The following is a 72,089-nucleotide window of genomic DNA, read 5'->3' as shown; positions in this document are numbered from 1 at the left end:
ATATGTCTGGACAGGGAACAGATCTCATTAGGTAGGAATTCAGATGATTATTAAACTGGGAACAAACTCGGGACTGCCAGGGCAACTGGGCTTGAATATTGCCCACAGCACTTGGGAAGTGAGAGGTACTGCAGCTGTCCTTGAGCTTTTCAAAGTCCAGGCTCTCTGAGGATCATAGCATCCTGGGATGAAGGTGTCAGACATCACAGAACACTACCAAGACCTGTGCCTTCACATAGGCACAAAGAGAGATGAGCATGTCTCCATTCTCACATCTCCTGTGATATGGAGTCAGCTGCTCTAACAGGCAGAGGTGCTCTGCTGTTCCTTTGTCTCCAGAGGGTAAAGCAAGAGCATGGGGTTGCCATCTTAAGGAGCTTACGGAGCACTAGCAGTAGGCATGCTACAGCTTGATGACTCAGAACATCCTCCAAGAAATGTTCATCGACTCCTTGTGAAAACATATTACTTTTCCCATCTCCAGGAGTTATACTAGTGCCAGCACTGATCCTGGTGGGACAACACTGTTGATTCACCCCTAGCCTGAAAAGTAACTCTAAGCTTTGCTTTCTGTACTTTGCTTCTTACCCTTTATCCAGCTTTCAGGCCAATTTCTTCTAGCTCCATGACAGCATGGTTTCTTAGTAGGTTTTGATGCAGGAACACATTATTTCCATGACCATCCCTTACTCATATGTTTATTGATACCCCCTTAATACTCTAGGACGCTACTGAGACAGGATTGTCCTTTGCAGAATACATACAGGCTTTTTACAAATAAACCATATGTGTCTATAAGCACAGTGATTTATTCCATTCTTTCTATAATTTACTTTATTCTTTCATCAATGATCTTTTTGAAGTAGCTTGTGTAGTCAAGAAAATTTTACTATGGTGCATTAATTCCAGACACTAAGAAATAATTCAAAAATTATATGAAAAGTATATAAACATGCCTCTTGCATGAAGGTGGGGGGAGGGGGAGTGTCTTTGAAGCACTCCTTAGTAATCCACATGATCCTCTTTTGCTGTGACCTACTGAAGTAAAAAAATTACTTTGGCTTTCCTAGTAAATAATGTGAGCTCTGCTCCTTGTTTGCTGCTTGGCAAAACCTACAACTTTCTGTATAACTAAGCATGAAAGTGAAGTATGAATGATGCTAAAAAAAAGTTTTAATCTGGCACCATTTAATCTCAGCCCAAATCTAAGAATTTTTCCTTTAGTGTAGGATTTAATAAGATCTTTTCCTTCTCTTTGTCCTAAACCATAGAATCATAGAATAGTTAGGGTTGGAAAGGACCTCAAGATCATCCAGTTCCAACCCCCCTGCCATGGGCAGGGACACCTCTCACTAAACCATCCAACACAAGGCTTCGTCCAACCTGGCCTTGAACACTGCCAGGAATGGAGCATTCACAACCTCCCTGGGCAACCCATTCCTGTGCCTCACCACCCTAACAGGAAAGAATTTCTCCTTATATCCAATCTAAACTTCCCCTGTTTAAGTTTTAGCCCGTTACCCCTTGTCCTGTCACTACAGTCCCTGATGAAGAGTCCCTCCCCAGCATCCCTGTAGGCCCCCTTCAGATACTGCAAGGCTGCTATGAGGTCTCCACGCAGCCTTCTCTTCTCCAGGCTGAAGACCCCCAACTTTCTCAGCCTGTCTTCATAGGGGAGGTGCTCCAGTCCCCTCATCATCCTCGTGGCCTCCTCTGGACTTGTTCCAGCAGTTCCATGTCCTTTTTATGTTGAGGACACCAGAACTGCACACAGTACTTCAGGGAGGTCTCACGAGAGCAGAGTAGAGGGGCAGGATCACCTCCTTTGACCTGCTGGTCACGCTCCTTTTGATGCAGCCCAGGATACGGTTGGCTTTCTGGGCTGCAAGCACACACTGAAGCCGGCTCATGTTCATTTTCTCATCGACCAGCACCCCCAAGTCCTTCTCTGCAGGGCCGCTCTGAATCTCTTCTTTGCCCAGTCTGTAGCTGTGCCTGGGATTGCTCTGACCCAGGTGTAGGACCTTGCACTTGTCGTGGTTGAACTTCATAAGGTTGGCATCAGCCCATCTCACAAGCGTGTCAAGGTCCCTCTGGATGGCATTCCTTCCCTCCAGCATATCAACCGGACCACACAGCTTGGTGTCGTCGGCAAACTTGCTGAGGGCGCACTCAATCCCACTGTCCATGTCAGCGATGAAGATGTTAAACAAGACCGGTCTCAACACCGATCCCTGAGGGACACCACTCGTTACCAGTCTCCAGCCGGACATCGAGCCATCGACCACAACTCTTTGTGTGCAGCCGTCAAGCCAGTTCTTTATCCACCGAGTGGTCCATCCATCAAATTGATATCTCTCCAATCTAGAGACAAGGATGCTGTGTGGGACAGCGTTAAACGCTTTGCACATGTCCAGGTAGATGACATCAACTGCTTTACCCTTGTCCATCAGTTCCATAGCCCCATCACAGAAGGCCAGCAAATTGGTCAGGCAGGATTTCCCCTTTAGTGAAGCCATGCTGGCTGTCACCAAGCACCTTGTTGGTTTTTATGTGCCTTAGCATGCCTTCCAGATGAATGTGCTCCAAGATTTTGCCAGGCACAGAGGTGAGACTGACTGGTCTGTGATTCCCCAGGTCTTCCTTTTTACCCTTCTTGAAAATGGGGGTTATATTTCCCTTTTTCCAGTCGCTGGGAACTTCACCTGACTGCCATGATTTTTCAAATACGATGGCCAGTGGCTTAGCAACTTCATTCGCCAGCTCCTTCAGGACCTGCAGATGGATTTCATGAGGTCCCACGGACTTGTGCACGTTCAGATTTTGAAGATGGTCTCGAACCAGATCCTCTCCCACAGTGGGCCCAAGGTCTTCATTCTCACAGTCCCTGCGTCTACTTTCTAAGACCTGGGTGGTGCGGTCAGAGCCTTTGCCAATGAAGACCGAGGCAAAGAAGTCATTCAGAACCTCAGCCTTCTCCAAATCCTGTGCAGCCAGTTCTCCCGAGAGTTTCCTCAAGGGGCCTGTGTTGTCCCTAGTCTGACTTTTATTTGCTATGTACCAATAGAATCCCTTCCTGTTAACCTTTCTCATCCCTAGCCAAGTTTAATTCTAACTGAGCCTTAGCTTTTTTAACCTGGTCCCTAGCTTTCCAGACAACATCCCTGTATTCTTCCCAGGCCGCCTGTCCTTGCTTACATCTCTTGTAAGCCTCTTTTTTTTTTTTTCAAATTTTCCTCAGCAGCTCCTTATCCATCCAAGGAGGTCTCCTGGCCCTCCTGGCACACTTCCTTCTAGTTGGGATGCAGCACTCCTGAGCTTGTAGCAGGTGATCCTTGAATATCAACCAACAGTCTTGGGCCCCCCTGCCCTCCAGGGCAATATCGCATGGAGCCTTACTAAGCAGGCTCCTGAAGAGGCCAAATTCTGCTCTCTTGAAGTCCAGGGCAGTGAGCTTGCTGCACGCTCTTCTCATTGTCCTGAGGATCTCAAATTTGACCATCTCGTGATCGCTGCATCCAAGGCTGCCCACAATCTCAACGAGCTCTTCCCTGTTGGTGAGCATGAGGTCAAGCATGGCACCTCTCCTTGTCGGCTCCTCTATTACTTGCAGAAGGAAGTTGTCTTCCACACAATCGAGGAACCTCCTGGATGGGGTTAGGGTTCAAAAGGACCTTGAGATCATCTAGTTCCAAACCCCATGCCACGGACAGGGACACCTCACACTAAGCCACGTCATCCAAGGCTCACCTTGAACACTGCTAGGCAGATTCTGAACTGCATTTATTGCTTCCCACTCTTATTCTTGCACTATCCCAGTAACTGGCCAGTTCCTGGCATATATTCTAGCACACAATTCCAGTGTTCTTTAAGCTTGGTGGAATCCCTTGCATTTGCATTCAGAATATGCCGTTCAGGTTTTCATTGTCCTGTTGGGTGGATCGTGTTAAGTAAATTATGACATTCTTGTTCTAAAATGCTGTTATACTTTTTACTATATAAATGTGTTGGTTACACACCCATTATGGACTGAAAAAAAAAAAAAGCAGAATAAACCAGGAAAAAACCTCTCTGTGACTGGTTGATGTTAAGTTGTCTTTCCGACTGCCACTGGGTCTGCAAGACTGCAATCCCATTGTCAACCCATTGTGAGTGATCCTCTTGTTGTGATGCCAGAAGTTAGCTAGGATAGAGCTACCCACCAGCCTGGGCTCACTTTTCCTGCAGGCAGTCTGAATGTCCCATTCTTGATGCCTTTCCTAAAACAGCTATAATTTTCTGTGAGGAATATATTTTGCTCCTTTACTTCACTCAACAGTCAGTGAAGTGAGCAGCTCCCCATTCAGACAGTGACTAGCTGTTCCCCAGTTTTACAGAAACTCTGTGCTGTGACACGCTGCTGCAGTCTGTGACTAACCCCCTGACACACTGTACAAGGTGTGTAGTTCTTCTCTGACCATATTGATAACAAATAAAATTAGTCCTGCAAAATGAGTAGCCAAGACTTCCAGCCAGCTTCCTTCTGGCTAGAATACTAAACAGTAAATGTGTCATTAGAATGAGATTGTTCCAGAGATATTCAAGTATAATTTATTTTCAGACTACTGCTGCTATGTGCATGCACACATAGCCACTGTGTGGCTAGGCATAGTGTTTAGATTCTTTAGGAAAAAAAAAAAATCTCTTCATAGGTAGATCTCATTTTCCCATAGTACTTCAACTTTTCATATTATTACAATTCAAGAAGTTGCATTTTCTCAGGCTTTTATTACTGTTTTCCTGTCTGCATCTGGGTATGGAACCTCTTGATCTAGTCAGTAGTTTATTTAATCACTAAACTTATTGTATAGAATGGTATACAAACAGCTGACAATAAAATTATTAGCTACACATAATGAAAAGGAGAAAATGCTATTTTTTCTGTTTTTTTCAACGGCAAATTATATCTGCTTTAAATCAAGTCACAAACTTCTTTAGCTGAGTTATAAATCAAGGTTTTTTGGTTTTTTGGTTTTTGTTTTTTTTTTTTTTTTTTTTTTTTTTGCCAGATAGTTTGGTAAATTCCTATTGTGAAAAGTTTTAAAAACTTAAAGACTTAAGATTCCTGATACCTCATTTTTGCCTGCCAGCTTATAGGAAAATATAATTAAGGAATAACACTTAGTCATTTATTTCATGAAAGGAATGAGAGAGATAAAAGATATCTTAAAAAAAGGAAAACCACAAGTCATTCATTTTGGTGTGTTTGAGCCCAAAGACTCTAGGCATGAAGTTTTTGGGAGTGGAAGCATGTCTTGTTAGCATTTATTTTATGAATGGAGTTCTTAAAGGTATAGCCAATACATAAGCCGCTGAAAATAAGTCATAGAATGAGGTTAAGTTCTGCACAGCAAAGCTGGACAGTGATTTGACTAGGAAAAATCTTCAAGTACTCCTAGCTATTATGTCAAAATGCCATTTCATTTTTTTGTAAAACCTTTTGAAAAGTATTATACTTGTCAACTCTGTCTTCTTATTTTGGTGTTGCATTTATCTGCTTCCCAAAAGGAATTTAAAGAAGCTTGTATTTTTTGTCCTTTACAGTCTTATAGAATGACAACCATTGGCAAGAAGATTTTATGGCTAAGACTCAGGGATTTTATGATTATCCTATTCAAGCTGATAAGACTTCCACATCAAACAACGTCCTTGCATTTTCCTGCCCCAAAAAATACTGCTTCATTGTCAGAGATTCCAGTAGAATAATGTGATCTATAGTGTTTGGTATGATGGGAAAGGGGAGATTTCTCTTGCCAGACATACACATACTTGCGATTGTTATGCTAGGGATGCATGGCAGTATGATTAAGCGCTGTGTGGACAGCCTGCTTACATGCTTGCTGGGGCAGAGGTAGCAGCCTGCACAAGACGTTGAGAATAGGGTTGTGTAGGAAGCTTTTCGGAGCTAATATGAGTTCTAATGAAATAGGGACAAGGGGAGATACTCTCTAGTTTAAGCTGTAATAGACTATTGAACTCAGTGGAAGGATCATCAGAAATGCTCATAATCTAACACCTATGACCAGAAAGGCATTCATGAATAGTTGAGGAGACAATGCATGGAAGAGGGATTTATACTGACTATGAATTGCAGGTATAGCTGGAGACACTACTAAAAGAATGGCATTTTTTCCTAGCTCCATCTAAGCCAAAATGGAAGCAGGCTTGTGACACTGAAAAGTCCATAGTAGAGTTATTTGAATCAAGGACTGTAGGAAGATGAAAAATAAAAGAAGAGGATGCAGTTTGGAATGACACATTCTCTAGGAATGGAAATATAGGAGTTCTGAATCATCAAAAAATGTAGGGCAGAATTTACTTTAAAAAACAGATATCGTTAGAAAGTGCTGAAGAGTATTTTTTATAAGTAGATCTCTGTTCTACCACACAACAAAATATAAACAACAAACCAAAGACTAAATATAAAAGTTCTGTGTCAATATTAGGAGTCTAGGAAGACTGGTAAACAATAATGTTTTAAATGGGCTGCTGATATAATAAACAGTTAAGGAAGAATGACAGAAAATAAAAAAAAAAAAAAGAGAAACTAAATAGGATTAGGAGAGTACATAAGCCAAGAATGTCACTTCCTGACATATTCTGCTTAAGAAAAATTTAGGTCCAAATAAGACAAATAGTTAAATGTCTCAACTAGAATGTCAGAATATACAGAGAAAAAAACCAATTTTTTAAATGGAAGAGTAGCAGCCATCTACTGGAAATACTGGCCTGCATACGGACTAACATGCTGATAGAGGGCTGTAGTAACTTTATGGGAAACTTCAGTCTTCATGAACTTGTTGTTTCTATAGCAAGAAAAAACTTGTGTTTTTAGACAGTAGAAAAGATTACTTCTTGGGAACCTAGTTACTTAGAAGCATACATAAGGAGATAAATTTGCTTTAGTCCTGATCAATGAACCAGATGTGGTCCAGGATGTAATTATAAAAAAAACACTCAGTGACAGTGGCCAGGATGTACAATAGAGCAGTAGAAATAGGAAAGATAGAAATTTTCTAATATATTTGATTCTGAGAAAAGGGTAACAACACAGAAAATATAGACAGATTCTGAGGAAAAAATTGATAAAGGAATAAGTTAAAAACAAAGGCTAAAGCCTCTTTTCAAATAAATTGGAAACAAGAACTCTTAGTGTGAAGGGCTGATGGAGTTAAATGTGTGAAAACAAAAAGCAGTAGCAGAGAACAGAAACAAATTATTTAAGTTGGTATTATGACCGTGGAAGAGATCTGGTGAGTTCTGTATCTGAACCATAGTTTATGAGGAAATTTATGAGACCATTAAACCATTTAAAAAATCATTTATGATGACGTAACTGTACAAAGTGTAGTTATCACTAGCAGGACCAAACAACCATTTAGTGTCCATTTAGTTACTCAGGAGTTCCATTATGATTGCTCTAAGTTGTTAATTGATGGATAACCTATTTTACTCTAGTGGAGTGGAAAGTGCAAATGTGAAAGGAATTCACAATACAATTTATAATCAATATAAAGTAATTATAAATCAATATAAAATATGACTGGGATAAATAAACTCTATAATAGAAAACTAGTTGAAAAACTAAAAAGTTAAAAAACTAACCATAGATTGTCTGCTCATTCAATATCTATTTTACCTTAGTGGTGTCCAAGGAAGTGCTCTTTCCCTTCAGCAAAATGCAAAACTGAAAAGGTATTGTGGCTGAAATGTCTGAGTAGTAAATTATTCAAGACATACAACCTGTCTTTGCAAGTGGAAATTTATTTAAACTGAAAACAGCTAAATTTATAAAATACTAATACAGAGAAATAAAATAATAGGATAGTAACTGTCAAAGGTAACTTCCAAAGGTAACTTCTTCAAAGTAGCAATTTGCTTATGGGAATGAAATCTGTGAATGGCAGGGAGACCATTAGTTTAGAAAGATTTAGGCTAGTATTAAATATTAATGTGGAGTTGAAAACCAAGTATTCTTATGCAAAAGAGAAGAGAAGACCTGGAGCAGTACCTAAGCCATTTGCTAATGAAGGTTCCCCTACTATATTACAAGGAAAGAGTCTACAGTTATTTCTTCAAAGACTGCAAATCCTTCCCCTGACATTATAGGTTGGACTTAACGGACAGTATTACATTGTATTTGTCCTGGTTTAAGCCCAGCTGGTAACTAAAAACCACGCAGCTGCTGGCTCACTTCCCCACTCCAGGTGGGATAGGGAGGAGATTCAACAGAATGTAAACCCCACAGGCTGAGATCAGAACAGTCCGATAACTAAAGTACAATATAAAACTATTAATAATAATAATTGTAATGGAAATAACAAGGGGAGAGAAAATAAAACTAAAAGGAGAAAGGAAAAAAAACAATAAACACAAGTGATGCGCAATACAATTGCTCACCACCAGTTGGCTGATACCCAGCCCGACTCTAGCAGCGATCTGCCCTTCTGGGTAACTCCCTGCAGTTTATACACTGGGCATGACATGCTGTGGTATGGAATACCTCTTTGGCTAGTTTGGGTCAGGTGTCCTGTCTCTGCTTCCTCCTTGCTTCTTGCTCCCTCCTCACTGGCACAGCATGAGACTGAAAAGTCCTTGATCAGGGCAAGTGCTACTGGGCAACAACTAAAACAAGTGTTACCAGCATTGTTCTTGGACTAAAGCTGCAGCACAGCTCTGCACCAGCTACTAGGATGGAGAAAAATAACTGTTACAGCTGAAACGAGTGTTGTGCTGTGTTGCTCAGACATGGCAATTTCCGTGATTATACCATTAAGCAAGAATATAATAGTTTGACTGTGAAACCCTAGAAAAAAAGAATGTTCAAGTTCTGCATACAAATGCCACATTTGTGAATGTAATTGGACTTTCAAGAATACAGAATAGTTAGACATAAGCAGAAGAGCCTATGTGCACATTAAATTATGGCTCATCACTCACAGTTATGAGAGCTGCTTAGAAAAATTAACACTTTTTTTTCTTTTCTTTTTCTCATAATGGGTCTTTAACTTGTCCAGTGTATAGGTGTCATCTATCAGTGCTGGGAAATTTGAATCTCTCAGTATCCCCTCTTCTGTCCACTTCAAAACTGAATCAGTCACTTCCCAACCCTGCAGACCTCTAACAGGAAGGAAATTGATATCCTCCTCCAACTTAACTCTTGTCCACTGCAGTTGGCCCAAACAATAGGCCAAAATGACACGGATATTTGATTTTCTACTTATTACTGAATATCAAAACAGCCTTCTTAACCAGTGCAGGTAGGATTGAATATTTGCACTGTAGCAGTTAGGGGACAAACTGGAAAATCTCACCCAAAATAAGAAAATCTGGGAAAAAGAGACACTATACTCATAGTAGATCCAGACTCAGCAAGGCACAATCCTGAGCAGAAGACACACAGGCAAGGGGGAGTTACTATGGAAGGCGTCAGGACCCCAGAATCATGTTCTACACTACTCGAGACACACGTGGGAAAAGGAAGATATCCCACCACAATCTTTCTAAATACAAGGGTGGACAAACTCAGAAATGGCTGGTCTGTGAAAATTAAGAAAAAAGAAATGCTTTAGGTAAAATTGACCTGCACAGGGGCTTGAAGTAGGTTATGTAACTTTTGTAGTTTGGTAAAGCTTTTTGATCAACCAGGAGTGTCCTCAAGTGGGAAGCCTATCCCACCATGTGTGAAACTGAAAGAAGGCAAACTCCTGTAAGGCTTCTACTACAATGTTTGAATGCAGGACAGTTGTCATGGCGTTCCTTGCTATCCACAAAACTATGGCATGAGGCTGCTGGGAAGTGCAAGACTGTCTTACAGTCTTGTGAAATAGCCAATGAGTATTTTTAGCCTGGTTTCACAGAAAATCTGCCTGTTGGTGTGACTGCAGTCAAAGATAACTGGCTCTGCAAGTGTCAAACTTGGTTTGGCCACTAAACCTGTATATAAACTTGCTGTAAATACTAAATAATTTTTGTCTATTCATTTCCTTAATTATCAACCTGTGAAAACAGCTGGTGGATAGAGGAAAAATCAAACGCTATATATCCACAGTAATCTTGGTTTCTTGACATGACAGGATGTAGGATGTCTTCTCAGCAGTTGGTAAGAGAGAGCAAACATAGAAGAGCAAAAGGAGAACTGAGGAAAGAAAAAACAAGTTATAGAATCATAGAATAGTTTGATTTTGAAGGGACTTTCAAAGGTCATTTAGTTCACCCCTGTCCTGGGTTCAGCTGCAACAGTTACTTTTCTCCCTCTTAGTAGGTGGTGCAGTGTTGTGTTTCAGCTTTAGTCTGAGAACAATGCAGGCAACACATTAGTGTTTTAGTTGTTGTTAAGTAATGCCTGCTCTGATCAAGGACTTTTCGGTTTCATGCTGTGCCAGTGAGGAGGGGCACAAGAAGCAAGGACAAAGCAGAGACAGGACACCTGACCCAAACTAGCCAAAGGGGTATTCCATACCACAGCACGTCATGCCCAGTATATAAAGTGGGGGGAGTTATCCAGAAGGCCCAGATAGCTGCTCAGATTGGGTTGGGTATCAGTCAGCGAATGGTGAGCAATTGTATTGCGCGTCACTTTTGTTTATTGGTTTTTTCTCCCTTTTCTCTTTTAGTTTTATATTCTCTCCTCTTGTTATTTCCCTTTTTATTGCTGGTGGTAGCAGCAGTGGTTTGTTATACCTCAGTTACTGGGCTGTTCTTACCTCAGCCTGCGGGAGTTACATTCTTTCGATTCTCCACCCCATCCCTCCCGGAGTAGAGGGACGAGAATCACAGAATCACAGAATCACAGAATCCCAAAGGTTGGAAGGGACCTAAAAAGATCATCTAGTCCAACCCCCCTGCAAGAGCAGGGTAACCTACAGTACATCACACAGGAACTTGTCCAGGCGGGCCTTGAATATCTCCAGTGTAGGAGACTCCACAACCCCCCTGGGCAGCCTGTTCCAGTGCTCTGTCACTCTTACAGTAAAGAAGTTCTTCCTGATGTTAACGTGGAACTTCCTATGCTCCAGTTTACACCCATTGCCCCTTGTCCTATCACTGGATATCACTGAAAAAAGCCTAGCTCCATCATCCTGACACCTACCCTTCACATATTTGTAAACATTGATGAGGTCACCCCTCAGTCTCCTCTTTTGCAAGCTAAAGAGACCCAGCTCCCTCAGCCTCTCCTCATAAGGGAAAGGAGGGTAGTGCGTCAGCAGCTGCATGGCTCTGGATTACCAGCTGGGCTTAAACCAAGACAACTTCTGTGCAATGAGCAGGGACATATTCAACTAGATCAGATTGCCCAGAACTACATCCAGCCTGGCCTTGAGAGTCAGGAAGATATTTATCCCTTACCTTATAGACAGCTTCAGAGCACAATTATGTCTGGGTTATGAGCATAATGGTATTCAGACTGACTTTTTAAAAGTCTGCATGCTTTATAATTCCTCATCGTTGCTTTAGGAAAATGAGTCTTTAGGCCACAACAATAGTAAAGACCCATTCCATGAAACCATGTCTGCTCTGTGCCACACAAATCTTTGAGATTTATTAAAATTTAAGATCACCAATATGTATTCATTCTACAAAAACAGTGCCACCAGTTTGCTCTTCAGACAATTTACTAGCTATGAATGTTCCTGTGTTTTTCCATGTCGTTTCCCATATTACTTCAGCTCCTACGTAAAGGAGTTATTTTCTTTTTTAACCACTGGCATGGACCCAGGGAAGTCTGAGAGGACAAAATTCAGCAATTTCCTTGCTTTGCAATGGAGATACAGTAACCGTATAACAGAATGTGTGATGCAGTACAAAAAGGCATTATACTAAAAACATTTTCCTCAGGTGTTACATTTGCTTTCAGTGTACATCAATGATTAAATTAATGTGTAATGTTTCTCCACTGATAACAGTGGTATTAAACCAATAATGAGTTTTGTGTGTCCTGTTAAATAACTTTTGATTCTATCTGTATTTCAAAATTTCAGGCATGCAAGGCCACATCACATAAATGACTCCTCAGCTTGTGCTTGATACAAAAGCTTGCTGTCTTCTCTTACAGTAATCAGATTTTAATTCTTCCAGGTTGCACTGCTATTTTTTTCTTTACAAATGAATGCAGAGTTCATTAGTTCAGATCTTTTTTAATGCTTTAGAGCTATCTTAATGTTACAAATATTTTATTTTAATATATCATCTAAGCATAGAGACAGCTATGGCTTCACCTCTGATCACAAACCGCACGTTTGTTTTTTTTTTAACAAAATCTTGTGTCACAGACCTATCAGGGTTTCCCCTGCCCGGATGAACTTCGAAGATCTATGTTAAATCTGACATAAATAAAGCAAAAGGATCTAAGCAGGCTCTAGACATCAGTCCTATTTTAGCACTCATAGACACTTTGAAGAAGCAGATCCTGCCAAGGATCCCCTCCTGAAACCTAGCCTAGGTGGTAATGCTGGTCTTTCCTCTCACTGATCATTATGGCGTACATGTGCAGCCTACCAGAATCTTAGCCTGGGACAGTCTGAGCTTTGATGCTGAGGGCAAATACTTCAGGTGTTTCCACAGGGATTAATGAAGACTCGGTTGTTTTTAACACATAAAGCATAAGGGCAGACAGTTCATTAGAAATAAAAAAGAACACGACTGTTGTATCCAGGTAGGCGTGACTCCCCTACATGATGAGATTCTTGAAAATGAAGTTCTTCCCTTGAGCTGTTAAAATGGTCACGAGCTAAATCAGCACATTTCACAGCCTTTCAGTTCTCTTGTCTTCAAAGTCATGGCAAACTGCTCCTGCTCTTTAAGTGGACTGTTCCTTGGTTATGAGCACATGTGAGTGTAGACACCTGAAAAGCTGTCTCTCCCTGAGAATCACCCATCTCACATTTTCCAAGAAGCGCCCATGTATTATATTTCCAGATTGCTTCATCTTAATGGAGAAAGCTCAAAATTTGATGTCCTTATATTACTAACTCTGTGGCAACTTTCAGAATCAAAGACAGAGATAAGCCCAAAAAGGTAAAAGTAAGCCAAATAATGAAGATGGCATTTGCTTATTCTGCATGCTACCAGACCATAGTTTGCTTTGTAGTAATAAGAGAACTTTGTAGTTCTCTTATTGATTTGATAAACATAGTTTTCTTCTTCATGCAGCATTTGGACAGGTCTCCTGATTTGCACGTAGTCATTTCCGAAGTCGTCACACCATGACGTTCTTCCTTGGAAGTTTCCAAGTAGTATAATGAAAACAGATATATTATTGCTACTAAAATTAAAAGATATGTCAGAAACTCTTTTATGATTAAAAAAAAAAAAACCAACACAAAAACAAAATCAAAAACAAAACCAGCAAACAAACAGAAACTACTTTAATTTGGATACCAAATGGTGGCATTTTTCCAGTTAGTGGCATGGTGATCAATGCTGCACCACTCAGCATTGCAGTCAGTGAATTTTTGCACAAAAATCTGTAATTACCTTTTTTAAAGGGCAGAGCAGAAACAAAGACTGAAGGTAGAGGGAAAATAGAATACATATTTATCTTAATTTACTACAGACCACAAACAAGCCTTTAAAATGCTGTATGTGAGGGTGAGACGATGTATTTGTCAATACAATCAAACCACTCATAACTTCTAGAGAAGGGCAGTAAGAGAAGGTGTAGAGATAAGCTGTAGGAAGGAGGAAGCATGATGACAAAACAGTGGGGCAGGGGAGGCTAATGACAAAGGGTGGCTGCCTGAAGTGGACAGAGCACCCGGGAGTTTGACAGTATTCTCAAAGTTGAAAAGGTTTTGGACAGGAAGCCAGTGGATGGAGCTGGTGAGGGGAGTTAACACTCAAATGTGCAGACAATGGAGATGAAATCAAACCCAGTGTTTTGTGTGGGCTGAGGAAAGTAATGACTGCATTTTGGAGAATTCTTTACTAATCAAGGCAGCATGCATGAGGGCCTGAATGAGATATTTGGCCATAAGGATAGAGATTATAAGGATTGTTCTGTGGAGATGTCAAGGACAAAGAAGTGGCAGGTTTCTGGAGATGGATTTGTCATTAGCAATACTAGTGAGAATGCTATTAGTATGGAAACACAGAAAGCCAGATTGTAAGTCATCCAAAACATATGAAAGGGAGAAAATTGTTGTATTTTGCAATATAATTAAGAATTTTAGAAAGAATGGGCAGGAGAAAAATGGACAGAAGATAAAAATAGGCAAGAAAAACAAGGCTAATTTTTGGGGAATGTGGAACCTGGAAATAAGTTTGAAATACTTACTGGGAAATTTAAATAGGACAGTAGAAATAAGAGAAAGAGAGAGAACAGATCACCTGGGGAGACAGGTCAATGCTGAGCAACAAGTTAAGAAGAGAAGTACAAAAGAGAAAAAACAATTTTGTAGACCTCAGGAAGACTCATCAGCAAGCGCGTGAGCTTGCCATAGAAACAGCCATTCCTCAGTATCTGTATTCAGAATAGCATTTCTTATTCTCTTTGCCTGTGACCATATCTGTAAATTAAAGTATTCCTGAAACCGATCTCTGGCCCTGACCATGTGCTGCAGAGAGCCTGTGTCCATTTTATTAAATCTTTTTATCTGGCAGAGAAAAATAGTTCTGAGCAAATTGTCTGTAGTTCTTCCTAATTCTGAAAGTGTGGCTTGAGAATTGTGTGGGAGAATGCTATTTAGCACAGGTTAAGTGTATCAGGGACACATCATCTAGTAGTTTGACAGTTTGAACAACAGAGTTGCGAAACTTTTAAAGTTTTATGAAGATGCTTGTATAAATACATTCCTGGAGCCCAGAGTTTCTTGCTGAAGACGGCTAAATGTGTCTGATTAGGTAAACTGTATAGTCAATACAAAACAGAACGCAAAGGGTAGGCTCAGCTTTCCAAGAAGGCATGATGGGATTCAGCATCAGCAGGATACGGGGTTAAGCATATCTTTCTTTTGATGCACTATATTTCATTAGATGGATTCTGAGTGTCTCACTAAATTACTAAGCTCACAGTCTTTATGGAGACTGAGTGTTTAAGTTTAATGTAAAATTAATTTACCAGTTAAGAATATTTCACATGTGTGCTTTCTGGGGAAAAAAGGAGACAGCTATCACTGTGGGCTGGAACAGCGGTAAGCAACCAGCTGTCTCGGTCCACCTACCAAGAAGACCACCACAGATCAATAGCTATTGTCCAGTGACTTTCGTAAAGATCACCACAAATAAAAGGGTAAACTGGGAAAAAAAAATTAATTACTTTTATTTCAAATGAAATCCATTACCCAAGTGTGGCAAACTAGAAATGCAAATAGCGGGAAGCCAGACTTGAAATACTTCCAAGCAGGGAAGAGAGATGCTCTGCTGTCTCAACCAACAGAGCATGCGCATAAGCAGCGCCAGCTTCTTCAGAGGAAGCTGTAAGAGACTGTAAAAAGGCAAAGCAATTCCAGAATGATCGGGAAACCAGCTTTTTAATCCACTCAATCTGAAGGCTGTCTACTAAATCTAGAAGAACTAAGTGTCTCATCACCAGCAACCTTCTTCTTAGTCCTTCTCTTCCCTATTGTATATTCTCTTTTCTACATCTTGGATGTGCTTTGTACATCTCTGAATGTCTTTGTAAGGATTCACCTTTGAGCTGTAACTCAATAATTGCAGTCTCAGTGCTGTCATCATTGTCTTCTCTACAACAGTTTTATAATGAAAATAATTGGTCTGTATTCTCCTGTTAATAAAAGTACCCAATTGCTGTGTTCTATGATGCAGAAGCATTGCAGTTATGTGAGATAATTCAAAGAAGGACTCTGCTTTTTAACAATATTCATGAATCCCCAAATGTGCAATCCTACCAGAAATAATTTCTGTAAATAGTAAAATTAAACAGAAGGTGTTATTTCATATTCATTATGTCGTTTAGGAAAACAGTAGTCTTAGACAACAGTGTAAACAACAGATAAGCAGAATGCTTGATGCAGACAAAGACTTCTAGAAATTTCACGCTTCCCCTCATCCAGATTAGTCTGAAATGTTATCTTGGCCAGACTTTTGCACATACGGCTGCTTTTCTTGCAGTATCTACTCTTGAGGTGTTACTGCACATTGTCAGATAATGGGCTTGATTATTTAATATACAGGATAAATGAACAGTAAAGGGATATAAAGCAATAATTTATAGGTAAACTATAATAATTTTTTACAACTACAGTAAACAAACAAAAAAAATCCCGATAATTTCTCCAAGGAATTTCTGTCCCAAACAGAAATAAACTCATAAAGAACATTTGCCATAAGTGTCTTATCATGATTAAGGTTCTTGTTATAAGGAGTTTGAATATAATTTTTTGTCCTTAGGGCAAAAACTGATCCTTCAGGTATGTTCTCACACTGAAGTACTCTTCTGGTGTTCCTGTTAGAACAGACGATGGATGGGGCTTGCAAGCCTCAGGGATTCCTAATGTAAAAATTAAAGAGGTTCTCTTCACCTGTGTTGTCCTCTCTGTAAGGAACACTGACTACAAAGAGTCCTTTATTTTTTGTAACCCCTCTAGGCAGGCTTTCCCCTTCTCCTTTCGTCCTTGGTTTCCTGGTAGTGGAGGAAATTTAATTTCCATTTGTAGAATTACTGTTGCAGCTGATTTGTATCTGTGCTGCATTTCTGCATGCCCATTGCATAGTTAAAATCCCTTTACAGAATTACACATCTCTAGCCACTTACCACTAGTGATTTAACAGGGAGACCTAATGTCAGAAGGAGGTGGTTAGTCTTCAAACATCTCAGAAAGACACAGTAGGGAATTATCCTAAGAGACATTTTCCGTTTTTGCAAATATAATTCAAAGAGTCATAGTTCAATCAAAATTAAACCTATGTGATTTGTAGCACTGTCCCAGTTGTTTAGGGGTACCAAAAAGTCCTCTTTAGAACTGCAGAATTGACCTTCTGCAGCTGGTGTGGCATATCACCTCTAGTATGCAAACTACTGCTGCTGCTTCTGGATAGCAAATATCAGCTTTCGAACCTAATTCAAAAAGCCCTTTCAAACTGGTGGAAAGACTTATTTCCACAACTATAGATTACTGTTGCATGTCATGGACTCCAACAAAAAAGACTGAGAGTCTTAGTAAGTCTGTGAAACCAAGAAGATAGGCATAATACACTACAAAAGCTAATACAGCTATGCAGCAATCAAATCTGCCCAAAGTGGCACCAGCATGAGCAGGCGTATTTTCAAATATTGTAAGCTTCTGAAAACATACAAACATATAATTGAGAACAAAATATATCCTCATCAATGATAGAGCTCAAACCCGACAAATTCAAACACCTGCTAAGCTATTTGCATTCATTAACGTGCAAGTTTCATTGCAATAGAGGTGGGGCACCTGCAAAACTCATTTTTCAGATAAGGATTAAATTCCTTAAGTCAATTCCTTTCAAGTTTTCCTAATGTTGCTAAATAGTTTCCACAATATTTCTTTTTTTTTTTTTCTTTTTGTTACATTAACAAAGATCTAGCACAGAGATGATGTGGAGAAACTCTTGGGAAACTCCATGTACAACAGTTTAATAAGCAGCAGGAGTTTTGAACTAGTAAGGCTCACTTGCAGCATTCCTTACCTAAGATTGATAATAGACAATCAGAGATCACTGGGCAGTTGAAATGAGGAGCAATAGTGCCTGTCTACCCACTTCTTTCTTTTTGTACCTTCAGATGTGAGAAACTGTTCACAACTATTTCAATCAGAATACTAACTTCTCAGAAAACATGTTCTTCTAAATCTCATCTTTGCTCAAACATACAGAAAGATATTTCAGCTGTTGCTTTTAAGCGACTTACTATAGAAGGAGTAGCAAACTTTTCTTCTGGTTCAATGTGTTATTTGAAGAAACAATATGATAAGACAATATCATAAAGATAAACTGAACCAGAATTAATGCTTCCTAATTCAACAAATTCCTAAATATGTTAGACTTTTGCCAGTTCTCATGGGAGTTCATGCAGACATCCTAGTATGTACTTGAATGTCATGGTGATTTAGATTGTATAGATGTTGAGAAAGATGCAACGTTCCCAATCTTTAAATGGATATTTGTATGGCCTAAACTTACTCTTTTGTTTTTCCACCTTTATCACAGGATAAATTTCGAGATTTTCTTGCCATTAGTCTCTCTGATCAAGAAACCTCAAAGAAGACAACTCAGGTTAAAGACAGCTTGTGTTATTTTAGAACTGCTAGCTGACCATGGGAGGTTATTGGCTGACCAAGATCTTGAGTTATATTCTCATTGTAATAGGAGAAAATACATGTTGGAAAAGATGAAAATCTCTTTATCTTTTATATGGAAATAAATACCTCAAATCCTCCATTTTATCTAAAGCTCAAAAGCAACAGACATGTTAGTAAAATGCTATGCTTGTTACACATTGGTATCACAGTCTGAATAGTCCTCTTGAAGTATCACAGATTCCTGATGTAATCACGTGCCTTATGAAGGCTGAATTTCCTCCCTTTAAGCCTCAGTCGCTTTAGTCGTGTAGTAGAACAAGGATTCTAGGTTTCAGTAAAGAAAATTTCTAGCCTTCGTGTATATAGAAAAGATTGGAAGTAGGATCTCTATTCTTAAACAGAAAGGTAAATGAAAAGATTAAAGAATGTATTACTTTCGTAAAGTCTTTTAACTGTTTAAACTGCTTTCTGGTGTTTACTGTTGCCAGCTAGGTACACAGGTCTAATAGCACCTATATAGATTTTTTTTAATATGACATTTACCACACAAAGACCTGTGTGTGAATTATTGTTTATAGTTAAGCTCACCAAATATAGCAACAGAGATTCTTGCTCTTCAATGCTAATATATTTGTCCCTTTTTTTCCCTTCAGTTTTGGTTCTCTTCAAGCAAATTCTCAAATCACATGAAAATTTAGTTTAACAAATGTCCTAGGTTTGGCCCAGCCTAGTTGCCTCACTTCTTTAGAGAAAGGAATATACTTTCAGTCATGTGTATATTTCAAAGACTTTTTCCATGTTTTTCATGAACAATTGTAATCAGATCTGCTAGTGAAGCCACTAAAAAATAAAAGTGATTATTGAAACAGACAACCTAACTACTGATAATACTAAAAACATCTTGATACTGGAAATCTTCATGAAAATAATCTGTTACAAGCACCAGTGTATGAGTTACCCTGTGCTTTATTCAATCTTGTTAGCTATAAAAACTTGAGCATTATGACTTTGCTATGTATAATTTGGGTGAAGTATTTTTATTTTAGAGGAAGAAGAGAATGAATCAACTAGAAAAGAAAGCTGGTCTTTCTGAATTTTGAAGTGTTTTTCCATGCAGCCTCAATAGTTTCTGAAATAGCTTTTGGTATATTATTATATATCCAAACTTTAGACTGTAAATCCCCCAATTGAGGAATACAGTGATGTAGGTCTACTGATTTTAATGCAACAACATCAGTTTGCATCTCCATGAACATGGCCATACTGTGTTCTCTGCACTTAGCGTAACAATGATATCTGCATATGTTCCAGTTTACTGAAATAACTCTGGCCTTGATAGTTGCTCAGGCTAACGTTTGAGGAAGTGATCATGTGCTGCTAGATGAAAAGGCTAACTGCCACAGGTCCTGTTAAGAGTCAAGGACAGGATTACTGGGCTACTTTGTGGGAAGAGAAGACTATTCCTTCTTTTTACAGAATTTGCAGTGGTGCAATTATTCCTGGTTTCCCCTCTGGCACTGTGAGTGAGGCTGCAGGAATGGCCCTGGAGTCGTCTAAGCAGGTGGGGGGGGGGGGGGGGGGGGCTGAGTCATATTGGTGTGGGACTGAAATCTCAATAGATAATAAGACTTTTGCCAAAATATTATGCCCCTCTTAGTTTATCAAAGGAAAATTATTCTGGTACTGGCATAATTTGAGTTTAACAGATACAATGATAAAATAAAACTAGTAAAGAGATTAAGGTGGAGATTGCAAGGTCTGATTAGAAGGCAGCTTGGTGCTATTAGATGCACAGAAAAAATAAATATCAAGGCTGTTAAGATGTCAAAAATATGAAAGATTTGAAGCTCATGAAAATCTCAGCTAAGAAAAAGGAAACACGGGTGAAATACAGCAGATTGCTGGTGGATTGTGATCTCAATCTGCAGAAAGACTTAATTAAGAGACAGAAAGACACTTTGCAGCAAAGGCCAGGTTGGATAATGTTTTGAACAAACTGATCTGGTGGAAGGTGTCCCTGCCTGTGGCAATGGAGCTGGTACTAGATGACCTTTAAGGTCCCTTCTAACCCAACCTATTCTATGTTTCTATTAAAATTTCATGAATAGATACTGCACAGAAGATGTTTGGCCATTTCTGAGAGACAGAGACCAGTTGTCAAGATAGACAGATCTGCAAATGTCTTGAGTTTTCATGTCAAGAGAGCATGAAATTGTGTGCAGGAGAGACTTTAATGGACAAGGCCAACAGATAGAGTGTTACAGAAAAACTGTGTGCAGGGATAATTGTCAAATCCAAAGTATCTCACAGGGTTTCTGAAACTCCTGAGGCCCAAAACAGAGATATGCTGTGGATATGGTCCAGTACTACCCAGTCATCAGAAGGACCCTTCCTGACGATTTCCAAAGACTGTGAAAGTACCATATGTTTCCCATTGTTCATTGTAAACAGTAGATATATTCATAGCATCCATTAATTTGTGGAAAGCACCTGAAAAGGAACAGAGGAAAGAGCACTGCTTGTATTTCATGCACTCGTTTCTCTCCTAAACAGGATTTTGACGGCATTCTATATAAAGATCTCTTTTATTTGGAAGATGAAAGTTGTGATGGTAGTTTTATGACCTTAGACACTCTTCAAAACATTCTTTCTAGGCAAAAAGTCCTGCCTGTCTCTGATGAAACACAATTTAACTCCTTCTAACTATAGCAGAACTGAAACCTGTATACCTAAACAAATTTTTAGATTTTGCTTAGTGCTATGCTGTTATTTCTAGATGTGCCAAATGGAGTCATGTTTGCTTAAATGACAGAGTTTTACACTGCAATATTGACTGAGTTATGTCCTTTCACCCAGTAAGTGTGTACCATATAAAAGACTAAGACACAGAATCTTCTCCTACCTTAAAAGAACTCTTTCAGCCCACCCTTAACAAAAGTCTATCATAATGCAAGACCACAAGCTACATCAACAAACTTTATATACCTGGTAACTCTATCAGTGGGAATAGGCATAGCCAAATTATAAACTTTCAGAATTCTAATATCATAGAAACAAGTCTATCAGGCAACCATCTGATAAATCATCCCTTTCTTAACTAATAGTTTATTGGAAGCACATTAACTATTATTGTATTAAAATGTGCAAAATAGGTAATTTCATATTCTAAAATGGCAGCATTTGTCTTTCTTTACCACCCAGTGGAGAAAGAATTGGCTGGATGGCCAGATGCAGACAGCTGTGATCAATAGCCCCATGTCTATGTGGTGACCATTGACAAATGGTGTCCCTCTGGGGTCAGTGTTGGGACCAATCCTGCTCAACATCTTCGTTAGTGACATGGTCAGTGGGATTGAGTGTGCCCCCAGAAAGTCTGCCGATGACACCAAGATGTGTGGTTCAGTTGATATGCTGGAGGGAAGGAATGCCATTCAGAGGGACCTCGACATGCTTGTGAAGTGGGCTGATGCCAACCTTATGAAGTTTAACCATGACAAGTGCAAGGTCCTACACCTGGGTTGGAGCAATCCCAGGCACAGCTGCAGGTTGGGCAGAGAAGGGATTCAGGGCAGCCCTATGGAGAAGGACTTGGCGGTGCTGTTCTTCTGTGAGAAACTTAACATGAGCTGGCTTCAGTGTGTGCTTGCAGCTCAGAGACCCCCAAAATCATGGCAGCTAGATGACGTTCCTTGTGACTGGAAAAAGGGAAATATAACCCCCATTTTCAAGAAGGGAAAAATGGAAGACCCAGGGAATTACAGACCAGTCAGTCTCACCTCTGTGCCTGGCAAAATCTTGGAGCACATTCTCCTGCAAGGCATGCTAAGGCACATGAAAAACAACAAGGTGCTTGGTGACAGCCAGCATGGCTTCACTAAGGGGTAATCCTGCCTGACCAATTTGGTGGCCTTCTATGATGGGGATACGGAACTGACAGACAGGGGTAGAGCAGTTGACGTCATCTACCTGGACTTGTGCAAAACATTCGACACTGTACCACACAACATCCTTCTCTCTAAATTGGAGAGACATCAATTTGATGGATGAACCACTCGATGCATAAAGAACTGGCTGCATGGCTGTACGCAAAGAGTTGTGGTCAATGGTTCAATGTCAGGCTGGAGACCAGCAATGAGTGGTGTCCCTCAGGGATCTGTGTTGGGACCGGTCTTATTCAATATCTTTGTTGGTGACATGGACAGTGGGATTGAGTGCGCCCTCAACAAGTTTGCTGATAACACCAAGCTATGTGGTTCTGTTGATACACTGGAGGGGAGGAATGACATCCAGAGGGACCTTGACACGCTTGTGAGGTGGGCTGATGCCAACCTTATGAAGTTTAACTATGCCAAGTGCAAGGTCCTACACCTGGGTCAGAGCAATCCCAGGCACAGATACAGGTTGGGCAGAGAAGAAATTCAGAGCGGCCCTGCAGAGAAGGACTTGGGGGTGTTGGTTGATACAAAACTTAACATGAACTGGCTACAGTGTGTGCTCTCAAACCAGAAAGCCAACCGTATCCTGGGCTGCATCAAAAGGAGCGTGACCAGCAGGTCAAAGGAGGTGATCCTGCCCCTCTACTCTGCTCTCGTGAGACCTCACTTGGAGTATTGTGTACAGTTCTGGTGTCCTCAACATAAAAAGGACATGGAACTGTTGGAACAAGTCCAGAGGAAGCCACGAGGATGATCAGGGGACTGGAGCACCTCCCGTATGAAGATAGGCTGAGAAAGTTGGAGCTGTTCAGCTTGGAGAAGAGAAGGCTGCTTTGAGACCTCATAGCAGTCTTCCAGTAACTGGAGAGGGCCTACAAGGATGCCAGAGAGGGACTCTTCATTAGAGACTGCAGTTGTAGGACAAGGGGGAACGGGCTTAAACGAAACCGGGGGAAGTTCAGGTTAGGTATGAGGAGGACATTCTTTACTGAGAGGGTGGTGAGGCACTGGAATTGGTTGCCTGAAGAAGTGGTAAATGTTCTGTTCCTGGCAGTGTTCAAGGCCAGGTTGGACAGAGCCTTGGGTGACATGGTCTAGTGTGAGGCCTCCCTGCCCATGGGAGTGTGGTTGGAACTAGATGACCTTAAGGTCCTTTCCAACCCAAACCATTCTATGGTGCTATGTTTCCTTACAAGTAGTAATATGAGTCTATATTTTAATTTCATTTTCATTAGTATGCAACTGAAGGCATTTTCATATAATTAATATAAATGCCTTTCTTAAGGCAGTATATTTTTCATATGTTGTCACTCTCAGCAAGTATATAATTATAAGAACAGGTATATTATTTGAAGTCTATATATTCGTTTCTACCTCCTATTGATTTATGGGTCTTTGATTATTGCTTCTTCAGATTTGCTATTAAAGACAATAATAAAAATATAAAAAAATTGACTGTGATTGGCAGTAAGTAATAGGCCTTTTAAACATAGAGAATGAAGAATGGAACCTAATCTTTCTTTTGTAAGGTGAATAAGTACCTTGGTATCAGTTTTTTTTGACATTGTACATGGACAGAAGGTTCAGAATAAAATAATATGCTTGAAATACTAAACTAATTTGAGAAGTTAATTCAAATTTCTTTTTTTTTTTTTTACCATTTATTAATTCAGTATGAAGTGTCTCATAATCATCTATATTCAGCCAAAGTACTGCATAAGCAATATACAAGATATTTCTTTGCTTTTTCAGGTCAAAGCAGCCAGTACCCTTAAATTCAAAGTAAAAAAATTTTCTAAATTGGCCATAGACAATTTTCACCTTAGCTAGCTTTATGATCTGAGAAATTTAAAGGAAGCTTTATGTAAGACTTGAGCTGTGGATGAATTTAGGCCACAATACTTTCAGGCACAATTAGGCTTTGTTGAACTCTTTTCTTAGGATGAATGTAAAGTCTTACTGGAGGATAAATTTCTTATCTGACCTTCTGTTTCCCATTTGCACTTCATGGTGAACTTATGAGTGGCTTGAATGACTTTCTCTGAGAAAGTAGTAGAAAGACTATAACAAACGTGTAGGGATAGACATTTCTGATGCTTCTCAGTATGTAGTTTGATGTTCCATGCAGTCACTTATTTACAGCAGAAATGGAACATGCTCGTTCAGTGGGAGCTCCAGGAGATGATGTCTTAGGGGAAGCCAAAATACCTCCTGGGGTTTTGTTATGAAGGAAAGTAAGATTAATCTTTTATTGTACTTTGTGCTGAGGGTGTAGGAAAGAGCTTCAGACCTGCTTGTTCTTTCACTTTCACTGTTTATGTTAGAGTTGATAGCTCTGGCTCATTCTCCAGTCATTGCACATACCTGCGCACCTGAGGTCTCAAGAGTGATGTCTGTAATGAGCAAGTTTCAGTCACCTTCCTGCAGGTTAAACCATAAACACCATTATATCTTCCTCGTTGTGTTCAGCTACTTAATTTATTTGAGATTTTTCTGGAATATATGTGCATTCAAAACAGACTATGCTTTTCTACTTTTGAATTAAGTATACAATATAAGTTTTTACGAATGTCTTTTAACTTTACTCTTACTAGCTAACTTTCTGTTTTTCTATCCTTTAGTAATCTTAAAATTTATGTTGACATATTGAAACACTTTGTTCTGTGGAACTAATCATAAGACAGTATGCTCAGTCAGAGAGGTTCTTTTCAGAGCATTCTGACTAATTCCAAAGTTTGAGAATGAAGAATAATTCAAACAATTAAATTGAAAAGCTTTTTAATGTCAAGCTTTCAGTGTCTGCACAGTAGTAGAACATTCTAAAAAGATGTTGATTATTTTAGAGGTGAAGGTCTGCATCTTCAAAAGAGCCATCGATAGAATTAGGTGCTGAACCCCTTTGAAGCTGCTTTCAAATTTCCAGCGTAATTTTGTTTAGCTCTGTGGAGTCAGTCATCTGAGTTCAAGAGGAATATAAAATAAGGAGGACTCACCTTCTCCAAAATGTGTATTCATGGCTTTAGACAATCTGGAAAGGGTTCAGAGGGTTTTAACATTCTTTCATCTTAGGGTGCTCCTTTTTCTCCATGGAGATTTTAATGTGTCACAGCTTAATGGCTGTTTCCTGCTTCAATATTGTAAAAAGAGGTTCAGTTGTGTTAAAGTGTCAGCAAGGAAGACAAAGCAAAGGCATGGAGAATAGTGATCTAAAATGCTGGTTCTCTATTCCTCTGTTTTTAATGGTGTCTTCTTTCTAGAACTGGGGTGGAAAGAAAGAGAGGCACTGTCTTGTTCAGAGCATGGACTGGTGTTGGAAAAGTGTTCGGTAGTTTTCTGGATTTAGACGACACAGTAGGCAACTTAATAATACTGTAAAATATAGACGCCAGAAGTTTTGTCCCTCATTCCAGAAGGAGATTCCAGCCATGGCTTACACCTGCAACTCTTGGTGCAATTGAAGTTAAATCCTAGTTAAAATGGGCAGAAGTTAGATCCTTTTCACAATGGACAGAAAAAAATTATGTCATTATTAATTACAAAAGGACAACTAGACTCTTTGGCTGATTGGACAGTCAGAATAGATATTTGCCTGTATTCTGAAGCAGCATCAGAAGCTTTTACAGTACTGTTGTGGTAGCAAGTATACTCATAATCTAGATATATGCCTGTATGTGAAGGTAGATCTTTACAAAAAAAGAAAAAAAAAAAAGTGAAACTGAAGTACTTGATCAAAAGCCAACAAATTCCATTTTATATTCTTAATGGAAGCAGTCAGCCTAGGTTTAATGGGCTTGAGCAGTAGAACGGGTCAGTTAACTAAAGACTGGAGATCTCAGCCTGCTTAGAGAATTTGTCTGCCCTTAGGCGCTCTAATGGCCCCAAAACACCTTCAGTGTCAGCAAAATGCTATTAATTAGAGAGGTGTAGAAGCACACTGAGCCATTGTCTCCAAGTCTTTTCTTAGAATAGACAGAAATTAAAGACTTCTTGGTGTGGCACATTAACGAATTGCAGTATATAGTACCCTAAAATCAGTACTCTCTGATGATACTGAAAAGTGAGAAGACGGAGATACTGAGTGACTGCTACACCAAAATCTCTCCACAGCAATACAGGATCTCATGTTTTGAGTATCTGTAACTTGTTCTTTTTTTCCAGGCACTAGCCTGGTGGTTTCTCTTAGCTACCATTTCTCTCTCCCTTCACTGCACTGCAATATATGATCTTCCTGCGATGTTATGAACTTGCTGTTCCATGTGTGAACTGATCTAGACCTAGCAACTTAGCTGCAACATATTCTGAATATATTTATAACACCCAGGAAGTCTTTCCCTCCTCATGTACTCAGCTGACTAACATCTGGGCACTGAATAGCTACGTTATTGATAAGTCTGATAGGCTGTTCTATATTTTACTGCTCTTTCAAACATCCATCACCAAAGAAATGTCTGCTTAACTTCTTTTCCCCTGAATAAAATACTGAAGATGTTTTTGTAGTTTCATTTTTACCTCTCACTATATTTTTCTTCTGTACAGAATGTCCTAAATAATGAAATTTAAACTTGAATTTTCCTATTGTGCAAAGTGGGCCAGCTGAGGACATCATATATTAGAAAACACACTTTCGATCATTGTCTTCTGTCTTTCACACCCACATCTGAAAATGTTGAGAAGAAACTAGAAATACACAGCAGCATATAACTTATGGAAATCTATTTTCAAATTATCTCATAAGCATAACTGTCTGCTTCTGGTTTAATTCAACAGATTGCAACAACTGAATTCATTTATCTCAAAATGGAAGTCTGTGTCCCCCTTTGCTATAGCTGAGAGGGAAAGGCAATGATGCTAAAGAATTCATCAAAGGCTTTATCACCCTCTGCCAAGTTTGCTATGAAAACATGCACGGTATAGAGAGAAGAAAGTATGGGACTGCTACGGCATGAGTGTGGCCACGAAGCAGAGACTGCGTTGAGAAAACGTTCACTGCAGAGTGGGCAACACAGAAAGTTACACTGACTACTGAGTGCTTGGATTTGACAAATTCATTAAGTTTTGGATGGTTTGTACCCAGCAACTTCATTCAGTTTGGTCTAACTAGTATATTTTCCATTTTGGTTGTCACTGTTCCAATTTAGTTCACTACCTGTTAACTTTCTAACTCTAATGTGAAAATGATAGAAAGAGTGATTTGGATTTAGTGGTTATTTTGTGATTTAGTGGAAAAGGCAGCTGAACAAGTAAACTGAAGGAGTGAAAAGTTTAAACCTATTCATGTATGTAACATGACAGAAAGGTTGCTTTTCATCTCAAAGTGCAGTAAATCACTTTTCTTGGAAACTAACCTACATCATTAGAAAGATTCACCAGCTACAGTAGGATACTAAGGAACCTTGACGAACTTTTTGAGAGAACAGTTGTTACCCTCATTCTTGAAATGTAGCCACTGTGGGTGTTTAATGACAGTTTCTCTTTAACACCACCTTTGCAGGAACCATCTTTATTCATAAAACTTGCTAGAGAATAAGCACAGACTAAGGACACAGCTGCAATGGCAGCGTGAGGATTTAAACATGATAGAAAGTTTGCTACTTCTTATGCCACCATCACCTTCAATGGGCCAAAAGACAACACTAAGAAGAAATGACCAAAATATTTTCTCCCTAAACACACTTCTCCCGGACAACTGCAACTCTGGTGAACCAAAAGGTATTGCAAATAGAAAATTAAATGTGAGATCAATTCTTTCACTTCTCAAACCCTAGACTGACATAATACTTACTTTTTCCTTAGGGAGGTATACATATTCAGAATTCTTTCTCCTGTGTTGAAGCTAAAATGTCCTTGGGGATATTTCCTGCAAGAGCAGGCAATGCTGTAGATGGAAAGGCTGAAAGAAATAGTGTCAGTTTCATGTGAAACTATTATTCTGCCATCCTCTAGATACCTCTTTTTAGACTCACTTCTACTTTGTTATCTACAGAGAGCAACCTTAAAGGAAAAATTTTCTTTTATTCGTGCATAGTGTGACACCCCTAACCAAAAGCCATACTTCTGCAAACTCTTCAGTGGAGATGTTTATAGACTTAAGCTTGTGCCTAATATAAGTAAAGCAGGAACTTAATCATTGCATATTGCAGTTTGAACATTTTGATGTTTCTCTCTTGGACTGAATTTTTTCCTGTTGGGAAGAATCAACATTTAGTCCAGGCTCTCTCTATAGAAGAAATAATACCCCTGGCCAACAAATGAAGTACAGAAAGAAGCAAAGGTCTTGGGGGCAAAGGAAAATTGAGGAGCTGACCTTGTTCACATTACTTCTGTTTCACTGAAGGATTATTGAAGTAAGTAAAAATTACTGCATGATCACGAATGAGGTAAAGACCACCAAAATGTACAGATTCAAAATTTTCTTCTGTTATATTCGTATCTTCTCAGTCACCTAACCAGTCACTGGCATTTGTTAAAGATCTCTTGCCCTCCTGTTTCCATTTTCTAACACAACACGACAATGCCATGATTTTTTCACATATGCTTAAATCAGGGCAACAGAAGCAGTGTTAGGAGAGGTTGTGTGGTGCCCTTTTAGTGCCTGCTTTGAAAGCCAAGCAACCCTAGCTCAGCCATATTGCAGTCCCCAAGAGGCATACACAGACCATTTCTAGGGTGAAGCACTCACATACCTGAAGAAGCTGTTCCTCAGAAACAACAACCTCTGAATTGTACAAGTGGCATCTACTGAATTGCCTTCATCTAGATTCATCTAGTCAAAGAATATGTCCCATCAGATGCACTGCCCTCAAACTCCTCTTAGTTATCACAGTCCTGCAATGTGTGCCCAAGAAGCTACTCTGTGATTCTGCAAGAAAGCTTTTCCATGTGTCGTTGCAATTCTCTAAAAGCTGTGGTTTGAATACAGTAGCAGCTAACTAGCATTAAAAGATTAAAACAAAATAAAAGAATAAAAAATATTATTTTGTCTGTAAAATCTATAAGCAGATTACACAAATATTGTATATTTCCCTACAAGGAAGGAATTCTATTCCTCTGGTGATGCTACTGTGTCTTCTCATGGAGTCCTTAAATAAAGTGGAAATTGAAATAAGTTAGGACATTCACTAAGCAGAGGTTGCCTTGAGAAAATAGTTTGTATAGGCTTACAGTCTGATTTAGCTTTTTTCTTATATTTACAGTAATAAATGGGACCTCCTAGGTTGCAAATGTTTTTAAAATCTGACTTTTGTTTAGACAGTAACGTGTTTTGATCTAAATGAGCATTCCAAATGCAAAATACTTCCTCTTCAGAACACTGCACAGATGTGCCTTTTTCTGCAGTCATAACTGAAGGTCATTAAAACATTAATTGAATTGTGCCAGTCTGTAAATAGTTATGTTATCTGCGATAGGTAGGTTATTCAAATGACAAATCTAGCAGTCAGCTTACTAGCAACATTTAAAAATATTTTATTGCCAGCTTCACTAAGGGGAAATCCTGCCTGACCAATTTGGTGGCCTTCTATGATGGGACTACAGGACTGATGGACAGGGGTAGAGCAGTTGACATCATCTACCTGGACTTGTGCAAAGCGTTCGACACTGTACCACACGACATCCTTCTCTCTAAATTGGAGAGACATCAATTTGATGGATGGACCACTCCGTGGATAAAGAACTGGCTGCACGGCCGCACACAAAGAGTTGTGGTCAATGGCTTAATGTCCGGCTGGAGGCCTGTAATGAGTGGTGTCCCTCAGGGATCAGTGTTGAGACCGGTCTTGTTTAACATCTTCGTCGCTGACATGGACAGTGGGATTGAGTGCGCCCTCAGCAAGTTTGCCGATGACACCAAGATGTGTGTCTCAGTTGATACGCTGGAGGGAAGGGATGCTATCCAGAGGGACCTTGACATGCTTGTGAGTTGGGCTGATGCCAACCTTATGAAGTTCAACCATGCCAAGTGCAAGGTCCGACACCTGGGTCGGAACAATCCCGTGCACAGCTACAGACTGGGCAAAGAAGAGATTCAGAGCGGCCCTGCAGAGGACTTGGGGTGTTGGTCGATGAGAAAATGAACATGAGCCGGCTTCAGTGTGTGCTTGCAGCCCAGAAAGCCAACCATATCCTGGGCTGCATCAAAAGGAGCGTGACCAGCAGGTTGAAGGAGGTGATCCTGCCCCTCTACTCTGCTCTCGTGAGACCTCACCTGGAGTATTGTGTGCAGTTCTGGTGTTCTCAACATAAAAAGGACATGGAACTGTTGGAAAAAGTCCAGAGAAGAGCCACGAGGATGATCAGGGGACTGGAGCACCTCCTGTATAAAGACAGGCTGAGGAAGTTGGGGCTGTTCAGCCTGGAGAAGAGAAGGCTGCATGGAGACCTCATAGCAGCCTTCCAGTACCTGAAGGGGGCTTCATCAATGACCTGGATGAGGGAACTGAGTGCACCCTCAGCAAGTTTGCTGATGACACAAAACTGGGAGGAGTGGCTGACACACCGGAGGACTGTGCTGCCATTCAGCGAGACCTGGACAGGCTGGAGAGTTGGGCGGGGAGAAACTTGATGAAATTTAACAAGGGCAAGTGTAGAGTCTTGCATCTGGGGAAGAACAACCCCATGTACCAGTACAGGTTGGGGGGTGACCTGCTGGAAAGTAGCAAAGGGGAAAGGGACCTGGGGGTCCTGGTGGATAGGAGGATGACCATGAGCCAGCAATGTGCTCTTGTGGCCAAGAAGGCAAATGGCATCTTGGGGTGCATTAGAAAGGGAGTGGTTAGTAGGTCAAGAGAGGTTCTCCTCCTCCTCTACTCAGCCTTGGTGAGGCCGCATCTGGAATATTGCGTCCAGTTCTGGGCCCCTCTGTTCAAGAAGGACAGGGAATTGCTTGAAGGAGTCCAGCGCAGAGCCACGAAGATGATTAGGGGAGTGGAACATCTCCCTTATGAGGAGAGGCTGAGGGAGCTGGGTCTCTTTAGCTTGGAGAAGAGGAGACTGAGGGGTGACCTCATCAATGTTTACAAATATGTAAAGGGTGGGTGTCAGGATGATGGAGCTAGGCTTTTTTCAGTGATATCCAGTGATAGGACAAGGGGCAATGGGTGTAAACTAGAGCATAGGAAGTTCCACGTTAACATCAGGAAGAACTTCTTTACTGTAAGAGTGACAGAGCACTGGAACAGGTTGCCCAGGGGGGTTGTGGAGACTCCTACACTGGAGATATTCAAGGCACGCCTGGACAAGTTCCTGTGTGATGTACTGTAGGTTACCCTGCTCTTGCAGGGGGGTTGGACTAGATGATCTTTTTAGGTCCCTTCCAACCCTTGGGATTCTGTGATTCTGTGATTCTGTGATTCTGTGACTCTTCGTCAGGGACTGTAGTGACAGGACAAGGGGTAACGGGTTAAAACTTACACAGGGGAAGTTTAGATTGGATATAAGGAGGAAATTCTTTCCTGTGAGGGTGGTGAGACACTGGAATCGGTTGCCCAGGGAGGTTGTGACCCGATTCCAGGGAGGTTGTGAGTGCTCCATCCCTGGCAGTGTTCAAGGCCAGGCTGGACAAAGCCTTGCGTGAGATGGTTTAGTGTGAGATGTCCCTGCCCATGGCAGGGGGGTTGGAACTAGATGATCTTGAGGTCCTTTCCAACCCTCACTATTCTATGATTCTATGATTCTATGATTCTATTTCAGAATGCTACTTAGAGAACAGTACAGCAGAAAGTCAAGAAGCTGCATTTGTGACACCTTTCCAGCAAGAGTGAGTCCTTCTGTTTTATTTTGTGTTTTTTTTATGGAGTCACACTGGAGGTGAGGTGATATATCAGAATCAAATAAGTCAGCTTAAGACATAATTTGCATTTCAGTGTGTGACATTCCACCAAGCATTGTGATGTTCATTGCAGTACATGGCAATTCATGTTAAGAACATATGATATTGCTAGACTGCAAGCACCTTGTGGTTACAGCAATTATAAATACATTATGTGAAGTAAGGACATTGTATTATTTATACCCATTGCATGTTGCGGTGTAAAAGTAAAGCACAAACGTTCCTACAATTGTTGTTTTCTTTCTCAGAGATATCTAAACAAGAGATCCATTATTAAACATGCAGGTTTGTACTGTGACTTTTTAAAGATGCCATAGTATTTTAATACACTAAGGTGAATGACTTTGTGCATGTGTAAGCGGAGGTACTACATGTCTTAAATGTCTTGCTTAATTTGGAAAGCTAAAATGAATTCCTTGGATCCAAAGAGAGGCTTTATGGTTTGCTAGATTACTGTAAGGGACTCTATGACATCCTTTTTTCAGTAATTTAATATATTCTCAGGTTATTTTTTTTTTCCATCTGGTCTCTAAGGTGGTAAAATGTAATCTTCACTCACTAGTGTATGCTCCTGGAGTCTGCTTGCACAGAACCATGAGTCAAGTATTGCTCAAAACCTTATGAGCTAAACAAAAATGACCAGAGAGTCATATCTCTCTGCTCAAAATGGCATTGCAGGCCTCGTATTCAAAGAGAAAGTACATAGCAAAATCTGGGGCTGATACCAACAAAGTAACCTGAAAGAATCTGCTTACCAATAAAGATCTTTTTCTCTATTTGCAGGCTCAACGGGTTAAAGATGTGCCTTTGTTCTCAATTACCCACAAGGCAGTACAGAACATATAATGCTACAAAAATAGTTTTAAATTGCTCCAGCAATCATTTGATGACTTTGTGATGTGGGGACCAAATGTGGTGCCTATATACCTTCATACCTTCGTGTACATGGGACTTGTAATACCAAAGAGGAGAAAAATTCAGAAGTGGCCTATATAGTAATGAGGATACTTGAGCTAGTCTCATGCATTAGAAAGACAGTTACTTCATCTGTGGACTTGGATATGACTCATCTTCCATGCTGATCCACGTGTGTTGCTGGGTTTGTTAAATGTGAGTAAAAGAGGAAAATTAGGAGTCATGATCTTTACTTGCAATATAAATCAGTCTTGAATACCCTTAGAACACAGTAAATATTGGTCAAGATTAAAAGGGGGACTTTTACAGACTTTCTGTAACATAAATGGAGATTAAAGTGATGCAGTGATAGATTGTCAATGTTCTTCATAATTAGTCCTTAATTACTTATTTGGCAGGCAGGCTGCATTTAGAGAAAGGCTGGCATCCTGCAACAATTTCAGCTCCCTTCAGTGACAGTTTATGTTTTGTTTTACAAAGAAAAAGTTGCCATAACATGCTCCTTTCCAGGCATCGACAGCTAAATCTGAAAGCTGAATTCGAGTATACATGCAAGGTAAACCCCCCTTGTCCTGGTTTCAGCTGTAACTATTATTTTTCTGCTTCCTAGTAGCTGGTGCAGAGCTGTGCTGCAGCTTTAGTCTGAAAACAATGCTGGTAACACACTGATGTTTTAGCTGTTGCTCAGTAGCACTTACCCTGATTAAGGACTTTTCAGTCTCATGCTCTGCCAGTGAAGAGGGGCACAAGAAGCCAGCAGGAAGCAGAGACAGGACACCTGACCCAAACTAGCCAAAGAGGTATTCCATACCACAGCACGTCATGCCCAGTATATAAACTAGGGGGAGTTACCCAGAAGAGACTGATCATTGCTCCTGTCAGGCTGGGTATCAGTCAGCTACTGGTGAGCAATTGTATTGTGTATCACCATTGTTTACTGGTTTTTACCTTTTCTCTTTAAGTTTCATACTCTTTCTCCTTGTTATTTCCATTCTAATTATTGTTAGTTGTAGTTTTGTATTATACTTTAGTCATTGGACTGTTCTTAATTCAACTTGTGGGGTTCACATTCTGTAGATTCTCCTCCCCATTCTGCCCAGAGAGGGGAGGAGGCAGTGGAAGGGAGGGGTGAGCAAACAGCTGCATGGCTCTGAGTTACCGGCTCACTTAAACCATGACACCCCTTTCCTTGGATAAATCTTGATTTGACAGCCCCAAATATATACATACAGGATATGGCCTGACAAATGTATTGATCAGTGCTGATGCCTAGGCACTAGTACCACACAATAATGTACCAAAAAAATATAATAGAGTGAGGTCACACTGCCCTAGAATAGCACAGAGCCAGCTTTTATGAGTAACTTCAGAATTCAGTTTAAATGATGTGAAAATCAAATTCTAAATTGCATTACTAGTATATATTGTCCCACAGTTCAGAGTTGTAAATAATAAACTGGCTGTCACCCAAAATATTAATCTATTTCTATTACATGTTAAGAAAATTGTTTATTTTGCCTCCAGTGAAAACCATATTCATCATGATATGAAGTATAGAAAGCTAATTGTTGCACTTTTGAGTAAGTTAAAGCTTTGTCAGGTAGCTATGCAGCCTGGAAGTTTGCAAACACATAGTGAACAAACTGGCAATAAAATTGCAACTTACTTTGGCAATAAGCTGGATTTTCTGACTGTTTTTCTTGAAAAAGGCCTATTTGTTCTTATTCAATAGGATCTGCTTTTTCCTGGAAGAACAGAGATTCTATGCTTGGTGCATCGTGATGCCAGGTAAGCCAACTGACAGGTTCCACCTTTTTAGTGGTTCTTCCTATGAAAACAGGTCTTATAGCTGTTTAATGGATTCTGGTATCAGTCACATAATTTTTATTAAGATATCAGAAATATAGAATCTCTGATATTTTTCTGTAATAAATCTAATTTAATTAGTAAATATTTATTTTCAGCACTACTATTACATCTTTCAAAAGATGTCTAATGCACTTCATATTATTGATATGGCTTCACAAATTTTCTATAATCTGATTAAGTAGAAGGCATCGGTGCTGCTCTCTGCTGAGAGACTACAAAGAATCTACAGGAATATTTTAACACTGGTTTTATTTATGGTGAGTTATGACTGCATCTCATGTTGACAGAAATTAATTTTGTACATGTGTATGTGATTATCCAATAGTTGAACTAAGAAATTTTAATAAACCTTTAAGCTGATTAGTATAACCTAGCTGAATAGTTAATTTAATATCATATTTGTATACATTGGATAAAAAGTAATTATAGATATAGTTGCCAAGAGAATTAGCGTTTACCTATTTATTTTTTATATATATCAAGTGCCATCAAAAATATTTCTTTCCTTTACATTTTCAAAGGCATTCACTAGCTTTGTTTACTGTTATGATAGTGAGGAATACTGAACTGTTTAGGAAGATATCCAGAACTGGTGATGTTTTAAAAAACATATCTTTGTTATGGTGCAAACTTGTCCAAAGTGTTAAAAGACAATATGAACAATAATATAGAAAATTTCTAGCTCTGAATTACTTTCACAATTTTAAATTCATATAATTATGGTTAACTTTCAGTTGCTTGAATACAGTCTGTTTTCAAGTTTGTTCTTGTTATAAAAAGCTTAATTTTTGACCTTGTTTAGAAGGGAGAATAGAAAAGAGAAGAATTGAACCAGGAGAAATGGCTAATTGTGCCCCACTCTATCTCCGTCTTCATTCTGTTTCATCTAAGGAGGTGGATACTAGAAAATGAATTCACAATTCACAAAGGATGGGTAACCAGTTGTGATGGAGTGGCATTTTGTTCAGCACATTAGCAGCTCTTCTTCCCAGGAATGTGTTTTCTGTGAAATCAGATTCTTTGCATACCTACATACTGTGGATGTGCCTGTTGTTTTGTGTGGGTTTTTTTATATTATTGTTATTTGTCAGTGTTCTTGTTCTTCAGCATTTGGCAACATCAAACATTTTTCATCAAACAGGTTTGCAACTGACTGTTTTTCTCTTTGTAAACCTTTAGTTAAGGTTATTTGTTCCTCTACTTCTGCTGGGGAAAAAAAAAAAAAAGTTGTCTAAATGTAGCACGCATACTGCATTTTCAATTAACTGAAAACAGCTCTGAAAACTTACATGTGGGTCCAGAGGACCACATCACAATGTTCTTGTTCAACTTCATTGTACTTCTTCGAGGCAAATCCTTTCTGAGTCATTTGTTTACAAACATAATGAAATTATTAATGTGTCTACACCCATGGATAACTATGGCTAACTTATGTGAACACTTTGCACTAAAAACATGTGGAACTGAATTTAACATGAATCTATGTTGTTATGTTAAGCTAAAAATTTATGTTGAAACAAACAAACAAAAAGGATGTATCTCCCTTATTTTGACAATTAAAACTTTGATGAATTTCTCATAAAGTTTGGTGTTTATTAAAAATAGGTAATGGATTTAATCTGGAAGATGATTTCATTTATACTTGGTAAAGAGAAACTCCTCAATATTCTTTTGTTCTGTATGGTACAAAGCAAAATAGTTACAAGCATTCCAGACAAGAGACATCAATATTCAGCCACCACCCATTACAAAGATGTATTTCTGTTCTTTGTATTCATCTGCTTTAACTACAGGTCTCCTTTGTGTTTCTAGACCTTCCAGATTCTTTAACAAGGAAGTCAAGGCCCGCCTGGACAAGTTCCTGTGTGATGTACTGTAGGTTACCCTGCTCTTGCAGGGGGGTTGGACTAGATGATCTTTTGAGGTCCCTTCCAACCCTTGGGATTCTGTGATTCTGTGAAGATAAGGCTCATAAATTATCCTTATTGAGAGGAAAAAACCTGTTGTCTGTCAAGATGCTCCATCTTGAATGCAGTCTGTGACAGTCATTTTATCAAGCGCAGGAGGATAATGAAATAGTACATTTACAAAGAGGAGACAAACTAAAGCTAGACCATAAACCTCGACTCTGTAATTTTCCAGATTCTAAGCAATTGAATTTGCAATACTGGTTTTTTAAGTGGTTTTGTGTCACTTCCTGTTTCTTTTTCAAAAAGTAAACTGAAAAACTGCTCAAAATTTTATTAAAATTTTATGATCATATTGAAAGCCATCTGTTATCTGTAGATGCCTGCCAGCTGAACTGCTACCATAACTGAAATCACTGGTAGGTTATTCTCTACCACTGAAGAAATGAACACATTCCTCGCAGATTTCACCGGAGGGACCTGGGGCTCCTCAGTGTCTGAGTTTGCTCCCCACATCCTGTTGTCATTTTCTTCCTGCTCCATCATGTTGTTCCATTTCCTTTGCTGAGCCTACTGTCTTTCTTATGTGCAACATAGTCTTGAAAAACACCCAAAATATTCTGTAACTGACACTCCTGCCTGCTTTTCTTTCAGTTTCTCCTACCACTGCATTTGCATACTTCTTTACACCCTCTTCAATTCTGTCTCTGCCTGTTCCTATCCCTTCCCTACTCTTGTTCTTAGCCTGTTTCTTTCTGCCTTGTTCTGGTGTTTCCAATTGCTTTTTCCTCCTTACATTGCTTACATCTGTTCTGCTTTTTCAGTCTTCTGCCCCTGGGACATCCCTTGGACACAGCCCTCTGGCAAGCTACTCTGCTTCTCTTAGTGTGGCTTTTGTGGACATGGTTTAGTGGTGGACTTGTCAGTTTTGCATTTAAAATTGAATTCAATCATCTTAAGGGTCTTCTCCAATATAAATGATTCTATGATTCTATTCTATGATTCTCCCCATATCAGTTCCCAGCATGGGTAATCTCCAGGATTGCAGTGCCAGTGCTCTCTCTTTGGTCAGGTGCTGGTATTTCAACAGAAATGGGATGCTAGCTTCTCTTTAGCAGTGCTTTGTGGTGTAGTTTTCCCTCTCATATATATGCAGTAATGTAAAACTGTAGAGTACTGATGGTTCTTAGCTGTATATTTATCAAGATATATATATATATTGTTATGCATCTGTTAAGACAAGGTCTGCATTAGTGGTAACTGACTTATGAAAAGGTTCAGGATGATTTCACTGGATAATTTTACTATGCCTTATAAGAGCAGCTGCTTTTCCGTGGTCTTGTTCTCAGCTTCAATAAAGAAACAGAAAGCAAACTACGGTGAAAAAAAAACTGGGTGAAAACTTTCAAGCTGCCAGCCTTAACCAACACAATATACTGTAATATAAGCTGCCAGACTTTACTGAGCAATTTTACTGGACATAACAAAATTGTACTGCATATTTCAGGCAAATGAGTGTATCTCAGTGGCTGGACCATATCAAGTTCACTGGTGTAAGACCTGGTCTTAGTGGTGCTGCTCTTATACACATGAAAGAGAAAGTAAATCTGCTGTTTACAAGGTTGTTTGTTTAGTGACATTTCTAGAACAGGCCATAGTGGGGATAGGTAGGAAATCCAGCTGACACTCAAGAATGAAGAGTGTCTTCCTTCAGAAGCCATTATAATAAATGACAGTGACTGTGTGTCTGTGTTTGTGTATTTGTCTTTTAGACCAATTTTAAACTACGGAAATGCTTGCACTTATCAAGAATGTGAATCATTAGAGCATATATGCTAATGGTGTTTTCTATAGTACTTTCAATCTTTCATTGACACAAATGTATTCAGAATCAAATAAAAAAGTACTAAATTTATTATCATAACTCCAATAATGTATTTAAGAGTTAAGCTCTTTTGATATTTTTTTTCTCACGCCCCTAAATTTCTAGTCTCTCTTCCCATGCAACAGTTTCATATACCAACTCATGATAATAGCAGCCTTGATGCTGATAGGGGGACAAAAATACAAGTTGAATAACTAAAATAAATGACACATCATAAAGCAGGGCAGTGTTTATTGTAATTACCAAGTAATTTCTTTGCTGTCTGATGAAAAGAGCGATTATTAGACATTTGTGTAAATGCTCACTGATAATTAATGTTTCATCTTCTAGCTGCCACCATTACTCTTCTCATTGTTCTCTTAAAAATAATGAGTTCATATAACTCAGCTGGTCAACCACAAAATGAAAATAACAAGAATGTAATAGTTTTTCAAACAATACAAGTGGTGAGGACTTTCAACTCAATAGTCGAGTAAATGCCTACAAATAATGCATCTTTGTACATATATATTTCTGTCATGTATATACAGCGGCTCCTTTTTAGTTAGAAAAAAAATATAAAACATAGTCAGGTCCACATTTCCTTTCAAAGAAAGTTCAGTTTTTGTTGGTTTTGGGGGTGCTTTTCCCCAGAAAAGAAAAATCTTTGAGAATCAAATATTCTCTCACTTAAATTGTAGATACTTTAAGCAAAAAAATAAGTTCAGTCTGAGTGTTGCTTTAGCTTTTAGCAGAGAACTAGAATTATTTATTATATAAATCATAAAGTATTAAAAGATTAAATATCTTCTATCCTTGCAATTAATACATCAACATTCTCATGGAAGGGTGTGTGTGGGAGCCTTCCATCCTGCTTTGCTATCCACGTGGGAGGGGTGCTGGTTGATGCCTGCAGCAGTATAGAAGCTGTTCTGAGCTGCCATGGGATCTGGCAGCCAAACCCACAGTGGGGGTGTGCCCTTTGCCCTATATCAAAGTACATGGAAGTTAGGACCTTTTTTTGAGGTAAAACACCCAGATGTTGCTAGCCTTGAGCTCCAGTTTCTATTAACAGAAAAACATTTGTTTAAATGTCCAACCAAAGCTTTGAAATATAGATATTTTTAACATAGGTCTCAGCAAGCCTATAACTAAATATTTTCTTAAACTATGTTGAACTATTTTGAGTTTTTTCTAATATTTGAAGTTATGAAAAATTTACACAGCCAGCAAGTAGATTTCTCTCTGCTGACTTCTATAGGCTTCGTATCAGGAGCTGTTGGGCTAATTAAAGGGGTCAGGTTCTTTTAATTTTTGATAGCAATGCTACTTTCACTTAATTCTGTGGGATAGCAAGTGGGTTTTTCATATTTGTGAAAGTTCAAATATTGCCCATTCAGCAAGTAAAATTGGAGTCAATAGCAAACAGGCAGCTTGGACTATAGCTTGTTTTGCTTCATTGTCTGACTGATTCCTTGCACTGTATGCTTCCTCTCTTTCCACACTTCCTAACTGTTCTTCATAGCTCTGTGCATGCTGAGGAGAGTAGATTTCTAAATACCCTTGTCTGTTGCAGGAGTCACTGACTCCTGGTTGCCCAGGCAGCAGAGGAGACACAAGAGCAGTTTTGCAAATGGGAGGTGCAAGGAAAGACAGAACTGATAAAGCCTGCTTTCCTGCTTACTTGCTTGGTTTGTGCCCTTTCTCGTTGTGAATTCCTCCTCCTGGCATTCCTTAACTCCCTGCACATCCCACAGCAGCATATGTCCTTTCCCAGCCACAGAACTGTGAGGTTGCAGTTGAGTGGAAACAATTCTACTGATCAGTGTAAATTATAACATTTCAATTTAGTAGCAAACTTTTGATACCTCAGTTGGTGATGACAGAACAACCTGTTATTAAATTCTGTTTAGCAAAAGCAGCATAAGTAGTTAAAATGTTTGTTCCTTTAGACTTGAGAATTTATTTCAGATGCACTGTAATGTAACTGTAAAGCAAAATGCACTGCTCTAAAGCTTGTTAGATTTAGAACAGAGTTAAATAGATTTATTAACACAGAAAGTCAGGATCAAGCACTGAATGGTTTGTCTGCACCTGTAAAAGTGTAGGGAGAAGTCAGAATGATTGATATTTGTACACATATAGTTACACAATACTAGAGGTTGAAACGCCTCTATGATTTTGATTTTATGCTTCGTGTCAGGTAATTTAATATAGTATTGTGAGACTGTCCTCTACAGCTATGCCACAAGAAAGAAAGAATAAATACTTAATACGTGGAATATATGAAGTAAATGTTAATTCAATTCATGCTCTGGAGCCATGAATTTGCTATTTAAGGCCCTTAAATAAAACACAACTGTGTTTCAGACTGGTAAATTCAGCCTTCCAATCTCAATCCTCCTCTTTTATTTCCGGTTGCTGACCTATAGCAAAATCACATTTGTTTTTAATTAGAATGTCCTGAACAGTTTTATGAAAGCTGTAGATATTTCCTGATGGCTGTGGCTGTTTTACCCTGAGTATACTGAAGACCTCCAGAGACTGCAAAAGCTTGCAAAACATTTCAACATCTCAGTCGCAACAGGAATTTATTAGTTTATATCAACTAGTACTGGTGAGGCATCAAACCCAATTATGTACATAATATCATATATCAATGATCAGAAATTTTTGCAGTGCAAGAAGGAGAAAGCACATCTCACTCTTACTCAATCAGTACCTGTCCTGGGTTCAGCAGTAGCAGTCATTTCTCTTCTTCTTAGTAGCTGGTGCAGTGCTGTGGTTTCGACTTTCAGCCTGAGAACAGCACTGATAACACCAGTGGTTTTTGTTGCTGTTCAGTATGTTTACTCTGACCAAGGACTTTCTGAGTCTCATGCTCTGCCAGGGAGGTGGGGAAGCCGGGAGGAAGCAGAGACAGGACACCTGACCCAAACTGACCAAAGTGGTATTCCATACCACAGCACGTCATGCCCAGTATGTAAACTGGGGGCAGATACCCGCAAGGGCTAGATCACTGCTGGGGTCAGGCTGGGTATCGGTCGGAGGGTGGTGAGCGGTTGTATTCTCTTCCCTTGTTATTTCCCTTATCATTATTATTATTGGTGGTAGCAGCAGTGGTTTGTGTTATACCTGAGTTACTGGGCTGTTCTTATCTCAACCCGTGAGAGTTACATTCCTTCAATTCTCCTCCCCATCCCTCCAGGAGCGGGGGGAGGAAGGGGGGGTGAGAGTGAGAGAGCGGGCTGAATGGCTGAATTACCAGCAGGCCTTAAACCATGACAGTACCTGTGCGTGCTTGTCTGTGCACACACTGTGTTAAGGTCCAAAAACTGGACTTGACTTTCCTGGAAACCCTAACTTTGCAAATAATTTGGATTTCTCAGAGGTAAAAGTTACACTGGTCTCTTCACAATCTACAGAGGTGATATCCTGCTGAAGCAGGATGTAGAAACAGGATGTATTTCAAGGGAGTATAACTCTCGTTCATAGTTCTTCACCATAACCATATTCTCCAGGACTATTGTACTGTCTAAGTGTGTATTTGCACAATTTGCATGGGATTCACAATTCTGCTGTTAAATTAAACCAGTCTGGGGGTTTGTGGTTAATTGAGACCCAAAGCAGAGTAGCTTCCTTTCTGTTTGTGTGCACCCTTTCCTTAACCACATCTGTATCCTCAGTAATTTTCATTGTCTCTGTACATCTGATACAACTACAACACATAAGACAGGGGAGTCTGGAACAGCTGCCAAACCAGTAACAGCTGAGTTCTGCCCACTTCATTCCATCTTGCAGAGAATGGTAATTTCAATCCCTCTCTGACCTGCATGCCAGGATCAACCAAGTCTGGAAGCAGTTTTTTAAATGATAGTAGCATCTAAGGACCTTAACGAGGAGATGAAATGGAAATAGCAGTGGAGAAGGACTTTAGGACCACTTTTAATGCATGTAATGAGGTTTACTAAATGAACCATTGAATAAAAGAGTCTCAGGTTTTAGGGCACTGACCATGTCTAATAGAAAATCTCACTTGTCCTGAGACATCACCACATCTCGAAGTTAGGAGTTTCTACCTCATTTCAATAAATTACTTCACCTTGTTTCAATGCTGTCCATGGGCTCACTTCCCTGCAGCTGCAGTAGAGCTGTTCATCTGTTCTCTGTTCTCATTCCACTTGAGACGGTTATTGCCAGGGTTTTTCCTCCAATCCTTCATCACTACAATCCACATTTCAGATAGACATGACCTTAGCAAAACTAGCCTTTCCATCACAGAGAACTCCTAAGATTTTTAGGTAGAACTTGAACTCTTAATTTAGTCTTTAGGGAAAACAAAGACTCAAGAATGCTGCGCAGTTTCTAGCTAACCCCAGTAATATCTCCTTACATACATTTTTAATTAATCTGTGTTTTTAAACAATCCATTGTGTTGAAGGTAATATTTCACTTTTCTTTGAAATTAATAGGAAATTAATGAACTAAATCACCTAGTTAAGGCAGAGTTAATTATCTGAGGGCTTCTTGTGCTCTTGCAGATCATCAGGTTCAGCAGAACTCTTATAAATCAGAAAACTCAGAGTTCTAGGCTTCTCAAGTCACCTCAGATCACAAGGGTGGTTCTGTGAAGCTAAACCTAGTACAGTAAGCCCAGCCAAATTGCTTACAGATGTAGGCATTCCTACTTGCAGCTCCCAGCTCCAGCAGATTAAGGGAACAGATATGTTCTTAACTCTCCATTTCCTGGTTTTCAAATCTTGAGTTACTTATTGTGGTAGGGAGACGTCACTGCTCAGGGTTACTTTATTAATTATGTTTCAACAGGAAGTTGTCAGGTCATAAAACTACAGTTCATTGGAAGCTAAAACTGGGGATAGTGAGAACTAAATTTAATTAATAACACTATAAACAGCAAGGTGCATTATACAAAACAGATTATTCATTTTGATATACAATGGCATTCAAGTGTAATTTTTTTATTTTCAGAATTTCTGTAAGGGTTCTGAACAATTCCAGGACATTATTGCTGTTTCTCTGTGAGGTACTGGTTAATTGTTCAGGAAATATTCTGAACTTGTCTTGTTAATAAAGAATTTGCAGTTGAAAAAAATAATGTGGGCTTTTTTTACTTTTTTTAATAAGAGAATACATAAAGGAGTAGTTGTGCACTGTACCTTGTGTTCACCACTGTTCTATGTAATAGTGAGTGCCTTTTGTCTAGCTTTAATTTAGTAAATACTAATTATTTCATACAAACTTATTAATACTAAGTTATCTAGTGATTCATCTAACACCAAATATTTTTTTAATTCTGATGCACTGCAAGAGTGAGTAAATGGCCACATTTCTGTAGGTATAATCGTATTTTCTCTCTCATTTTATGCTACCTAGCATAAATAAAAGAGCAAGCATAAATAGCTTTATTTAATTCAAACCTCTGTTTGTGACTCTGAAGTATAATTTCTTTTTTCATTTCAGAACTGCTTACCATTTATAATGTGTAGTTGCATGCGTAGGTATGAAATATTTTTGTCTAAATACATCTGGTTACAGAACTTATTTGAAGATGGTTCCCACAGAAACTATTGAGGGGAAATCATGGGTTTATCCCACCCGTTTTTTGCTTTCATTTAAGAGAGATGACCAACTCTACTGATTGCTGTCTGCAGCTGGAGAAATTTTGTTGTATTTTCTGGTCTGTGCCACTGCTTGCCTAGTGTGGCACAGCATCAGCAGTATAACAGTAGTGACTGTCCTGGCAGAGCATCCTAATCAGAGTTTACACAGAACTGAAGGACTGCTGGTAGGGTTCAGTGAAACCTGGTTGATGGATATCTTCATGCTGACTCCCTGCAAAGTGAGGCACATGAGGCATGTCACCCTATTAAAATAGATGCACATAGCTAAAATTAATGTGCATGTTTTGAAGCAGCTGAATTGGAAAGCGTGCTCTTCTTTTCATCTCTCAGGTTAGGAGCTCAGTGGTAATCATCTCCTTCCATTACTGACTCTGGCACAAGCTGTGACTTTTCTTGTCTTTGTGAACTCTATTAAGTACCCTATTACAATCCCTTGTTTCTCAAGCTGTCCTTAACTGAAATTCTCTTTGTCTATCTCTTTCTACTCACACACACAGAAAAAAAAAAAAAACCAAAAAACCACCAACCAACAAACAAAAAGTTAATTTGAGGGTCTGCTGTGAATTCATGTTTTCTCAGAGTTTTCCAAAGAGCCTACCTTGTTACTTGGAATACCACCATGAGCGCATCCTATGCACATTTCCACATGTATCTCATGAACACCTACCTGTTCTCTACCACCTCAGGATACCACTTTTCCCATTATCCTGGGCTGCACACATGTCAAGATTTCTTAAGTGTTTCTGCTATGTTTAACATTTCTGTGCCTTGTTTCTTCTTGAGGCAGAGTCCTCACCTGCCTGTACCTTCCAGCACCCATACTGTTCCCTCCCTCTGTCATGCTTAGACATCTGCTACATCAAGTCTGCAGAGAGGCAGATGAGACAAGCAGAGGCTATGAACACTGCCATGACGTTATCAAGACCAGAGCCACCTCAGTAGCATGCAGCTGACACCTGCAGACGTAAAGTGAAGGACTTTGCACTCACTGAAAGGCTTCCTCAAATCCTTCTCTACAGAAATATCAAACTGGAGTAAGATGCCCTATGCTTATAAATGAGCTGCAGAAATCAGGTTTTCAGAGGTTATAAACTGCTCAAAAATGTAAGAGTCAGTGTTGTGTGTTTCAGAGTTCCTAGTGTCTGAAATATGCAGACACCCTTTTTCATGAAAACCCTCAAGGAAGCACATATTTGCTATGATAGAATAGGAACTGCACTGTACTGCTGTGGATTTATAGTAGAATTCTTTCTAAATATTTGCCTGTTCAAATGCTGTGATCAAGAAGTGGATTTGATACTGACTCTGTTGACACTGAATCAAAACTTCATTTGGAACCAGCTGCTTCAAATTAAATAAATTTGATTTGGAGTCACTAAATAAATTTTAAAAGACATTTGCATGAATAGGAACAAGATACTCAGAATGTCATGCAGCAAGTCCTCAAGTGGACCTAAAGAGATAGAAGCTGGAAACTGTTCCAGCATTCCTCCTTGCAGAAATTGTTTCCTTGCTGAGTGTTGTACCGAGGAACCTCTTTACCCAGCTTCTGAAAATGAAAGGGGTCTATGTGAGTTATTGATTACCCAGCACAGACTTTCCATTTTGATGTCTTTCCCTTCTCCTCAGCTGTATACTTACATGAATATTATAGGCCAACACTTACAAGAAGCAGTCCTTTCAAGCAAGTTCCTTACTGCCAGAGGAAGCCAGCTAATTTTTAACTGGCTCTAAATAGATATTTGTATGTCATACCAACATACATGCATATACTGAAAGTACATTTACCTTTGTAGCAGGCAGACACAAGACATCTCTACTTGTGCTCCTAGACAACTGGAAGTCGTGCAGACATTGCTGATGTAGTGCAAAGCGCAGGTTCTGCTTCTTGAGAAAGGGTTACATCAGCACAAATCAAGCCAGACTTCGACAGGTTTCCAGCAGACTGAGGTATGTCCAGAAAGTTTCCATTTGCTTACAAAGGGCAGTATGCATTTACTTTAGATTGTGACTTGAGTAATAGTGGTCCAATATTTTTTTCCACTCCTAAATGCTTATCCATAGAAAATCCTGTTATCTATACTCACATGCCTAGTTTAGTACCCTTTTTTATGAAAAAATATAAGCAAAACAAAAAATAAATTTAGAAGTCAAAAGTAGAAGGGGTTTTGTGTTGAGGGTGAGAAAAGGTATAGATTGCATAGAAAGTTGCATGGCCTTCAAAGAGAGAGTTTCAGGAGGAAATTGTGCAACACTTACAACCAGTAAGCCTATCTCAGTCATCAGCTCATCTGCATTGACGGTGAGTTCTGTGAGCAATGCAGCCAACTGGTACCTAACAAAGTAAAATTTCATAGTATGCTGACACAAAGGCAGTAAGATTTACTGTGCAAAGTTTAGCCTCCAGTACATTGTTTAGATATTACAGATCGTTGGTTACTTGACAAATGTTTGATGGACAAACAGAGAATAGAACAGAGGAAGGAGCATTGCATTCCTCTTATCTCATTTTTAAAACAGGTTCAAGCTTGGAAAAATCAAATATTATCCTGATAATCCTTTTACTTACACCAGTATAACTCTGTTAACTTTATGGGATAGGATCCTGCTTTACAGCAGTCTCAGGGCTCTTTACAATTTCAAGTGCAGCCCAAACGGACTATTAACTTCAACTAACATAGCTGTGTCATTGCAAGTAGCCATCCCAGATAGGTTTGTAGTAGGTCATAGTGTTGACAGTTAATGCAAGCTTTTAGAACAGCACTGGACTTCCCTTTATCAGAACTGAGAGTAGAGGTTTCACTAATAAATATTACGTACAGCCTTTCTGCGTTAGCTGTCCCTAGAGCACAAATGTCTCTACAAACAGAAAGATGATTTTCATATGGACTACTATTCAGCAAAGTTTACCTTTAATGTGAAACAGGATAAATTACATAATATAAATATTTGTGTGTTTAGCAAATGTTATGTTTGCAAAGTTAAACATAGGACAATTCTTTCTGCACAAAGAAAGCATGTTGATGATGAGTGGGGAATTTTGATCAGTGTGGAGCCCCAGCATTTTAAGAGGTGCGTTGTTGTTTCTGAATGAACTGTTTAAAAGCACTCTGCCTGTCTGGTTTTTATCCCAGTGAAATCTGTACATGTCTGAGTTCTTCTAAAAATACTGCTGTGTCCTAGAAGGCCTAGAAAGCCTAAATGGAGTAATAAGTCATACCTACTTCAAGCAGTTTATGTACTCTCCTGCAAAAATATAGTGGGTTTTCATTTCCACTGAATTTTTCAGAGAGATAGAAGTATCATTTCTAACCTTCCTAAATTGCTTGGAGATGGTTTATTTGGGAAATTGCATTTCTTTATATGGTATCCTTGCATTTGTATGCTGAAAGGTACGTTCCAAGAGACGATCTTTAAAAATCAAAAGGGAGCTTAGAGCAAGATACTCTTTTTGAGGAGATTTTGACTTTGTAATGTGATAAAAAGACTGAAGTCCATCATGCTCTGCATGCTGCAGTCCCATCCACTCTTACATGCCTCATATAAAGAAACAGTTGCTGGGTTTTCTTTAGTTCTGTGAGATCGGTATGCTAGGATCTTAAACCAGGGCTGTTGTGTTAGACACATGACAAGGAAAGATTGAAACCTGCTGCTTGAGAGAGTTTGCAACCATTTTGGTAGTTATGTTTTCATTAACATTAAGAGTGCCTAGAACTTCCAAAAAGTCATATTTCTTACATCTAAGATGAAAGAAAAATAGTTTAAAGAAAGATAACTGGCACATTAATACATGGGAGATTCTTGTTTCATAGCAGAAGATAAGTGATTTCTCAGCATTCACAACCTGGTTTTGGAGGAGGGGATGTTAAATCATTAGAATTCACAAGAGAGGAACTGAAATTGTAGCTGAGTTCCTTGCATCTTCATACATCTACCCAGCTGTTTTTCTCATCTGTTTTTGGGACCCTTGAAGAACTTTATTTTTTTTAAGAAGTCTGAGCTATTCTGATTTTAGTGGAAAAAATGTCTTGCCTTTGACGCATGCATTTGTCTTGTCGATTAAAAAAGAGATCTAGTGCATGAAGCAATACTGATATTTGCGTGTGGGCAAGTTGACACACAGAACCCTGTCATGGTTTAAACCGATCCATGCAGCTCGTTCACTCACTCCCCCACCTCTTTTCTCCATCTTTCTTTCCTCCCCCCCCCACCCCCCTCCGCCCCCTGCCTGCTCCCAGAGGGATGGGGAGGAGAATTGAGAGAATGTAACTCGCACGGGTTGAGATAAGAACAACCCAGTAACTAAGGTATAACACAGATCACCACTGCTACCACCAATTATAATAATGATAAGAGAAAATAACAAGTGAAGAGAATACAATAGAACCGCCGAACGAGTTCAACCCCCCACCCCCGAAGAGAGCCTGTGCCCTTCCGGGTAACTCCCAGTTACCTCCCTGGGCATGATGTGCTGTGGTATGGAATACCTCTTTGGCTAGCTTGGGTCAGGTGTCCTGTCTCTGCTTCCTCCCGGCCTCCCCTCGTCCCTGGCAGAGCATGAGACTCACAAAGTCCTTGGCCAGAATAAACATTACTTAGCAACAATTAAAAACAATCGGTGTTATCGGCTCTGTTCCCAGGCTGGAAGTCAAAACACGTCACTGCACCAACTACTAAGAAGGAGAAAAGCTGCTACTGGTGAACCCAGGACAAACCCGTACAAAGCACACAAAACATTACATCTGGAATGGAGTAGTAGGAGCTACATGTTTTGTGGGTAACTCTCATTTCTCCTTTCTCTATGGCTTACTGGTTTTACTCTTGCTTCCCTGTGAGTTGCCCCAGAGGCACTAAAGCCATATGCCAGCTCTAACTTAGAAATTAAAATATATGGACCACCTGGATCTTGTGCTTTTTATATAAGATACTTAAGATTTTTAGTCTTAAAAGTTAACAGGATAATATAAATGAAAACTTTAGCTGTCAGGTAGCATGATTTGAAAAACTGTATGTTCTCTGTGCCGTTGAAAGCTATGTATTTTCCTTTCAAACAAATCCAGTAAAATAAGTGCAAATGCACAAATATATTTGAGAAAGAATATTTAGCTCTTATTTCATAATTACAGAATATGGTAAGGTTTCTTGGTAATTTGGCAGTCATCAATAGATAAGCCATGTATTGTCACTATGGTACCGTGACATCACATTACCTTTTACCTTAAATTATAGATTCATTTTCTGAAGTAGTTGGTTTTACTTTTTTTCATAGTTCTGTTATGCTGTTGCTACATTACTCTGCTACATAACTCCTCTCTTTTGTGTCATTGGACCAAGTTCTGTGGCACTTAGCATTCCCTTGTGAGCTGTAATTTGATATCCCAGGATAATCACATTTTGTTTGCTTAAGCAATCATAATTTTTGAATATATAGGGCAAAAAACTCTGCTTCAGTTCATAATTTTTATTTTCCATATCTTTTGTGAGAAGATTGAGATTTATCAAGAAAAGTCTCTCCTCATGCTTTTCATCGCACTTTTCCTCACAAACTTTCATAGCAGAAAACATTAAGTCTCTGATTTGAGATTCTTTTTTTGGGGTTTTTTTATGTCCTTTCCACTTCCTTGATGCCCCCTCAAGCTGAGCAAGTTCATCTGCTTTCATTATTGCATAATGAAACAGGTTGTGTAGCTAGTATAACCCGAAAATACCATTTTTTGTGATCTTTTACCTAGAATCAGTGCCCTAGCCTGCTTCTTCCTGTTGCTCAGCAAACACTTGTACAACCTGCCATCAAAACAAAAGTACTTTAAAGTATTTACTTAGAGTTTTTGATGTTTCCATTGTGCAGCCTTCTCATATCAATCTATTTGGCAGCACTCAAGTTGGAGATTCACTTCAACACTCCTTTGCATAGTTTAAGATCTCTTGGCCTTGGAGTAGAGCTCTGGTGGAAAGCAATAAAAGGCAAAGATAAGACTGGCTGATCATTCTTGCTAACGCTAAAAGACTCAGGAATATATTTTCTAAGAATTCTCTCAGAACCAGTGGCAAATCACTCAGGTTGTTAAGTCCTGCTTGGCATTCGAGAAGTGTTTCTTCCTAGACTTCAAAAAACTGGCCATAATCAGGCAGAAGTAGGCTTTTTCCATCCAGAATTATTGGGCTTCAAACATTCTACTTAAGCCACCTGAAGTTCTTCAGCAAGACCTGAAAACAAGGTCCTTGAATTGCTCTGTGACATTTTCAGTCTTTCTTAGAGACTGTAATCTTATTCTCTCCTTTTCTTACTGTTGTTTAATTTCTCATTAATTTAGCAGTTCCACTAAGCTGTGAAACTTCTGATTCTTGGGTACCATTTCTATTAAAAATGGAGGTTTGTATGTTGTGCAGTATTAATGTTTGGGAAAAAGGAAGCTCACTGTTGAAGAACACTCAAGTCAAAAATACAGAGAGCATGGTTTTAGTCCCTCCATAGAAATAGGGATTTCTCTCCATTTCATTTGTTCTTTCCTTTGGATATGTTTCTCTAAGTGTTTTTCACTGCTCATAAATCTCAAAGATGAATAAAAGGGAAAATTGCTTTTGTATAGGGCTAGGATGTTAGTGAGTCTTTGAGAAGGTTGGAGTTCAGACAAGGCTCAGAATTATTACGCACTTGAGCTACTGAAACCAAGAAAAAGGCAAAACCTTAAGTTTTGAGAGGTGGTTCTGAGATTGTAGCTCCTGAAAGTTTCGTGTTTAATTGGATTATTTGTGGCTTAATTCAGTTATTTAGGGTCAGCCTGTTAGACACAGAATGTGCACTTCTAACTGTTCAGTCTACAAATCAAGGAGCATTTCACAGCTTGCTTTAATCTTAGTCTCAGAACAAGACTAATGCTGTTTTGATTAAAATATATTTAAGTTTCTCATCTTGGACTGATTGGTTTTGCTTGCAGTTCCAAAAGGAACAGATCAAGTCGATCGAAAAAAAATCAACAAAGTTGAAAATTATTTGAAATAGAAATAATCATTTGAAATAAGATGGTTCATGTGGCTTTAAACATCCTGAAAACACATTTGAAGAGGCAAAAATCATGACTCAAATTAGAAAAATTACCTGCTTAATTTGGAAAATTTTAACTTTGCAGATCAGAATTTTTGTTCCTTGCAGTGCTATTTCTCCCTAAAACAATGCAGAGAAAGATGATGAATTGTCACAAATTCTGTTGCTGCCAAACTCTTATATTTAATTAAAAAGTTTGATTGATATCTTTGCTACACATTTCTCTAATGAACAAATTTTCACATGTATGAAGTGTATAGTAAGTTATATAACAATCTAGTTATAATCTATATAACAATAAGTAGATTATTTTACACGAGTTAGAGTTATACATTAAAATATTAATAAGTTATTAATATTTTAGAAACTAGTTTGAATTGAAATTTTAATTTGAAAGAACTTATCAAAACCTCTCTTTAAAAGGCTTAGCTACCTACTTTCTTTTTCTTTGTTTTACCAACTGCTTGTTCAGAGCAAGGCCAGTTAGATCAGGTTGCTCAAGACCTGAGATCTGATGATCTCCAAGTAGAAACCACAGCCTCCTCAGGCAATTTCAAATCTGCCACCAGAGTTCATCTTCTCTAGCATAACATCCTGTTGACCCAAAAAAGGCTAGCATGAGATTCTGGTTCATTGGAGGAAAAGAGCTCTGTGACACTTATATTCCTTATTTATTGAAAGTCTTCTGCACCGAGGTCCTCCAACAAGGAAAGGCTTATCATCATGGCACCATGCTAAGCAATAGATACATATCAATATAATTATAAAACGAATCTCAGTATTAGATGTATTTCCAACTCACTTGTAAAGCTCAGATACTCACCTACTGTGATCCTTTTCTTGCTCTGATTTGTGTTGATTTGTGCCTTCAAGGGAGGGATGATTCTTGGTCCACAAGACTTCAGACTTCCTGTGATTACTTACCTTTCCATGATCATCACATAATCTCTAGATAAAGATTTCTCTTCATACCCTAAAGGATGTTATATAAGTAAGGATGTTGCATGCATTTACTTCAAATACTACAAAAGCAGATAGTGTTTCCCTTTTTTAGCATTTGAAAAAGACAGGCCCATCACAAAATAAAAGCATCTAGACCAGGTTAATTTTCTTTGCAGAACATCCATGGCCCAGAGAATGCATAAATGAGGCTTTCTGGCATCCTGACTCTTAACATCTTCAGAAGAATAGCTTTTTCTTCTCAATTACATCATATTTCTAACTGTGCAGCAAGGCTAATATGTCTGTTAGCAGGTAACATGAGATGCTTAAATGGTAGGCGCATGGTAATTAACAGCTACATGTGCCAGTTTACTTAGCTCATGTCCTGTAACTAAACATTCTTCATACGTAGCTCTTTCACAAGAATATTTTCAAGCATGGAGTGCATAATCCATATTATTGGGAGCTATGACACTACACAGCTGAGAGGTACAGAAGGGGGTTAGTGCTGAAAAGGAAAGAAAAGACGATGATTCTGACATTTGCAAGTCAGAGCTGAATAAACATTGCCTTGCCCCTTCGGTTTGAATTGGCAACATTAATGGAGTACTGTCTTTTCTCACAGATTTTTCTCTACCTGACATGACATCAGCAAAAAAACTAAATACACTTTCTGATCATCACAGGTAAAATGGGGACTTTTTTTGTATTTGGACAATTCCTTGATGAGACAGCTGTCAAAGGAACTAGTTCTTCTCTTCCTGAGTTTGGGATTCAAGATTAAGTTTTATGTGCATCATTAATCCCATCTCGTTTCCTGAGCATAGATAAGTAACTGATGGTTTCATCTCAACAAAGTCCTCCTGCCTTTAGACAATCTTGAGCGCAAGTCAGATCTGATTCTTTATTCAGACATTTCTTTAATACCTGTGGTAAAATTCTACCCATGCAGTCTGGCTTTATCCCATGAAGAAATGGTCTCATCCAGGTTCTCATCCTCCATTTTTCACACGAGCATCTGTGATAGGAAGATAAAATATCTCATAGTGTTCCAGCTACTGATAAAACATCTCTATATCTTCTGAAATATCTCAGACCACCAGAAATATGTCACATTATTACTGTCAGTGCTTACAGGAATGTTAAATTTTCAAGTAAAAACTGCTGATAGCATAATTTTTACCTAAAAATCAATTTAATGTTTTGGAATACTGCTTTCAAAAATTGCACTAATTGCTCAGAATGAAACACTATTTTCTTCTAAATGTAACTCAGATACACAAAAATCACTGAAAACAGCAATTTCTTAATGAGAAATTGAAGGGTTTGGAAGTTTTTGAATAAAGTTAATTTTCCATGGGAAAATTTCAGGTTGCTCAGCCTGGATCCTTTACGGAAATATATCTGTTTCAACAAAACTCAGTTCCAGAATCTTTTGTGGTTAAGTTATTCACCATGGGTTTTTTTGTTCTTTCCCCCACCCTTCTTCCAGCGTACGGTCTTTGTATTTTGATTCACAATAACATGCTAAATGCTGAAGCTATGACATTTGTGGTGAGATGAAATGGTTGCTTTCAAGCTAGCTTGATCCAGCCTATACCTTAAGGCAGTCTTTGAAATTCAATAAATTCAATTTCAAAGTGAGAAGGGGAGCAGAAACATAAGAAGTACTTCAAGACAGATGTGCTTCTTTTAACTACAGAATCTTAGTTGGTTTTTTTTTATCATGCAGATTTTGTATATTTTTGTAGGTACAAAGAATATTAAATAATATGCAGCATCTGATTAACCATCATTATCTGAACATAGCATTAGAATAAACTGCTTCTTACTGTGGAATTTACCTCTTTTTCTTGCTACTTTTTTTTCCATTCCAAAGACCACTTCCATTTAAATCATATTAACACATGTTAATAACTTGGTTTTTCTGTACTGAATATTCACCATAAACAGTCCAACTCTATCTTATTTCATTCTGCTTCAATGACTTTGTAAGCCTTCTGTCACAGATCGTTTATATTTTTATTGGTGCTTATCTCATCAGGATTTATTTTCAAACACAATTAATTAGAAAACCAAATTGCATAGTCCTGCTCATTAGGAATATTATATTTTTAATGATAATTCAGAGCATTACTGAAGAAATTCATTCCAATTTAAATAAAGTGATCAGGAGTTGTCACATAGATTGAATGTATGTTCATTCATTTGCATAGCCAGATTGTGCCCTCTCCAATGGCTGTTAATATTTCAACATCTCTGCTCCAGCTTAATACCTGAGATAAATTATAGGACAGCCATACTTACCAGGAGACAAAGGTAATGGGAAAACGAACTCTAGTTTTTAAAGTGAGGTGTATGAAATCTAAAACACAGGAATTACATGGTAAATTTAAAATAGAATGCATGAAAAATTAAAATATGCACTTCCTTACTAACAGATAAATATTATAAATATTAGCATATATACACTAATTTCATTTTAAATTTTAAATTTTAGTTTATTTTTATTCTTTACACTGCAAACACAAAATCTTTTCTGAAGACTTGCACTTTTAATGAACTCTTGCCCCATCTTAAGAGTTAAGAGTTAGCCTTAAGAGTTTTAATGAACTCTTGCCCCCATCTGTGCAACTTATTTATAGGTCTTATGTACTGCCGACATGCAATTCATATAATGAATTGTGACTGTATTTCCTTGATGTGTTATTCCTAAAGAGATGCAAATAGTTGTCTGAAGCTGGTCCAGAGAAGGTTAACTAAGATGATGAAGGGCCTGGAGCATGTGTCTTATGAAGAACAGCTGAGGGAACCGGGGTTGTTTAGCCTGAAGATGAGAAATCTCAGGGGGGACCTTATAGCTCTCTACAACTACTTGAAAGGAGGACGGAAAATGAAGGTAGTTGATCTCTTCTCACAAGTAACAAGTGCCAGGACAAGAGGTAAAGACCTCAAGCTGTGCCAGGAGAGGTTTAAGCTGGATATTCAGAAAAATTTCTTCACAGAGAGGGTGCTCAGGCATTGAACAGGCTGCCCAGGGCAGTGGTGGAATCACCGTCCCTGGAAGTGTTGAAAAATCATTTAGATTAAGACCTTAGTGACGTAGTTTAGTGGTGGACTTGGCAGCCCTGGAGTCAAGGTTAGACTTGAAGGTCTTTTCCAGCCTAGTTCATTCTAACATTCTATGAATTCCAAATGTTTGCAATAGGAGGAACTGGAAGAAATTTTAATTCAGCTGGCATTTTAAGCCACCACACAGATCTAGAATGGAACAACAGCATGGTAAGGAATCTTTTCATATGAATATTGTGAAGCTTCAATCAAACCTAAAACTTTTATTCATATGTTTGCTCACCTAAAGAAAACCATGTTAGCAATATGATTAGTTTTCCTTAATTATTTAATTTGTAAAGCTGAAGGAGAAAAGGAAAACTTCAAGAACTGTCTAAAAAATTCCTTTTTCTTGTAATAATGAAGTTATAAGTGTCTACTGAGGCAAGATTTGCCAGTGTTTTTAAATGAGTTGTATTATACTAAACTTGCTCTAATTGGCACCCAGCAGCTTCTATGTAAATTGCATAGTGGAAGTGGGGCAGGGCTACTCCCTGAAATGCAGTATTTTGGAACTGGAAATAATTCCTTCTTCAGTCACAAGAAGCCTTTTGCAATTTTTATATAGCAGTTAGGTCAGCAGAGATCAGTGTCAAAAATACTTTAAATTTAAGCTTTCTTGTGGCTAACTTGCCTTCTTGTTTTGAGCATAAAATACTAGAATCAATCTTGTTTCCCTTTTAAGCTTGCCTAGCAGTTAAAACAGATGAATTTAGACAGGGTGATCATACAAACAACTGCAATAAGGTTTTGCAGTTTCGACAGATACGCCAAATCTGGTTTGTGACATGAGGTACATCAATGTTATGAAGTACCATGCATTGTAAGGGGAATTATTGCTCTTACATTACACATTATGATCAAATTTACATGAAAATTTGAAATCACAATTTAAGATACAGCATAATGTTACTAATATGCTAAAGGAATAAGACAGTGGGATTTTTCTAGTTTCTCAGTAACTTTATCAATGATGTATTTTTCATATACTAGCATAATTACTGTTTTGCCTGAAAGATATTAGTATACAGTGTTAATTCACTGCTGCAACATATTCTTCTTTCATGGCATTGAAACTGCACACAGAGACAGAACTTTTTTGACATGTAGTGGGCTATCATCGCATTTCTGCACTAGAATGGAGGAGACTACACATCATAATTGCTTTAAAAGCAAATATTGATCTTTGAAAAGTCTTTTCTGATTTCATTAAAAAAGATTGTTATAATTTAAAAATAGGGGCACCATGAGAACTAGAGGATGACAGATAGGCAAGTGCGTCATTGCCATCAAGGATACAATAAATGAATCCATAATGTCTCAGGATCCTGTTGTAAGTTGAATTTATGTCCCAGCATAAATGTCCATTGAGTACCTTAGTTTTAAATATAAATACAGTGATAAAATACATATCTTCTTTTAGTGAAAAAATGTCAAGTGTCAGCCCACAGATGAAATGAACAGCTTGGTATTTGCCCTTTAGCGTAATGAAAATGCTATTGTCAAAGAAAATTAAGACCAGGAGGCTAAAAGACTGATATTCATTGTTGTTCAAACAAAGACTACATTAGAATAAAATATAATACAATGTAGTTGTGGTTTGGGTAGAAAGAAGACACTTAGCACAGGTTTGACTTTTAAAGAAGGAGTGTGAAACAAATGCAACCGAGAAATTATGTGATTTGGACACTGGTAAAGTAAAAACTTGTTCTGTAGCCTAAGGAGCATGAAGTCTGTTGTACAGTACCGGGCAATTAGAAAAAAAAAAAAAGGGAAAAAAAAAAAAAAAGAAAGAAAGAAAGATAAAGAAAGTACACAATATCTCAGAATACTTTTTCTACTCTAAAAATTGATTCATTCAGTTCCATAATATCACCTACCACCCATGCAAAGCAGAAAATGAGTACAAGAGGTCTAGGCCTTAGAGATCATGAAGCTGATGAAAAGCTCTATTTTTTATCCTGATTGCACATAACTTATGTGGAATTTATGGTAAAATTCCTTCAGAACTGGTCCTTGATATTTAAATTTCTCCTACTTCAACACTGATTTAAGACACAGAAAAGGTCTTCTGAAAGTCTTAGGAGTAATTCAAATAAGCAAAGGAACAAATATTTATTATGCATCTCAATATCCTAGTGCTTACCTAATCTGTAGCTTGCGTCTCAAGGGGTTTGTTAAGTCTGACTAAAATTATGTAAAGTTAAGACCTAAGAATTTTCAAGCACTTTGCAGGAAAAATAGGCTTTGATATTCATTCAGCTACTCTCTAACATATTCTCTGAGTTTTGAGGAACAAATTTAAAAGATAATGACCCGTAGGAAGAATACAGAACCAATGAAAAGGGGGTGTTATTTATAAACAATTCATTAATACATTCTTACAGCTCCCAGACTCCTCTTGTGCACTTATCCATCTGAAATCTACTTATTTTCCTGATGTTACAACTACATTGTTAAAACAGTGACAATCCCAAAGGAACAATTGAAGATATTCTGATGGAATATATATATCCTCTTATGATTTGCATTCGTAACACGTACTGAGTCAAATGACATTTCGGTCAGTCATTTTTGATTAAATAAGGTAATCACTGAGGGGTAATCTGGAAAACTAATTTGATGTTTATGGTATCCTCTGCCAGAAAGCTGAAAGAGGAAATGGTTTTGTCATAGATACAAAAAGTACAACTCAGCAAAATATACTGAGCTTTTACAAGTTTATAGCTGATCTTCTTCCACAAGTCAAACCTGAACTTCAGTGCCATTGTTTTTTGTTTGTTTTGTTTTCTATATTAACATTTGCTTGTGTGTTTTTTTTTTGTGAAGGAGGAGTCAGATAAATGTTAAAGCAGCTCTGAAAATACACCCTGTGTGGAGGCTGACATTTAGTCACTGTCCACCCCTGCCACCCTTTCTTTGGAGCAGCAGCACCATTGAGGCAGGGAAAGCAACTTCGTATGCTTGAAGTTGATTTAAACATGGAAACCCTTGGAGGAGTGGGGTGAAAGATGAAGGTTTTAAATTATTCCAATGCACAGAAATCTTTGTGAAGGTCTTTCAACTCAGAGTCAAACCATACTGTATTCCATTTCGCTTTCTTATAGAATCATAGGCTGGTTTGGGTCAGATGGGACCTTCAAGATCATCTGTTTCCAGCCACCTGTCATAGCCAGGAACACCTTTAACTAGACCAGGCTGCTCAAAGCCCCGTCCAACCTGGCCTTTGCAAAGAAACTCTCAGGGTCTGTGCTGTAAGTTTTAAAAGTCAAGTTTTCTAAGTTTTCCAGGAGACACCAATGTGACTCAGAAAGACTGATAGGCTTTATTTAAAATAATGTTTCTCCTTCTTACCCAGGAGAGCCTGAGTGTCTCCTAGTTTGAGTAAAAAATAGTCTTTGGGGAAGAAAAAAAACCCTGAAAGAATGTGAAAGATAACCCCATGGGCTTTAATTTGACCAAAACTGAGTGGATTCCACAGGAGAAGATGAATACAACCCTCCTGAACTAAGTGCTACACTGAATTGAGTTGCATGGAATGGCTCTGGGGCATAAGAAACCTTTTGTCAAAAGTTTCCTCCTCTCAGGCAGACACTGGATTTTAACTATGGTCATTCCATGCCAGCTGATTGCTCCAAGCATTGACTACTGAGTAACCTGGGACTGAAGGGAGAGAGGTTGGTGTTTCCTCCGTTTTATGTGAAATCATGAGCTCTGAGCATTGCCTTCTCAGCTGAATGCCCAGTAGTGTATTTCCCTTCTATAGCTGCAAGGAAAATGCCTTGTAACTAGCCATGATGGATGGATTTTTGGTGTGAGATTATTATGAAATAAGCCATTAAATAGTTAAAAAGATGTAGGCATTTCGGTCCCTCTAGGGGGAGGGGGGAATAAAACTCCAAATGACAAAAAATTATATGCCAAAGGGATTTACACATTTCCAGGATTAAGCAAAAAAGTGTGAAGATTTTACATATAAGGACCCGAATTCTCGGTTTGTTTGGCTTCTTTGTTGGGGTTTGGGAGGGGTTGTTTTGTTTTTAATTTAAGAAGACCAGCACATGAGAGAAACAGTGATATTTTCCCACTGGAATCAGTGGCTTCATCCAAGGCTTTAATCTGAAACAGCTGGCAACTGTTTTCAGGAAAAAGACCAAAAACTGGAAGAGCAAAAATCCCTCATGTACTCACCTGATGCTTGAAGTCAATGGAATGGTCCATGGAAAAGGAGCAAAATATTGAAAATCCCATTAGGGCCTTTCATGATAAAATCTAACAGATGGATCCTGTGCATTTGAAGAATGTCCATTTACAAAATAGAGTCCATTCACAAAAGGAAAGAGGACAGATTTTTTTTTTTTAGGATTTAATGCTCTTTTTCTTTTTTCTTTTTTTCTTTACAGGTAAAGACAAACTTAAAGTCCAGAACAAAATAAGTATTTGCCTCCAGCAAATAATAAACATACCATTGAACATAATTCAGCCTGAAATGAGACTGAAGGATATTATAGCAGATACAAAATAACTGCTGACTTACTTTCACATGCATCTGAAAAGATTTTATCAGCTTAACTAAATTCACTTGCATTGCACTTATCTGACCGCACCATTAAAGAAGCTTGCCAATTAATATAAACAAACAAGACGTAGGTAACTAATTTTAGAAATGTTTCCCAAGTCATTCTCTCTTTTCCACTCATGAATTTAGAGTACTGTAAGCAAGGCATTGAAATTATCATTGATTTGCCATGTATTACCTACTGCTAATTGCTGAAACTGAAAAATCCACTTAGCTGAAGTCTAGCCGCTATCAGACACAGCTACAGAATGGAAAGGAATTTGGAAAATGTCTCAGGTGTTTTCAGTTTTAAGATGATTTAAAAATAATTGTCTGTTTTGCAGTAGCTGTGAACAAGATTTGTGTGTCTAAATTCTTGCAAAAAATAGGATTTCCCAAACAAATATCAATGATTTTCTCTCTTGCAAAAGCAATAACAAAACTTAAAACAGAGTGCTACATTCAAAGAGATGAAGAGAGCTAAAGGTTTTTAGTCTGGAAATGATCAGTTGTGCAGTTTAATCCAGAATGTAGGCTATCCCTAATTTCCCCTCCTACTTCAAGTCCAGCAGTGGTTTAGGGAGAACAAGGAAATAGTTTGTCTTTACTACAAAGTCATTCAGAGATGGAGTATCTGTCACGGCTTTTTAAATGACACATTTTGGTTTTAAAAGCTTTTAATCTTGTTACATGTGTGTTTGATAACAACATCCATACTACAATATTCTGGGTCCTTAGGCTGAGCAAGTCAGTCCTGACATGAAATAAGGAGACAGATTTCCCCAAATTGGTCACTACACTGATGCAACTAGCTGAAAGCTCCTATGCAGAAGGGAGGAACAAATTTTGTGTGTGGTTAGCTTATTTGATTCATAAGGAACAGTGGAAAACTTGTGAAATTAAATTATCAACAGCAATATTAGAAAGATCTCATCACTGATGTGGTTCAAAAGCTGGAAATCTGTCGATTCAGAGTACTGTAATTTAGCAGATTAGATACAAAGCTGGAGCTAACAGAGGAGCTGAGGTTTTAAGCATGGGCCCTGCAGGGAAGGTGGGAAGACAGACGCTACTATCTGAATCCTGTACTATACATTGAGACACAAATATGGCTCAAAATTGTGGAGCAGAAGCAAAGGCAAGAAGGCCAACACACTAGTTTATTTAGATAAAGCAGTCCCTTGATTCAAGAAGGTGCCCAAAGCTTTGCCTGGACTTACAAGGAAACACAAAGGAATAGTTATTCAGCAAAGCAAGATCAAGCTTCTGATTACAAGACTGGAAGCTGCAAATTTTTACTTTGTCACCTTGGTAACACCAGCCTCAATTAGGTCTAACAGCTAGATTGAGACGTTACTCTGGAGATCTGACCTGTGCAGCAGATTTCTGACTTCTACGAGCTGCATCTAAAGTTGAGCACCACCCCCTAAAGTGTAATTTCTGATTTCTTACAATTTGTGGGTAGCATTCAATGCAATAGACCAGAATAAGGAGATTTAGAATTTAAGCTCATGAGGTTTTGTGTTTATGAGGAAGAGTCAATCTCTTCGTTTTTGAATAGGGAAATAAAGATTAAACTGAAGCCTATGAGAAGGCCGAAGAAAGGCTGCGCTATGTTGTCAACTTACAGAATAGAAGCTCTATAACATCACATCTGGATTCAATTGAAACAAAGAAACAAAAGCCAAAGGTGTAAGCCATCACTCAAAACCTGTCCCAATATTGATAGCTATACGGCCAGATAAAATAACGTATTTATTAAAACACAATTACACAAAAGCTGGGTTTGTATCTTATGTTCAGTCACTCAATAAAATATTAATAATAAAACATAATATATGTATTATTATAAAAAAATAACATATTTTATTGCTTGTAAATTAATCCACTTAAGAATTTACAGACTATGGTATACCATTCACTCCAGCATTAGAATTTGAAATGTAGATAATTTTAAAAACATTGACAGAAAATAAAACTTATCAATAACAGCGAATAAAGTTAATGCTTTACAAATCAGACTCCTTCTTCAAGCAGCCCTCAAGAAAACAGTTAAGTCTTCATTAATACTGTATACATGTTCCAGGAGGGCTTTCTGTCTTGTGAGAAAATTTTGCTAAAACTCAGGACTGGGAAAAGTGAAAAGCAATGAGAGGGGAGGAAATTATTTTGGCCAACCCATGAAGTACAAACTATATGTTTCACCTAGACATTTATATTTTACAAAAGGCACTCTCTGTAGGTATAAAAGCTTCTTTTTTTTCTTCCAGGGGAAAATACAGAATGCTTAAATTTAAGTCCTAATAAACTTACAGGGAACACACCTGAAATGGGTCATGTTATCATCATCATGGGCACCTCTGAAATGTCATGAGAAGGCGGTTCCCAAGTTGTCTTCTGGCAATGCTGGTTTTGATCCCTTCCATTCCTTACCTGGCTTTTTTCTCTTTTAAATGTTTTTACTTCTCTCTACTTTTATTCTGTCCTAAGTACTTTCCTTCTGAGCAGCACTGTTTACCCTCTATGGAATAGAGAGTGAACACTGTATTCTAAGGATGCTTTCCAGTGATTGCAATTACATTTTCAACAGTCAGCCTCCTCTTTAATGCATAGTCAGAACTGCCCCCTGTGTGACAAGGTAACTGTTGTTTAACTAGAACACTGAAGGTACCCTTGATTTTACCGAATTTTGTCTAAAATTTTAAATGATACAAGTTATCTCCCTAAATTTTTTTATAAGGACGATTGTCCTGGGTTCAGCAGTAGCAGCCATTTTTCTCCTTCTTAGTAGCTGGTGCAGTGCTGTGGTTTTGGCTCTCAGCCTGAGAACAGAGCTGATAACACCAATGTTTTTAGTTGCTGCTCAGTAACATTTACTCTGACCAAAGACTTTCTGAGTTTCATGCTTTGCCAGGGAGGAGGGGAAGCCGCGAGGAAGCAGAGACAGGACACCTGACCCAAACTGACCAAAGAGGTATTCCATACCACAACACTTCATGCCCATTATATAAACTGGGGGCAGTTACCCAGAAGGACTAGATCACTGCTGGGGTTGGGCTGGGTATCAGTCGGAGGGTGGTGAGCGGTTGTATTCTCTTCCCTTGTTATTTCCCTTATCATTATTATTATTGGTGGTAGCAGTAGTGGTTTTGTGTTATACCTGAGTTACTGGGCTGTTCTTATCTCAACCTGTGAGAGTTACATTCTTTCAATTCTCTTCCCCATCCTTCTGGGGGCCGCGGGAGAGGAAGGAGGTGGGAGTGAGAGAGTGGCTGCGTTGTTCTGAGTTACTGGTGGGCTTAAACCATGACAATTTTCTTAGAGTTGAGGTTATCATCTTGCAATTTAATTTCTCAGTGCAAGATGAAAATCTAAAAGCTTACAAATTTACAAGAAAAAATAAACTGACTGTACTTGATATCCTGTGTCATATATACGCATATATGATTTGTTATTTGTATTACCATATCTGAAATTGATTACGTTTGTGTGACAATCTTGTTACTGCAAGGATGGAAGATTGTCTTTAATTCTCAGAAAACCAATCCCCTTTAAACTGATTCTAAACATTTACGGATGCTTTCAGAAATGTGCTGATCATCATTTTAGGCTGCTTGAAGGTAAGAAGGAAAATGGAAGCCATCAGTCATAAAGGTCAGAATTTTGCACGTTGTTTCTTAGAATTAATAGAAGCAATAAATTGAGAAATACAGTAAATACTAACTCAGAGGCAGAAAATAACTTCTCTAATTTGCAACATGATTCTGATGCAGTGGATCTGTCTCCTACTGGAACCAGAACTTTTGTTTTTTCTGAGATCATTCTGGCATAGTCAAGAATAGGCTGGTTTGCAGCATCAGTGGCAATTGCCACTATAATGATTAAACTCTGCTTGCCAGAGCTATTCGGCCTGGTTCAATTGAAGTATTCTTTCACTGGTCATGTTTCCAGACACTTTTATTTTCAGAGGTATTTATTTTTAATAAATACTTAACACCCAGGAAACATCTAATAACACTCAGGAAATATCTAATAAAGAGAGAACTTCAAAGTCAAGAAGTAGTGGCTGATATTGCTGTATAACCTATTCTATAATTTGGAGACAGGAGCGGGAGAGAAACACTGGCAGGGAACTGAGAGAAATGAACAGAGACAGAACACAAGGTCTTCAACTTGGTTTATAGGAATAAGAAAATCCCCAAATGCATAACTGCATAGTCTGGGTCAGATCAGAGAGGGATGGAATTTGATCTAACAGCCCACAGATATGGGCAGACATCTAGTCTCTTCCTCTAGTCCACAGCAGTAGCATACAGAACAACTAATCACAGACGTTAAAGTACCTCATGAAGAAAGCAAGCATCTTTTACTTCGGATAAAAGAGGGGAAATGCAAATTAAGTGGGTTAAAAAACGTTCGCTTACAGTCTTAAAAAACACTAGACTTCAGAGATTTTGGGTCTCGGTCACATATTATAGCCTTCTTCAAAAGAGTCTCTAAAATTTTGTACGCCCTTCCTATCAAAAGCTGGTAGAGAAGCAAGGGAAATGTGTTCAAACTGAGACTCGTGGAATCAGCACGGAGCAAATGTATAGAACTCTACTCTCATCAAAGAAGTACTCACCCTCCACTTCTACAAAGCATCTACATTGAATGAGTCAGTCAACAGGTCAGCTGCCAGCAACATACAGGGGACAGATCTCACCCACCAAAGTCATAACTCTACTGTCCTTTTGCTGCTTTTACAGAGATGATTGGATGAGGAGAGAAATGTATCTGTTCAAAACTGAGCCTAGGCAGGGAAGGTAAATTCCCTGAATTACCCTAAATTACCCAGAAGGTAAATGCCAGAAGCTACAGAAAGTTCAAACCCAAGATACAGTCTCCTTTGGTGTGGGATGTAGCTTTTTGCTACTTGATTCAGAGGCTCAGGAGTAACTTGGATTCAGAGGATGGTGTAAATGGAATGCCTAAGTGTTGTAGGAGCATTTTATATTCATAAAAACAGGGCCAAGGTGCTGAAGGAGGGTGTGATTGAATTCTTATAAATACAAATATCTTTGAAATGCTGTATCTCTGTGATTTCTTAGAAAACATTCCTTTCAACTGTCTTAAAGACATTACTTGCAGAAATGTTGCCAGGCTCACTGAAGTCTCAAATGATCAGGCCTCACAAGATTCAGGGTTGGATTCTGTAGAAATTTGATGACTTCATTAACATGCTTAGGACTTGTATAATTTTGACACATAAGAGCATTTTCATTGTATCATCTTTGCACCTCATTATAAACAATAAACAAATGTTGACACACTGACATTTATGAGAGGCAGGCAAGTGCCTGGAAAAATTGTAGTTGTTCATGATGACCTGTAACAATTTGACTAAAATATACCCCATAAAAATTGAATTTATGATTATGTTTTTGTCTAGAATTTCCTAGAATTCCAGGAAATGGACTGACAGTCTTCCAGTGTCGGATGGTATTGCTCTGCTTCTTGGTATAGAAATTGAAATAAGGGAATAAGTAAGGTTGAACACTAATACACATTAATATAGAATTAATTCAAACTTATTTTCAAATATTTTAAAATGAATTTAGGATCTGTATATTTGCACAGAAAAAGAATGTGTTTGCAATCCCAGAAAATCATAAAGCTATCTCTTAGACTGCATGGTTGACTAATATAAATGACATGAACATAACATAGCTCTAGTTCTGCATTATTTGAGCAGCAGGGCTGCTGTGGCTCTAAGCAATTTTAATAATTTCATTGGGTTTTCATTGAGTCTTTCATATAGTCACTTCTGTGGAAAAGCAATATGAAATCTGACAGGCCGGAGCTGTTTATATTGGTTTACAATTATTTTAAGTCCATTGATTTCAGCAGGGTTACTCCTGATTTATGCCAGTTTTGGTTAGTGAAGAATCAGTCTTCTTAAGTTTACTTGGAGTGTGGATATTTTCAACAAGTTCAATAAATCTCTGTTACTGCAGAAACGCAGGACAGCCACTGCAATCATATGAATAAGCCAGATCTCACTAGCAGTTATGGAGAAAACTAAAATGTACTATCTTGATTTCTTTAATTACATCTTTGGATGGAGCAATCAAATTATATGAACTTGGCTCAATGTCTGTAATAGACAATTATTTCTAATTAAGTAGCTCAGTCTTTTTTTAAACATTTATTGGAAAATGCATCAAACATTTTATGTGATGTTCACTGAAAAATAATTTGTGAGAAGCACCACTACCGAAAAATATAAAGACAATATTTTGTAATAAAATAAATCCCTTTTAATCTGAAAAGTGACAGAAATTGAGTTCTTTAAAGAAAGCTAATACCTCTAGCCTTTCACCAAAATAACCTCTCTTTCCATTATACATTTTCACCTGAAGTTGTGTAAATTTAGTTAAAAAACATGCACCTTCAGTACATTGGTACTATTCACCCACACTGTATTTTTCAAATATTTTGTAATTTTTTATGTAGGTGAGGAAGTAGAAACTTTTCAGAGCTCAAATTCCAAGAATAATTATGGATCAGATTGCTTTCCCTATTAAACTGTCTTTACCTCAACCCACACTTTTCCTTACTTTTACCTTCTCCCTATCCCACTGTGGTTAATTGCCCACTGGAGTTAAACCACAACAAGGAAGTCAGACATCATCATTTTCCTGCTGATAGACTTGGACGCTGCAGCCTTCCACCCCAGGCAAGAGGGCCTCTGCTCCTTGGTGAACCCTGAACAATCTCACCAACCAGTATGAAAAAGGATGTGAATCACTTGAGTGATCCTCAAATTTTTCAAAATCCGGTGAACAGGACCAGAGTTTTGGTGGGTTTACATCTAGATCTTTTGAGCAGGAAAGAGTCTGAGCCAGGACGGAGCCTCTCTGGGCAGCCAAGCCAGGTGAGCTAAGTGCTGTTTTAGAAGCACAGTGAGGAGTTAGGGTGTGGGAATGACAGCCTCCGTATTCAAAAAGGTGTTGAAAATTTTGTACAAGAGAATTATATTGCTACTGGATTATAATGGCAGTCTTATGCATAGGTAAGGGGCTGTGCACATGAACTCTTTCAGTCCATTTGCTATCCATTGTGAGATTTACACACCATGTTAGACAGCATCTGCTTTCTTATTTGCTAGGAAAGGACACCTTTGTCACAAGTTTTGACATTCAATACAGATAGCAATAAGTATCATGAATCTTGTAATTTCTGGCTACTCTTCCAACAGAAGGCAGGGGTACAGAACCTGTACTACCTCCTAGATGTTTGAAGTTTTCTGAAAATTGCAGGGAAAGATCACAATGTGTTCCAACATAAACAATTCTGATTCTATGGAAAAATTCATCCAGAGGAAGGGTGATTGAGCAGAATTAATTCATTCAGATGCTCCAGAGTTATTAAAAGTATTGAGAAGCATCCATGTCACCATGTGCTTTTGGTTGAGGAAAAGCAGTAGCAAAAGAAGTAGCTGGAAGTCCTAAAAGATGGAAATGATCCTGTGGGGGATCTCAGCCTGGTGGTCTCAGCCTGACCACGCTGGCTTTCATCAAGATACAGACCAGAGGGTGCCATCACAATCTCTTGCGCTGAAAATGCCTGTCCTGTCTTCTCTGATAACATTTCATATAGCTCATGATAATGGAGGTTTTTAACAAGTTTGTGGACAAATAACCCAAAGTCTGCATACATACTCTGGAAATGGATAGTGGAAGGAAAGTGTTCTGAGTTTATAGTTGAAACACAGTTACTGCTGCACGTAAGTCTTTCTCAGTTATCCGAAGAGTGAAAAGCAGAATGTATTTCTGGCTTTGTTTAGTCTGTTTTAATAACATGCCAAAGATGCTTGAGGTTGGTGTAGTGTAAAAAGCCTCTGAATAGATGTCTGAGAACAGCAAAAAAGTATGTACTGTTGCTTAAAAGGTCTTTCTCAGGTAAACCCCAGCTCTACATTGGTTATTTACCTTGTTATTACAGCCTCTGCAGCATTCTCTCTTGCTGTGAGTTAGACTTCTGATAAGCTACTTTGATTGACAGTGTTCTGCCCACCTGTGCAGTCCTGCTTCTGTCAAAAGCATAGGCAGACCCTGATTCTCAGCTCAAGCAAGCAAGCAGGGGATTAACAGTGTGAAAACTGTTTCATTTGCCAGCTTAAACCAGTGCATATTCCTCCCATTAACAGGACTGTCCTTCAGATTCTCTATGCAGCAAGCAATCCCTAGACTAATGCTTGCTTTCACAGCTTAATTTTGGCTTGCTCATCTCTGTAGGAGACCAAAGCAGTCTGCTTGCACATGCAAAGGAAGAAATTTTTATGTTTTACAGTAATCACTTATGTCTGTGCTTTAGTAAGTGGATTTGAACCCTGCACTTATGTTCTTTGGGGAAGCTTTTAACTCTGTCAGTCCTGTCTTTCCTTCCATTTGCTGACAAGGTGCAATTGATGTGCTCTGCAACTTCCCTCATGTAGGTTGTTCCTGGTCCCACATGGTCTCTGACAAGATAGAGCCCACACTTCCCCATTATAATGTTGGAAGGGAAGGAAGATGAATACCGGGAGGTGAGAGCTGGTGAAAAGGAAAGGTACTGTCTGGCCTCAGGGTCACATGGGAGATAGGGAATGGGGAGGGTATGGGCCACTTTTCAAGCACTAGATATGGAAAAGGCAGCATGTAGAATCATATAATTGTTTAGGTTTGAAAAGACCTTTAAGATCATTTAGACCAACCACTAAACTATGTCGCTAAGCACTATATCTATATGTCTTTTAAATACCCCCAGAGATGGTGATTCAACCATTTCCTTGGGAAGCCTGTTCCAATGCCTGGCAGCCTTTCCCATGAAGAAATTTTTATTAATATACAATCTAAACCTCCGCTAGTGCAATTTAAGGCCATTTCCTCTTGTCCTATCACTTGTTACTTGGGAGAAAAGCTGCTCTTCTTCACACTTGTACTCCAGACCCTTCACAAGCTTCATGACTCTTCTCTGGACCCACTCCACCACCTCAATGTCTCTCTCGTAGTGAGGGGCCCAGAACTGAACATAGGATTCAAGGTGCAGCCTCACCAGTGCAGTACAGGGGTATGATCGCTGCCCTGGCCCTGCTGCCCACACCATTGCTGGTACAGGCCAGAATCCTGTTGGCCTCCTTGGCTGCCTGGGCACAAGCTGGATCATGTTCAGCTCTGTCGTTCAGCACCCCCAGGTTCCTTGTCTGCCAAGCAGCTTTCCAGCCAGTCTTTCCTCAGTCTGTAGTATTGCATGGGGTTGTTGTGATTCAAACGTAGGACCCAGCACTTTGCCTTGAACTGCAACCTAGGCCTATCAATCCACCCTATTCATTTCCCTCTGTAGTCTTCCTACCCTCCAGCAGACCAACACTCCCACACAACTTGGTGTTGTCTGCAAACATACTGAGGGTGCCTTTGATCACCTCAGCAAGGTCATTGATAGTTATTAAACAGAATTGGCATCAACACTGAGCCCTGGGGAGCACTACTTCATCTTCCAGCCCTTCTTGTAGATGAGCCACTTTTGCTAATTTCCAGTCAACGGTGACCTCCCTGGTTAGACAGGACTGCTGATAAATGATTGAAAGAGGCGTGGTGAGCAGTTCTGCCACCCCTCTCCATCGCTTTGGGTGGATCCCACCTGGCCCCATGGACTTGTGCATGTCTAAGTGGTGTAGCAGCTCACTGACCATTTCCCCAAGGATTACAGGGGTTTTATTCTGCTCCTTTTCCCTGTCTTTCAGCTCAGAGCCTGGGTGTCTAGAAATCAGCTGGTTTACTACAGCCAAAGGCTGAGGTAAAGATGGCATTAAGTATCTCAGCCTTTTCCTCATTCTTTGTCACCATGTCCAGTGAAGGATGGAGATTCCTCTTAGCTTCCTTTTGTTGCTGATGCACTTCTAGAAACACTTTTCATCATCTTTTACAGCAGTTTAGAGAGAATTTTAAGAAATTTGGTGTTTCAAAATGGTGGAAGTAATGTCTTTTTAGTGGAGAGTAGAATGGATGAAATGGAGGTTGAATGCAGTAGGAGGTCAAACTTTTATGGGAATTAAGTACTGTTGCAGAAGACAGTATTAACTACTGTGTAACATAAAGTTGCATTGATTTGGCATTTAAATACAAACCAGAAAGAATTGTTTGTAGCATAACCTGCTTATAGAATAGTCATATAACTTACTCCATGACAGATTGCATCGACTGTTATCTCCAGTCTCGAAAAAGGAATTAAGTACTGCATCAAGGCTGGGAAACAACTTCCACGGGAGTCCTGGTTTAATGCAGTGCCCAAAGGCTGAAAGCAGCAGATGCTGCCTGCCACTCGCCAGATTTGAGTTACAAAATAACTGCACTTTAGCCATTGCAGTTCTTCTGCCCTGCAAGGACATCTCTAAATGTTTCATATTTAGAATGTGTTTTCTGCGGCTTTCAAGTTTGCTATGAAGGCATGTTTTATCTCCTGATTTTGTATTTTAAAAGTACATAAACCACAGTGATTTTAATCAGAAAAAGCATAAGTGTTTTTTGTTTTTTTTTTTTTTTTTTTAAATCTCTTAAGTTTGGTCATGTTATAGATTTGGAGAGCTAAGGAAAGAGTAATGTTGATAGCTCTATTTAAAATTGAGGTAATAGCTTCCTATTTATCTGTCACTCTTCCCTGTGGGAATCAGAGTCTTACCGGCCAGTCAAGAAAGTCTTTTTAGTGTCCATTAAGTTTTTATGCTTAGAATAAACCTTTGGGGCTTGGTGGTTTGTATTTTTTGCTTGCTATTTTTTATTTTTTTCCAGAAAAACATTTGAAGACTTTTGTTAACAAGTCTGTTTCCATCTTATTTTACGTCTCCTTATGAAGCTCACCTGATTCTGGCAGCTGAAAACCCATGTGCCTCTGTTTCTCTGGACTGCTCCTGGCATAGCTAGTCTTTCTGAAGCTGCACCCCACCTCCACACCAAGAGAATCCTGCTAGGAACATACATGGGGATGCCAAATGTTTTGAAAATCAAAGTGCTGGATTTCCACTGGTGATGAACCCTCTGTGAGATTTAAGTAGCGAGGACCGCTTCTGAGGTGAACTGTCAAGCTCAGAGCTAGAAGAGGAATAGGAAGGAGGTGGTAGGGAAGACTGAAGGCACTCACCAGAATACACATTAAACATCTTCCACCTGACCACGGTCCATTTTTGAAACAACCAGTCTGCACCTAAGCCATTTAAATTACCTGAAAAGAAAACAACAAACATACTAAAACCTGTATGTTACTATGGTGGGTGAGATTCTGTTGGCTCTTTTGAATTTCAGCCTTCAAACTCAAGTATCCCAGAATAAATCTGTGCCAAAATAAGGGTTAAGACATTTATTTGGTCTCCTTGGCTACATCTGTATGACTGAGTAAAACCACGCAGGTACCATTTTGTAGTCCTGATGTGAAATGGCACAAACAGCTTGGGCTCAGAATGCTACATATTTTATGCTTTGTGCTTTCCAAATGCCAGGGTCCAAAATGTGTTCTGGGAAGAACCCTTGTCACATACTGTTGCTCAGACTAGGCTTAAGCAGTGTCTGAAAGAGCTGGCACCACAGCAGCCTCAGTAACTATGCTATCGGCAAAGTGTGATTTCCTGGTGTTCAAGCCCTTGCCTTGCCCATGGTTTATTTAATACTTACCTCCTACACATTTATGTATGTACATTTGTGTATATATCTATACACATTATGTATTCAGTATATACTAGAGATTTTATGCTGCAATGTTTAATGGATACAATCCACTGCATCGCATTCCCCACCCACTCACAGGAGGGCCCCTGGCTTCATTCAGTGTGTTTTGGCCCTACATTCTTATAGTGAAACACCAGTTTCTGGGAAGTAGCAGTGTGGTAGACAAAATATACACAGAAGAACTGAATGTGTAAAATACAAAACGATATAGAACAAACTTTTTAGAAGATTTGTGAGATCTCCAGATAAGAGAGTGGTCCCCATGACACTCTGGGGTCCTTCCCTGGCCGCTTTGCTCTGACCTAAAGAGAAAGGGTAAGAAAAAATGTCAGTATCTGATCTCAAACTTATCACTCACTGCGACTGCTTTCATTAGTCCCTTGAAAAAAACTTTTACTGCTTTGAAAATATGCTGTAGTCACCACTGGGGAACCATCACAGAAAAGAACTGTTTACTCCCTTTGAAAA

This window comes from Lathamus discolor, chromosome Z (assembly GCF_037157495.1).
Source record: "Lathamus discolor isolate bLatDis1 chromosome Z, bLatDis1.hap1, whole genome shotgun sequence".
Classification (NCBI taxonomy): domain Eukaryota; kingdom Metazoa; phylum Chordata; class Aves; order Psittaciformes; family Psittacidae; genus Lathamus; species Lathamus discolor.
The sequence above is the reverse complement of the archived record's forward strand: the minus strand, read 5'-3'. Positions refer to the sequence as shown.